Source organism: Amphiura filiformis, chromosome 3, assembly GCF_039555335.1.
Source record: "Amphiura filiformis chromosome 3, Afil_fr2py, whole genome shotgun sequence".
Lineage (NCBI taxonomy): Eukaryota > Metazoa > Echinodermata > Ophiuroidea > Amphilepidida > Amphiuridae > Amphiura > Amphiura filiformis.
Genome location: NC_092630.1, coordinates 1005770 through 1077858, shown reverse-complemented (window position 1 = coordinate 1077858; position 72089 = coordinate 1005770). Strand labels below are relative to the sequence as shown.

The 72089-nt window shown below is 38.5% G+C and overlaps 1 protein-coding gene and 1 pseudogene across 1 annotated transcript; one reads left to right on the top strand and one right to left on the bottom strand.

The window, feature by feature from the left end:
• The first annotated feature begins 2610 nt into the window (after positions 1-2610).
• LOC140149322 (uncharacterized) lies at positions 2611-7606 on the top strand (annotated as a pseudogene).
• A 29475-nt stretch (positions 7607-37081) lies between these two features.
• On the bottom strand, positions 37082-71673 carry LOC140147831 (nucleolar protein 8-like). Its single transcript, XM_072169585.1, has 16 exons — positions 71620-71673; positions 66710-66854; positions 65644-65706; positions 56810-56888; positions 55890-56073; positions 51687-53552; positions 50640-50753; positions 49683-49817; positions 48587-48656; positions 46837-47002; positions 46004-46096; positions 44664-44854; positions 43940-44108; positions 43250-43338; positions 41322-41404; positions 37082-39665 (listed from the first exon to the last, which is right to left on the bottom strand). The coding sequence occupies exons 2-16, from the start codon at positions 66843-66845 to the stop codon at positions 39582-39584; spliced, it is 3522 nt and encodes a 1173-aa protein (XP_072025686.1). The 5' UTR covers positions 66846-66854; positions 71620-71673; the 3' UTR covers positions 37082-39581.
• Between the last annotated feature and the right edge of the window lie 416 nt (positions 71674-72089).

Sequence of the window (72089 nt, the reverse complement as noted above, 5' to 3'; positions counted from 1 at the left end):
TTCATTTTCAAACTATATGTATGTTTTTATATCTGTTTTTAAATTGTTTGATACTGTGTATTTTTATATTGCTTATATTTTATTGCCAATTCTGTTCGTTATATTTTATTGTATTCTGGCGCGCAGAGGCCGCATTTGCATGTATTAGTGCTCCTTTTAGAAATCTCGTTTTTTTATTATTATTATTAATAAGCCTGGAAGATTGCCTTGAAGGGTTAAAACAAGAGATGTCCCAGGAAAATGATTTGGCCCTATTACCTGAGAATCTGTCTCCTTTAGCCCCAAGAAGCAAGAAGGCCAGAATGCAAAAAAGAATACCAAAGTAAGAGAGCAAAGGAATTTATAAGTAAAGCATGCAACCATCATGTTTCAAGGCAGGTATTACTTATAGTATACACAGCATTCACACACAAGTTGGCATTCGTCTATTATCAGAAGTGCGTCCAGACAGGTATTCATCCATCGCCACAAAATTGGCAGTGATGGAGGGAAAGTGACAGAGTTGTTAATCTCAACTACCATCTGATGTACGACTTAGTACATCATTACTGTCTTGGACTAATGTGCTTCAGGAGTGGGATAAGGAGGAACAATTCTAGTCATATACTAGCAGGGAGAGTACATTCCTATGTTTCTGTGCTACTTCTTATCTTGTGAAGTTAATTTTTGTTTCTGACAGCTCAACTCAATACAGCCAAGCAAGTGAAGTTTGAAAAGGGCCGCGAAAACCTGTATGTGAGAATCATGGTTAAAGCCATGTTTAAACCATTGGAACATGGGACTGAATACCAATTTGATTTTTATAAACTCATCGGCAGCAGATTCCACAAAATAGCCATTAACAATCCTACTGCTGGTGAAATCAATAGTTGGAGAGTGAGGGGGCCTGATTATGCATGAAACTTCAGACAATGAAGGACATGTGATCATTGATGATGATGATAATCCTCAAGAAGGTGCTGATCATCTATCGGTTGACAAGATGCAACACAAATGTAGGGATGTTCTTCGGCAAATAAGGGAACACACATTTTTAGTCGAAGACCTCCCTACTTTGTCTACGTTGGTGGGAAGCCTGGAAGATTGCCTTGAAGGGTTAAAGCAAGAGATGCCCCAGGAAAACTCATCGGCAGCAGATTCCACAAAATAACCATTAACAATCCTAAATCAACAGTTGGGGAGTGAGGGGGCCTGATGGCATAATTGGTGGAGGACAGCGGTCCCAAGTTTGGATAATGCCACAGGTAATGTTTTCTTTCTCGTTCTTTGTATCCATTTAGTATGTACAATGTGCATTTGTTTGTTTGTGTGACTGGAGAGGGGTGTTAAATTGTTTACACCTGCTACATCTTGTAATTGTAAACGCATCCCAAAAAGAAAGTATCCAGTTTGATTTTGGTCCATAAATCAAAGATGGGGTCTTAAATCAAGACCTACCAAAAGTATGGTACAGATGAATTTATTCCGCACGGTTTGATACCTTATTTGTCCAAATCGATGCAGAATTGATGACACAGTGACGTTTTAAATGCAATAACTTCAATTTTAAAAGTTGCAGTAATCCCTATTGATGTGGTTTCCTGATTCTCAAGATTCTTCATAAAGGTACACAATAACAGAGACGGTATAAGACTGTTTGACTTCACTTCATGTGTTTTATTCAATACAGACGCCCTTCCTCGATGTTTTACTCTTCACAGTCAATATCTGGCATGTCCTCCTGCTGCATCAATGACTGCCAAACAGACATCTGCGGCGCATGCTTTTAGCGAGTCGTCTGATGCGCCCTGGCCTTGATCTATCGCTGCCCATATTGAGCATGTTGAGTAGCAGGACCAAATCAATAGAAATTTACTGCAACTTTTAAAATTGAGGCGATTGCATTCAAAAGATCATTGTGTCATCAATTCTGCATCGATTTAGACAAATGAGGTATCAAAATGTGCGGAATAAATTTATCGGTAACATACTTTTGGTAGGTCTTGATTTAAGACCCCATCTTTGACTTATGGACCAAAATCAAACTGGATACTTTCTTTTTGGGATGCGTTTATATCACTGCAAAATGTTTATTTTTATTTGGGATACTAAACAAGGTTTTAAAAATGTTACATTTTTGTGGCAATTTTTGTAACAGAAAATCATTTTATTTTTGCATTCTTATCACAAGATAATTGGATGCAAATATGCCAATCCAAATGTTTCAATTATCATTTTTATGTGAATTTCACTAGGAGCCACAACATGCTCATCCTTCAGGGTGCAGTTCTTTAACCCCAAATTCATTTGTATATTAATTGAATGACCTTTGAAAATGTTGTACACAAACTCATACGCTCTATAACTTCAGGTCCCGCATGCACCAAACTGGTGTAAGTGACTGCCCAATTGGGTGGATTAAAGCCGCTTAAAATTCGATGTCAGATTCTTTTGTGTTGTACACTGTCATTATTCTTTTGTCTATGTGTAACACAGGGGATAGAATGCAGTTTAAAATACCCTCCAAGGCCGCATCATTTCACATTTTAGGTGAGATGGAGCCGACGGGGACCCAACTTTGGCAGCCATTGAGGTGTAGGAATGTGTGAAATTGGATTCGTCTATAGAGATATGCAAACATGTGTCGAGGCACCTGCACTAGTGCAAGTGTACATTAAAAGAAATGAGTCTTTCTCAAAGTCGGGAAACAACACAAGAGGTCAGGGTGGTGACTATGTTACTGAGGAGGAAAATAAAAGCGTCAAAGGAAACCTTCCTCCAGGAATACTAACGCTGCAAGCATGGCAGTGGGCAAGTAGGGCAGACACAGCAATGAAGGAGAATTGTACAAATGTTTTTCGGCGCACAGTAATCACCCATCCAGCCAATGAAAGAGCATTAATATTTAATTTTGAAAATGAAATACAGATGGTAAGAGCAAAGATAAGAAAGTCTAAGATAATTAGACATGGATTCCACAATATTCTTATCGCCAGGACCAGGACCATGACCATGACCAGGAAAAGATTTGAAACAATATCTAGCAACCTGTGCTGCTCGGATCCAAGAAGAGACCCACTGGATATGCCATCATCAACCACCAAACAGAAACAGGACAAATACAACTACATCAAATCGCACCCAAACTTTTATTATAAACACCTGTGGGAAACGGTCCTCGAAAATTGCAGAAATAAATTCATTGGAGCCTGCACAGATTTATGTGTACATTCATTCATTCATATGCACAAGTATTTTCTGTGTGTACAGTGATAATGATACCAGATTCACATTTTCCATTTCATTCGCAGATAGTATCTGTTGACGCAAGCATGGTCAATGTCAAGTACTTCCCGGAACTAACGGAGGTGAGGGAATTACAGTTGAATCAAATTGGCCCACTGCCAAAAGGGAAGTTACCCAAAAATACAAAGGCGAGAAAAAGAAAGGCTATCACACTAGCTAAAGCTGCAGCACCACCTACTACAGGCGCACCTCCAGCTGGAGCACCACTGGTAAGTGGAAAGTTAATCTCACTTCTATAGTATGTTCGGATTCCTCAGTGCAATGACAGCTATACTATATGTAAGCACCGGGAAAATGCGCGATTTTTGAGAGCAAATTTCGCGCGGCAGTTTTGGAAAATTCGCGATTTGCGCGATTTGTCAATAATATTCCCAAAATGCGCGCATTTTCTCCAAAAAGTTCAAAATTGCAGTTTTTAAATTTTTTAAATATTTTTTCTCCTTTTTTGCTCGGAAATACTTTCCCCCGGCGTGTTGCATTGGTTAATTTAATATCACCACTGGCATGCTAGACTCGCGCTAACTTACCGGACTTGGCGTCTTATTTTCTAATTCCACTGTCACAGGTAGATGATTAATTTCCAAGATTCCGATGGGTAAATAAATTTAAATTCCCCTATGCTACGGCGGTCCTATTTTTGCCATTGCTGTAGTTACTCATCAAACTTTCACTTTAACATTGATGTAAATTCATGTAAAACTTTGACGAGTAAATATTGCAGTTGCAAAAATAGGACCGCCGTAAAATAAATTTCCTATTGCTTCGGAGTTCTGAGCTGTGCATCCCGAAGAACAGGTGCGCCATAGAATTTCGGAGCGTAATAAATTATGATAATAAGCTAGCTGATTACGTGTCGTCAGCTACTCATTGCATGATTTCGGGGAAATACCCATTCATGTCGCACGTGTTTTGCACACGTCACAATCAAAATTTGGGCTTGCTTCCAAATCACCTCCAAGCGTGTGTGGACGAGTCCCGGGGATGAGTGCAAAAATGGCACGTGTACATAACGACGATGTTGGGCTTTTTAACTTTTGCTTTTTCAGAAATAAACTACAACATCACAGTTGTTTAATTCCCGGGGTTTAATTGTGTGATAAAAATTTTAAATAACAATAAAAAAAGAACGATATAAATACTGATGCATTCAGAACATTCTCATCTGTTTATTCTTCGGCAATAACGCTTGATACCCAATGCAAGTCTCATCACATCACTGAAATCACAATATCTAGTAGGCCTACGGCAAGATTAAAAAAACACAACCTGATCTTAAAAATTCAAATCTTCAATGTAGGCTCTCAGCCCATCAACAATAAACTTCGCAGTCATCGTTTCTATTGCAGATCGCCAGATTTCTTTTAATTTTAGTGAAAACTTAAGTTTTTTTGGAAAATGAATACTTTAAAAATAGATATTTTGGAAAAATCTTAAAATTCGCGGCCGAACTTAAAATTCGCGATTAGACCCAAAATTCGCGAATTTCGGCGTTTTTTGCGCGTCGCGAATTCTCCCGGTGCTTAACTATATGGTACGTAATGCTCATAATTAATGTCTAATTCTTTATATTGGTCAACCCTCTCAGCCACGACAAAACTTGGCAATCGATGAAGCCATGATACCGTACCGTGGCTTCTGGTCATGGTGCACCAAATTTCATGTCATGCAAACCCATCCGAGCCGGCTTCAAAGTGTACGCCATGGCAGAGAGTGAGACAGGCTACATCTGCAATTACCTGGTCCACATCCCTACTACGAAGCCGAGGAAGATGGTAGAGATAGGCATGGAGGCTGCCAATTATCATCTGGACAGAGGCCACCACATTTTCACTGACAAGCTGTATACCTTTTGCCAGACAGCTCTTCCAAAGAGGGACTTACCTAACAGGAGCCATCAAAACCAATGCTCAAGGTCTTCCTCAAGACTTATCTCCGAATGCTCAACGGAACCTAAACAATCACCAGGTTATCAAAGAACTGAAAAGGACCAAACGAGGAACTTTTTATGCCAGACAGAGTGAACAGCTGACCTACACCCTGTGGAATCACTCCAGTCTGCTGTCCATTCTGTCTACAGACCACTCTGCTTTCAGAGACAAAACCAAGGACTTTGTCAGTAGATGATACTGCCCTGAAGAAGGTCAAGTGAGGCAAGTTCAGGCTGTTCCAGCACCACCAGCAGTCATCAATTACTGCAAAAAATATGGGAGGCGTTGATCGTGGAGACCAGCTCCGCAGCTACCACACGATCACAGGAGTGGTGGAGACAATGCATGTACTTCTTGATTGACATCAGCCACGTTAATTCATGGATATGTTACAAGCAGCACCACCCAGACCTGAACTCTGATGAGGCGGCATCCGATGAGGAGGATGGCAGTGTACCCCACAGGCTTGCACAATGTCATTATACAATGGACGTTGCAGAACAACTAATTGATGGCTATGCCCATGGCATAGAGGCACCACGTCATCGCTGCCGACTACCAGCAGCAGAACCAATCCACAACTTTGCGGGTCTTCACCACATTTCACACATGGACTGTTAGTTCCCCAAGAGTTGTATGCAGTGTGCCAGAAAGAAGAAGACAACAACCTCCAGGTACCCGGTGAAGACTGCCTATGGGTGTGTGGCCTGTGAGGTACACCTGTGCAGGAGCTTTCCAAGGTAGATGTACTTTCTGTAACTCCTAAAATAACTTGCATTGTCCGCCGGTATTTGAAAGGTATAAAACAGTAAACATGCACTGTCCGCCGGTATTTGAAAGGTGTAAAACAGTAAACATGCACTGTCCGCCGGTATTTGAAAGGTATAAAACAGTAAACGTGCACTGTCCGCCGGTATTTGAAAGGTATTTGTAAGGTATAAAACAGTAAATGTGCGCTATTTGAAAGGTATAAAACAGTAAACGTGCACTGTCCGCCGGTATTTGAAAGGTATAAAACAGTAAACGTGCACTGTCCGCCGGTATTTGAAAGGTATAAAACAGTAAACGTGCACTGTCCGCCGGTATTTGAAAGGTATAAAACAGTAAACGTGCACTGTCCGCCGGTATTTGAAAGGTATAAAACAGTAAACGTGCACTGTCCGCCAGGTGCACTGTCCGCCGGTATTTGAAAGGTATAAAACAGTAAACATGCACTGTCCGCCGGTATTTGAAAGGTATAAAACAGTAAACATGCACTGTCCGCCGGTATTTGAAAGGTATAAAACAGTAAACATGCACTGTATAAAAAATAAATTGCTTATACCACTTAACTTGCCACTTCTTGGTGTCGAAGTACGTGTCGTGCACATATCTTTGCCAGGCATCAATATACGGGTGAGGTGTTGCTAATTGACAACGACGGTGTGTACTCAGAAGACGATGACATTTGTGTCATTGTGCCAAAGCTGGTAGCTATTGACGAAAGCTGCATGAAGGGAAGGACAATGTAAGCTTAAGCTTACCTGGCTTACATAAAACACTCTCAGTTAGTATCAACACCCTGGTGTCAACATTGCTGGAGAAACACTAGCCCAAAATTACATTCAGCTGACAGAGAGGCTTGATGTAAATTTTTGCATTGGAGTTTCAATGCAGGAGCAATACTCAGATTTTGATGTCAGAAATTGGACAAAAATGTTTTGATGATTCTATACACATCCAAAGCTTGTGCTAGACAGCTCCACCAAAGAGGGACATACCTTACAGGAGCCATTAAAAACAAATGCTCAAGATCTTCCTCAAGACTTATCTCCTAACGCCCAACAAATCCTTAACAATCATCAAAGTATCAAAGAACTCAAAAGGACCAAACGGGGAACTTTTTATGCCACACAGAGTGGACAGCTGACCTACATCCTGTGGAATGACTCCAGCCTGCTGTCCATTTTGTCTACAGCCCACTCTGGTTTCAGAGACAAAACCAAGGACTTTGTCAGTAGATGATACTGCCCTGAAGAAGGTCAAGTGAGGCAAGTTCAGGCTGTTTCAGCACCACCAGCAGTCATCAATTACTGCAAAAAATATGGGAGGCGTTGATCGCGGACACCAGCTCCGCAGCTACCACACGATCATAGGAGTGGTGGAGACAATGCATGTACTTCTTGGTTGACATCAGCCACGTTAATTCATGGATATGTTACAAGCAGCACCACCCAGACCTGAACTCTGATGAGGCGGCATCCGATGAGGATGATGGCAGTGTACCCCACAGGCTTGCACATTGTCATTATACAATGGACGTTGCAGAACAACTAATTGATGGCTATGCCCATGGCAGAGAGGCACCACGTCATCGCTGCCGACTACCAGCACCAGTACCAATACAACTTTGAGGGAATTCACTAGGTTTCACACTTGGACTCAAAGTTCCCCAAGAGTTGTATGCAGTGTGCCAGGAAGAAGAAGACAGAAGTTGACACCACTGCAACGTGAACATCAGCCGGTATTTGAAGGGTATAAAACAGTATACATGCACTGTATTAAAAATAAATTGCTTATACCGCTTCTTGGTGTCGAAGTAAGTGTCGTTCACATATCTTTGCCAGGCGTCAATATACGGGTGAGGTGTTGCTAATTGACAACGATGGTGTGTATTCAGAAGACGATGACATTTGTGCCATTGTGCCAAGCTGGTAGCTATTGACGAAAGCTGCATGAAGGGAAGGACAATGTTGTGCCGGATTCAGATAATGATCTGACATCGCCAACACCACCTGGGGTTTATTACCCACCTGATGAGTTATGGACCCAGTTGTGGACCCGCAAAATCGCTCTTGTTACAACCTAGGACTTTGCGGGTAACACAAGGTGGTTCGAAAGGCAAGGTTTAGGGAAATCATGGATTCCAACATTTTTGCAAATATCTCCAAAACCTTTCATGATACAATCTCAAGTGAGTTTGTGCTTATGTAGGGATATGTTGGCCATGTTATGAAGGTAATAAAACCGTTTCCATGGTAACCAAGCAGTCGCTATTGGCTTCTGACCAATCACATTAAAAGTTGGTTTTTTCGCAAATCACTTCATTTTTCCCAATAGAAGTATACTCACATGTTGAGTCATGTTCCTGCACACCTCCACTGATTTTCCCGTTAAAAAATCCCAGTGGAGGGGGGGTCAAAGTGAACTTTTCGTTTTTTGGCCACAGATTCCATATTACTTACAAAGTTTTTACGGGAAAATCAGTGGAGGTGTGCAAATTCCAAATCTGGCCACCAAATGCTGCACAACTTATATCAATACCTGAAGATCTTCAGTTCTTGGAGTCCATGAAAACTGACAGCTCTGCAATGTTTGGTTGCAACGATAAATTGTTAGCAGCAAAAACTAAGCGTAAAGCAGAACGCACATCTGCAGAAGCAAAAAGGCTAAAAGACTGTATGCTACAAATTACTACTTGTTGACAAGAGTAGTATTTTGCAGTATCTGGTCCTGTTAGGGCTAAAAAAACCTAGATTTATGGGCAACTCCAATTTGAAGAATGTGCCAGGACGAGTGTTCAAAGACGGGCAAGATCTACAATGGCTACAGTCACCGACAAATACACAATAAATCACATGGGTAAGATGTACAGCCAGACAATCAGACATCATTAAGCGCATGGGGCTGGCAACAAATGGGGATAAATGTGAAGTGTGCTACAGGTATAGAGAGTGCACGATGATCCAAATCAGAAAAAATTCAGTGTAATCCCATGCACGCCATGATTTAATGCCACCCTCGGCTCTTACTGAAAAGATACAAACACTTCAAAATGAAAAGCGCAAACTACAGAGGCAAGTTTGGAAGAAATAGTGGCCAGGACAATAGAAGAATACTCTCTTACAATAGAAGCTTACTTTTTGTATTACTGCTGACTGAACTAGTTGTATTACATGTATGTTCTGATGCTACATTAAATTTGACATAAATTTAATACTTCCAGAGCATTGTTACATTTATTGACTTAGTGAATATGAGTTCAACAAGATGTACAGCCAAACAATCAGACATCGTAAGCCCATGGGGCTGGCAACAAATGGTGATAGATGTGAAGTGTGCTGCAGGTATAGAGATGATTTTGAGTGCACGATGATCCAAGTAAGAAAACATTCAGTGGTAATCCATCAATCATCCAATGCACGCCATGATTTAATGCCTCCCTCAGCTCTTGACCATTTATTGGCATTGCTAAGAACGTTCTTGTTCTAAAAAGCTCCAGACAACCATCACCAGACATGGATGGGTTCAAAAAGAGGAGCATAACCACATGGCTAGCCCAGAAGCTGTTAAAAGGGCGGAAGCAATTTCCTGCATCAAGGAAAGTGTCAAAGCGATATTGGCCAAAATAACTTTGGACAAAGTGTTGTTTACCCATTCAAACTTTGGAAGAAATAGTGGCCAGGACAATAGGGTATATTGCTGATCCATTAATTATCCTTTTCTGGTGCATTGTGGGATAGAAAAGGGAGCAAATTAGCGATCGATTTGCCCCCTTTTCTATCCCACAATACACCAGAAAAGGATAATCAATGGATCAGCAATATACCCTATAGATGAATACTCTGTTACAATAGAAGATCAATCAATTAATGAGCAACTTACAGACATTCTGTCTAAGATAGCTATCCTCATGGATAATGTCCTGAAAGAAGGAACACCCAAATAAATACTATGGGAAGAACAAAAAAAGTATCTCTCCTTATCACACCCAAGATGCATGAGATGGCATCCTGCCATAATTAGATGGTGCATTGTCAGCTGCAATTTGAGCTTCTCCCATATTCCAACCGGAATTGCACTTTTTCAAATGTCTTCCGAGAAGTGCAGAATTCAACTGGAATAGCCCATTGCCCTGTATGAAAAGTCACCAGTTGCCTATAAAACTTGAGAAAGTGTCAGTTTATTCAGTTACCACATCATTCAACTTTATTCCTGTATACACACTTTACAGAGACCATGACATGTAAGTTAAACCACTTGAAAGAAAAGTGTACTGAGAGACACAACAGTTATGAAGGTCAAAACCCCAGTAAGTCAAAATATAACAGAAAAAAGTAACATACAGCGCTAAGCACTCGTAGATGGTGCATTGCCCTGTATGAAAAGTCACCAATCGCCTATAAAACTTTGAGAAAGTCTCAGTTTATTCATTTACCACATCATTCAACTTTATTGGTGTATATGTGTACACATTACAGAGACCATGACAGGTATTAACCCTAATGCAATTGACCGAATAGTGGCAGAATTCATCTTGTAGAGTGCACCAGACAGAGAGCGTAACGTTTCGATAATTTTTGATGAAATGAAAACAAAGTCTGGACAGAGGGGGGGGGGGATCAAGGGAGATCAACACATGAATCACTAGACGTACTACTTGTCTCCATTTCATTTTTCCAACCATCCAGACCAAGCCTGCTATTGAAATTGAAGAGCCATGTATGGTCACTCCATTTTGTGGGGAACACGTAGCTCTCGCTGACATGGACACACACCAGGATCATTTCCATACAGGTGAAGTGCAGAAGTTTAAATTTAGTTTAGTGACATATTTCTTCGTCCTGGAGCAGGCTACTTCAAATTAAACAAGGCACACACTTTACTGAAACTCCTGTGGCATCCATCCATACATGCAGCATTTTGCCATTCCTTTTGGGGTTCAGAACCACAAGAGCCCAAGATGTCATACACATACACAATGGGTAGACCATTATAGATTGTGACAGATAATAAACAACTCTATTGCATGCCTTAGCAAAGGAATTGCTTTGGCCCTATCTTAAGGCATCGGGAAAACAAACTTCAGTAGTAGACTACATGCAGTTGGTAGAAACAGAGGTGACGGACCCTAAATATGTGACCGTCCACCACGAATGAGCCGTAAATGTCCTCAATTGTATTCTGAGTTACAGTGTAAAATGGGCATGAAGGTCATATTCATAGGTATTTCAATTTGGTTCTACGTGTGTCTCATTAAATGATGTACACGTAGCTTCAACTTAGGTACCTATGAATATGACCTTCATGCCCATTTTACACTGTAACTCAGAATACAATTGAGGACATTTACGGCTCATTCGTGGTGGACGGTCACATATATATTGACTTGGAGTGTATGCTTTACATACCTCCTTGCATTTCAACCATATCCAGAAGTGTGATGGCTGCCCAAGCGACATTTGCCCCTTTCTTTTGGCACAATCATCCCAGGGATACAAGGCATTACACCTGCTGGACATGATGGACAGGGTGCAGTGTCCTTTGATACAAAGGGATTTGGATAAGAACAAAACATTTACATCTTCATGTATTTACAACAAGGGACAAGGACTCGACTTTTTGCATGAAGAGGTAAATCGAAAAGTCAAGTCGCTTTTACCACCAGGTGCTGAAGAAATCTGGAGACTTGTCTGATGTAAAACCTACAGACTGGTTGAAATGAAAGACAAGACCATGTCATCAGCAGGACTTAGGGCCAAGACCACCAACAGACAAGCTTCAAAATGACATGAGATAATGATGAGAAGTGAGGGGGGGCACCCCCCCACACTTTCTAGCAAAGAGCATAAGAAGAAGAACATTAAGGCCAATTTAATTGTTCAGGCTTTAAAAAGGTTGTTTAATACGAATGAATATTTCTCTTCAGAATTACAGCAGCCAATGCTATGATGTTGGTGGTCCCATGGCAGGGTTGAAGAATGTATACAGATAACATCTGAAGCCAAGAAAGCGCATTTTACGCACTACGGTCATGCACCGAGTTTAGCAGTACATGCTAGCAGAAAACAGTGCAAATTATTGTCAGATACAATGGACACAACACAAGGTGTGTAAGCATCGCATTTTCCCCCAAACGACAGGGCATCCTGGAGCAGATGAAGAAGGACATAAACCTAGACATGCATGGCTCCAAGTATAAAGGTTCTCTGTCCAACACAATTTGAGCTGAATGTTTCAGCCGCATAATTAAACTCGTCAACTACAGGGCTCTCCTTATTGAATGAGTCACTTGTCACATCAGCTCGTCATTAACCACTGCAATCATGGATATACATGTAGACCACGAAGGGATAAAAAGAGGTTCTTGTTTCATACACAAAACAGGGACATTCACGCCATGCTTGCAGTATAAACGTGAGTTTAGTATGGCGTGAGTTTAGGATGCAATGTTCAATGTTCAATGTTCAATTTATTTCACCGAAAATACATAACATGATAAATATACAAAACAGTTCATTGGTAGGAAAACCAAAAGAGAGCAAAGCTCGTTAAAATTGGCTACCTTGACATTTCATAAATATGCAAAGTAACATGAAAAACTTGCTACAAACAGTGGACAGGACAAAGTGCAGACAAACAGGACGAGACAGGTGCAAACAGAGTGTTGTTGGCTTATGTGATGGCAATATAATTCACATATTCATGATCAACTGGAAAAATATAATATTAACATGATTAATACCGAGACAATAAATGTAACTTAAACCCTTTCTTAAAAACATGTACTGACTTAATATTTTTCAACTCCAAATCAATCGAATTCCAATACAAAGGACCCTGTCTTCTGATAGTGTTCCTTGCTAAATCATATTTAAAATTATAAGGACGATATAGTAAAGAATTGCGAGTAGGATAATTGTGAATGGATCTGTTTTGAACAAAGTAATCTGAAAAAGTACCAGGAAGGTTGCAGTGAGAGTAATTATACATAAATAAACCAAGCGTTAATTTGTGGATGTCATGAATAGACAAAGCATTGAACTTCTTAAATAATGGCGGGGTGTGTTCAAGCCAGTGGGAATTTGAGCAGATTCTCATAATTCGTTTTTGTTTTAGGTGAACAGTGTTAAGATGGATGTTGTTTTGATCTGCCCAAATCAAATTACAATACAAAATATGAGGTAACACTAAAGTGTTATATAAAGAAAATAACGTTTTGCAAGGAAGAAACTCTTTGAAACGGTATAAAATGCCACAGTATTTAGAAAGAATATTAACAATGTTAGCAGTATGCTTAGACCAAGTTAATGATTAAGTCTAGGATAACGCCAAGGAATTTAGTATTGGCAACTCTGGAAACCTTAATACCATTTATACAAATATCAAGTTGATCATCCTCATACCTTCTATTACTGTGTCTATTTTTGAACATGATGAAATTAGTCTTATCGATGTTAAGTGATAACTTATTGCATTTAAACCATACAGAAAGATTTTCCAACTCAGTGTTTACAATAGTAATTAGATCAGAAAGATTTGGATGTGAGGCGATGACATTAGTATCATCTGCAAAAGTTACAAAATTGAATTTGTCAGAGGAGAATACAATATCATTTAAGAAAATAATAAAAAGCAGTGGACCTAACACTGAGCCTTGTGGCACACCACATGATACAGAACAAAAAGATGATTTATGATTTTTGAAGACAACATACTGAGTTCTGTTCAAAAGGTAATTCTTGAACCACTCGAAGGCACTTCCTCTGATCCCATAGTGATTAAGTTTGGACAGGAGAATGTTATGGTCAATGGTGTCGAATGCCTTGAGAGGTCCAAAAGATTCCCATGGAATGAAAATTCTTATCTAGGTCAGAAACAATTTTATCATATGCAGTGAGAAGTGCCATGTAAGAAGAGTGATTATGTCTAAAACCAAATTGACAATTTTGAAGTAAATTGTGACGATCGAGAAATCCAAATAATCTTTTGTGAATAATTTTTTTTATTATTTTTAGAAAAAATGGGCAAAACAGAAATTGGACGATAATTGTTACATAAAGTAGAATCACCAGATTTATAAATGGGAACAACACGGGCAATTTTGAGATCATCGGGCACAACACCTGAAATAATAGATAAGTTAAAAACATGGCTTAACGGTGTCTTAATTAAGTGAATAATATTCTTAATTATGTCAGGCTTAATATCATCATAACCACAACCTGTACCAGACTCGAACGATGAACAAATATCAACAATTTCCTCCTCATCTGTTGGCTTAAGAAAGATCGAGTTCATTGGTGAAGGAGCAGATGTGAGAAAATCAGTGAAATTTGTTTGAACATCAGGAATTTTACTGGCCAAATTAGGGCCTATGTCGGCAAAATAGTCATTGAAGCCATCAGCTATTTGTTGTGGATCAGACACACTGTTACCATTAATAACAAAAGAATCCGGAAGACCTTTCTTACTTTTTACCCAAGAGGCCATTCAAAACTCCCCATGTCTTCCTCATATTTCGTTTGTGAATATCAAGTAAATTACAAAAATAACTTTTCTTTGATGCACGAATGATTGAAGTAAGTTTGTTCCTATACTCAGACAGTGCAAGCTTATTTGAAGCTGTTGGAGAATGTTTATATTTGCGATAGAGCTTATCCTTCCTCTTGATGGACTTAAGGATGGCTTTAGTAATCCAGGGTTTGTGAGGGACTCCATTAGCCCTAGAAACTAAACTTAGCTGTACTGGAAAAGAACTATCATAAATATCCTTAAACTTTAAAATAAAATTTGAATATGCACCAGTGGGTGAATTATCGGATAAGATATGGTTCCAATCGGTCAATTCAAAGGCGATTTGTAAAAATGTCCCTATTACTCTGATTGAAGGACCGAGTGTAAATAAATTTAGGAGCATCAATATGAATATCAACATCATCAGTTATTTGAAAAATAGGATAGTGGTCTGTGATATCATTGATGAAAATACATGACTGAATCTTTTTGTCAAGTGCATTTGTAAAAATATTATCAATAATAGTGGCCGAAGTATCGGTGATACGAGTAGGACGATCAATAAGAGGGTACATATTGTGAGAATAAAAGTTATTAACAAACTCATTTATTTTACGGTCTTTGTCAAAATCGAGAATGTCTAAATTAAAATCGCCAGAAATATAAGACAACTTATTTTCAGCTAGAATCTGATCTAAACATATAGATAAATCAGAATTGAAAACATCGACATCGGTATGATGGGCTCTATACACATTACCAACAACTATATTTTTAGAATTGGAGAAATTATTTCAACAAAAACAGACTCGAATGATTAATAACATTATGTTGGTTTTGTGTTAGATTTAAATCAGAACGATCAATGTAAGACAACGACTCATGAATGTAAAGAGCAGACCCACCACTTCTTCTACCATGTCTAGGAAAATTAAGCAAGTTATAATTGGTAATGTTAATCAAATTAGAGCGATCTTCCTTAAACCAGGTTTCGGATAAAGAAATAACTGAAAAGGTAACATTTAAATTGGAAATAAAAGCATTAATAAGATCCTGGTTTTTATTAAAGCTACGAGCATTTAAATGAAGAATTGAGAAACCAGATTTGATGGACAGTTTGAAGTCTGAATTTGGATCAAAAATATAATTACATGAATTCAAGACATCACTTTGCAAATAATCATTGGTATGATTGTTCATACCAATTTCAAATAATAAGGGATCAAATTTTAATTCTAAAAACTTATTATAAGTATGGCAATTATTCAAAGATTGAATTGTAAATAAGAACTCATTATCATCAGCAATATGATTAAAGGGAAAATAGTACAAGAACATTTGAAACAATACCAGTTGTTAATATCATCATGATTTGCATCAACACAACATTTATGATAAATTGATGTACACAAATTACATTGAATAGAATTTGTACCATAAATATATTTGTAACAATTATTGCATTCAACCATCACAGTGCCAACAGTTCAAAAACAAAAATAAAAACACACAAACAAACAAAAACTATGAAAATTTAACAAACGAAATAGAAAGTGCTACCAAATTTGAAATTTGATACAAATATGGCTCAACGGCGAGAGAGCACAACATAAAACCATTTCACTGGATATGATAAAAAGAAATTAAATTAGGGGTAGGCCTATACAATTGATAATCAGCAAGGTGAGAAAAAAAAACATATGCCGAGTAACATGATTTGACAATAAGTAAGATAAATGCAAAATGTATAGACCCAGAATCAATTCAAAATAATTTTAAATTAATAATTTAAATCAAAGGCAAAGACATATTATGTAGAGTCAAAGTCCAACATGAGTTCTAAAAAAAAGACAATGATGGCATGGAAAAATCATATACGATTACAAACTGCACATAAACCGAGTAACGTGATAAATGAGATAAATGCAAATGCATAGACCCAGAAACATTTCAAAATGATGTAAGAGACTACTATTTTAAGTCAAAGCAAGTTCATATTATGTGGAGTCAAAGTCCACACGAGTTCTGAAAAGGATGAGACAATGATGGCATGAAAAAAATCCTTTATGATTTAATTCAAACTGCACAAAATTTAGATGCAGAGTCTCATCTCAATCTAGGAATTAAATGGAGAAATAGTTTATGGTCTATATAGTTCATTGTCTATGTAAGTTTCACTTAAATCCCAGTGGTCTTGATGTAGGCACGCTTCCCATCTTTAATGGCTTGTTGCTTGACTGGCAGGAGTTGGGCTCTTGCTGTCTGCATTTCAGCAGGTAGATGCGGACTTATACCAATCTTCTCGGAGATTTCTTCAGTTTCTTTGCCTTGTCCAATATATCATTACGGATCTTCATTTCTAGAAACTTGGCGATGATGGGACTAGGTCTAGTATTCTCCAAATTCTTTGATGGCAATCTATGGACATTGGCAAAGATTACTGTCTGAGCTCTTTCATAGTTCAGGTGTACAGTCAGAAAAGTGCGAAGGACAGCTTCAGTATCTTCAAGGGGACTTTCTGGGATGCCGTAAAACAGCAGATTTGATTTTTTGCTGTACAGTTCGGCAGTTATTGTCGCCTTCTTTAGATTATCAATTTCCTTCTGCAGTTGCTTGCGCAGGTCAGGAATCGTTTCATCTTTAATCTCACTTACTTCAGCATCTAAATGCTCGGCGCTTAAAGTTAGATCAGTGACGTCGGTTTTCAGTGAAGAAAAGTCCTTTTGAAACTGATCAAGCTGACTTGTTATTTTAGCAAAGTTTTGATGATTTTCTAGTTTCATTGCCACAAGCATGGTACGTAGTTCCTCCATGTTTACAAAATCGGACAAAACTAGAAGCGGAGTATGATGGAAAATAAGTCAAATGCAAAACAAGCGGAAACAAATTATGCGAAGGGCGATGAATGCGTAAACAGTTCAGTTCAATGGAACGTGTAAAACAAAGCACGCAGAGAGTTGAACTGGAGGCGGGATTATTGAACCGTACAGGCCTGTGCGTGGCTGGATGACTGTACTATAACTAGCTTACTACATGTAGTACAGCAAAATTTGAAGACAGCTAAATATTTTTGCCACCAAAATATCAATTAATGATGTAGTTCATGGTCGTGAATTATTGTTCAGAATGGTGTTGGTACATTACCATGCATGTTGGTTGGGTTATACGATGAAAATGGTTGGTAAATCCCAGTAAAACGGTGGTGCAACCGAGAGCTCTTTACAGCATGATGTGGCTGTGCTGCGCCATTGAATTCGATCCACACATGGCTCCTGAAATAAGGCTAAATTTACACCTTTCTGTATGAATGTCTTCATATAAACATCATTGTATGGCGTAAGCATCACATTTTCAGTACATCAGTCTGAAGAATGTGTCATTATTATTATGTCCAAATTTTCAACATTTCATTATTACGTTTCTGGCAGGGAGGGAGGGGGTCGGCTGAGAAACGAAACTAGTTACGTTTATAGGACGTTGTCGATCTTTTGGTTTGTTCCCTTATCTCTCTCCATTTTTAGGACATTTTGACACACCAAGACAGGTGAGGATGTGCAAAAATGCACACAAGAAGAGTCATCCAAAAAGAAGCTGGCAAATTTGCTGCACCGAGGTTTTTGGTCTGCCAATCCACACATGGAGAAAAGCAGCTACCTGTTTGACTTCAGGGTCTTGGAGTTGTGGCACAATGTATACAGACACTTGCCCGGTTCTTCATTGTCTGGTTTTATAAATCTAGAAAACCTGATGACAGTGGCACATGCTAAGATCCCAATAGAAGAGTTTGAGATGGAAAGGGCCACTAAAGCATGGTCTAATGAGGTGTCAAGGAGGCAAGGACTCCTGGAGGAATGAGATCAGAGATGGTTGAGGAAGGAGGAACAGCTGAGATATAAAAAGGTGGAAATGTAGTAATCTTCGTTCCAAGATTAAGAATTCTTTGAGAAGTGGCAAAATAAGAAAATAGACATGATTTGTGACAACTACCGGGCCTTTTTCTGACTGACAAATTTGGAAGATTAAGAGTAGAAAATTAAATGAGAATGTAGTAATTGTATTTCCAAGAAATATAATTCTTTAAGAAGTGGCAGAAAAAAAAAAAAAAATAGTAACAGTTGTGGCAATATTCAAATGCTCAACGTCTCCCATTGTGTATGTCATAATTATTGCCATCACTATATAATTACTGCTAGCCGAGGAGAGTTACCTTGTCATAGTCGTGAAGATGTTTTTGGTTGGTGGTCCAATGGTAGGCAAAACAACTATCAAGAAATCACTTAAAATAAACAAGGATTTCAAACTTTGGACTAATGCAACAAGAATACAGTTTACTGCTACATGTAGCCGAGGAGAGTTACCTTGTCACAGTCGTGAAGATGTTTCTGGTTGGTGATCCAACTGCAGGAAAAACGACCATCAAAGATTCACCATGACTTGAACATCAGCATTGACAGAGTCAAGTATGGAGATTGATAACATGTATGGAAATTGATTACATGATGGCAAGCACTCAGAATGACTATCATAAAGAACAAGGATTTCAAGCTTTGGACTAATGCAACCAAAATACACCTTACTGCTTTTTGCCGAGGAAGTTCCAGTCATAAAGATGTTTCTGGTTGGTGATCCAACTGCAGGAAAGACGACGATCAAAGATTCACCATGACTTGATCAAAAGCATTCACAGAGTCAAGTATGGAGATTGATAACATGTATGGAAATTTATTATATGATGGCAAGCACTCAGAATGACTATCATGGACCAAAATACACCTTACTGCTTGCCAAGAAAGTTGCCATCATAAAGCTGTTTCTGGTTGGTGATCCAAAGGCTCGCAAAACAACTATCATCACTTAAAATAAACAAGGATTACAAACTTTGTACCAATGTGACAAGAATACAGTTTACTGCTTTCCGTGGAGATTTATTTTGTCACAGTTGCAAAGACGTTTCTGGTTGGTGATCCAACTGCAGGAAAGACGACCATCAAAGATTCATTGACCAAAATACACCTTACTGCTTGCCAAGGAAGTACTGTTGCCATCATAAAGATGTTTCTGGTTGGTGATCCAACGGCTCGCAAAACAACTATCATCACTTAAAATAAACAAGGATTTCAAACTTCGTACCAATGTGACAAGAATACAGTTTACTGCTTTCCGTGGAGAATTATTTTGTCACAGTTGCAAAGACGTTTCTGGTTGGTGATCCAACTGCAGGAAAGACGACCATCAAAGATTCACCATGACTTGATCAAAAGCATTCACAGAGTCAAGTATGGAGATTGATAACATGTATGGAAATTTATTATATGATGGCAAGCACTCAGAATGACTATCATGGACCAAAATACACCTTACTGCTTGCCAAGAAAGTTGCCATCATAAAGCTGTTTCTGGTTGGTGATCCAAAGGCTCGCAAAACAACTATCATCACTTAAAATAAACAAGGATTACAAACTTTGTACCAATGTGACAAGAATACAGTTTACTGCTTTCCGTGGAGATTTATTTTGTCACAGTTGTGAAGACGTTTCTGGTTGGTGATCCAACTGCAGGAAAGACGACTATCAAAGATTCATTGACCAAAATACACCTTACTGCTTGCCAAGGAAGTACTCTTGCAATCATAAAGATGTTTCTGGTTGGTGATCCAACGGCTCACAAAACAACTATCATCACTTAAAATAAACAAGGATTACAAACTTTGTACCAATGCAACAAGAATACAGTTTACTGCTTTCCGTGGAGATTTATTTTGTCACAGTTGCGAAGACGTTTCTGGTTGGTGATCCAACTGCAGGAAAGACGACTATCAAAGATTCATTGACCAAAATACACCTTACTGCTTGCCAAGGAAGTACTCTTGCAATCATAAAGATGTTTCTGGTTGGTAATCCAACTGCAGGAAAGAGCGACCATCAAAGATTCATTGACCAAAATACACCTAACTGCTTGCCAAGGAAGTACTCTTGCAATCATAAAGATGTTTCTTGTTGGTGATCCAATGGCTCGCAAATCATCTATCATCACTTATTATCAACAAGGATTTTAAATTTTGTACCAATGCAACAAGAATACAGTTTACTGCTTTCCGTGGAGATTTATTTTGTCACAGTTGTGAAGACGTTTCTGGTTGGTGATCCAACTGCAGGAAAGACGACTATCAAAGATTCATTGACCAAAATACACCTTACTGCTTGCCAAGGAAGTACTCTTGCAATCATAAAGATGTTTCTGGTTGGTGATCCAACGGCTCGCAAAACAACTATCATCACTTAAAATAAACAAGGATTACAAACTTTGTACCAATGTGACAAGAATACAGTTTACTGCTTTCCGTGGAGATTTATTTTGTCACAGTTGCGAAGACGTTTCTGGTTGGTGATCCAACTGCAGGAAAGACGACTATCAAAGATTCATTGACCAAAATACACCTTACTGCTTGCCAAGGAAGTACTCTTGCAATCATAAAGATGTTTCTGGTTGGTAATCCAACTGCAGGAAAGACGACCATCAAAGATTCATTGACCAAAATACACCTAACTGCTTGCCAAGGAAGTACTCTTGCAATCATAAAGATGTTTCTTGTTGGTGATCCAATGGCTCGCAAAACAACTATCATCACTTATTATAAACAAGGATTTTAAATTTTGTACCAATGCAACAAGAATACAGTTTACTGCTTTCCGTGGAGATTTATTTTGTCACAGTTGCGAAGACGTTTCTGGTTGGTGATCCAACTGCAGGAAAGACGACCATCAAAGATTCATTGACCAAAATACACCTTACTGCTTGCCAAGGAAGTACTGTTGCCATCATAAAGATGTTTCTGGTTGGTGATCCAACTGCAGGAAAGACGACGATCAAAGATTTACCATGACTTGATCAACAGCATTCACAGAGTCAAGTATGGAAATTGTTTACATGTATGGAAATTTATTACATGATGGCAAGCACTCAGAATGACTATCATAAAGAACAAGGATTTCAAGCTTTGGACTAATGCAACCAAAATACACCTTACTGATTTTTGCCGAGGAAGTTGCAGTCATAAAGATATGTTTCTGGTTGGTGATCCAACGGCTCGCAAAACAACTATCATCACTTAAAATAAACAAGGATTACAAACTTTGTACCGATGTGACAAGAATACAGTTTACTGCTTTCCGTGGAGATTTATTTTGTCACAGTTGCGAAGACGTTTCTGGTTGGTGATCCAACTGCAGGAAAGACGACCATCAAAGATTCACCATGACTTGATCAACAGCATTCACAGAGTCAAGTATGGAAATTGATTACATCATTACATGATGGCAGTGAAAGTAAAATGCCAAGCACTCAGTATATGGTAAAGACTGCATCAAAAGAACGACATGATTATTTCAATACATATAAAAGACATTTATGTGAAGACATTTTTGGTTGGTCAAGAAAGGGTTGGAAAAACAACTATCAAGAAGTAATCACTTATAATGAACAAGAATTTCAAACTTTGTTCTAATGCAACAGGAATGCAGTTTACTACTTTCAAGGGAAGTCGCAGTCATGAAGACATTTCCGGTTGGTCAGAAAAGAGTTGGCAAAACAACTATCAAGAAGTAGTCCCTTATAATAAACAAGAATAACTCCAAAACAGAAATGTTTTGTAGACTACTAACCGGAGTGATTTTACATTTCCGATGTTGATTAAGATACTTCTTGCCCAGACTTCTTGGCGAAGAATGAGTGTGGAGCATTGTCCAGTACGGGCGCTACAGCATTACCTCTACCGGACACAGAACCTAAGAGGGACTCACGAACACATATTCATAACACACGCAGAACCACATGGTCCAGCCGCCAAGCAGACCTTAACACGGTGGTTGGTCCAGGTGTTGGTGGCGTCCGGGGCAGCTGAGAGTGATTCTCGCACCACTGCCCACTCTACGCACTCAATTTCATCTTCCTGGGCCTACCACAGGGGGGTAACCTTAGATGAAATCTGTCAGCGGTGTCTTGGAAACTCCCTCATCCTTCTCGTCATTTTACTATAAACAAGTGGACATCCGAGCAGGGGACAGATTTGCCAAGGCAGTCCTTCAGCATTAACTTTTTTTATGTGGCTTCGGGTACTCGGTTTACAGACACAGAATACACAACATGGTAAGAAGTCATTTTCGTCAAACCTACAGAGCTGCAGTTCAAGCTGTCAATGTCACAGCGTTGGTTTGGAGAGTGCAAGTTGAGGTGTATCCAGCGCCAGATGGAGTGACAGTAAGATCAATTTTTAGATGGAGTTGTAGATGTGATGGAGCAGAATCCCAGCGAGCAATGTAAGCCAAACTGAAATCACCTCAGTTTACCCTCTGAAGAAACTTTGACAGCTTTGTTTCTGCAACATGAAGTCTCAATAACTCTCCCTGATGGCAATAACTTTTGTGCAATTAACTTTGCTGCAGTACTTTGTGTCATTAAGCTTAAGCTCAACTGTAGCGCCCCCCCCCCATTTATATTAATCGCCTCCGTACACAGGATGCTGCTGCTAGCCAACAACAACAAGACTTGGACTACCCTACATTTGTTACTGTAACAAGGCACAACAACAGTGCCTCAGTTACCAGAAAGCAGAAATACTTTTTCTCAATTCCTTCAGAAATGTATTTCTATGCAAACTCATCATCCATGTTCCAAGTCAGCCTCTTCAAACATAAGGCAAAAAAAAAAAGGTTTGTCTCAAAGCTCACGAGAAATTTAAAACAAATGCGAAATGCGATTTTTTTATTTTTTTTTTTTTATTCCGACTTTTTTCATGGTATTTTGATGAAAAAGTCTGATTTTCGCTGATTTTTTTCTGGAAAAAAATATAAAAATGTTTTTTTTGAAATAAAAAATTTCCGCATTTGTTTTTGTCAAATCGTGGATTTTACAAACGCGAGCAAACTTTGAGACGAACCTTTTTTTTTTTGGCCTAATGACATTGAGTGGAACCCAGGACCCCCACAATACCCAAATTCTCCCCAAAATGTAGACCTTGCGGATTATGCATCCCTCAGCACAAAGAAGGGACTGACGTTTTTAAACCTGAATATCAGATCCTTGCTACCAAAAATGGATGACATTCGTCAAATAGTTCATGCAACAGATGCTGAAGTTATTGGTTTTACTGAGACCTGGCTCCATGACGATATTCAGACCAGCGAGATCAATGGCAGGAAAAACAACTATCAAAAACTCACTTATAACTACCACATGACTTGATCAATAGCATTCACAAAGAGCCCTAGCCCTATTCTCACGAGCCATTGCAGAATATGCAAATTACCTCTCAGAACTAGTACCAGGATCATCTCAAGTGCCCTGTAGGCCCAATATAGGCCTGTAAGATTATTGAACAGGAAATCCCAATCAAAAATATTGTATGATAATAATACATGTAGGCCCAATATGTAGAGGCCTGTAAAATGATAACATAATGTATTGAAGTTTGTTTATCATCATCTCATCATGGGATCTTCTTCTGGGAAGAAAAAAAGAGGAGAATCAGAAATACAACAATGAACTAGAAACCACAGTTGTGTTTGACCAAACACGAATATCTATGCCCGTGACCACACCTAATAACCCCCTTCCCCTATTCACAAACGAAAACTTGGTGAGCACCATGTGAAACCCCTTGTTTTAAACTTTCATTTGATATGTACATGTAATGCTCATAACACTAGACTGGCCCACACTCTCTCTAATACCCTACCAAGCCTTCACTCTCATTTATACCCCACAAGACCATCACTCTCTCTAAAACACCACACGACTGGACCACACTCTCTCTGATACCCCACCAGACCCTCATTCTCTCTTATACTCCACCAGACACTCACTCGCTCTAAAACACCACCACGCTGACCCATACTCTCTCTAATACCCCACCAAGCCTTCACTCTCTCTTATACTCCACTATACACTCACTCTCTCTAAAACACCACCAGACTGGCCCACACTCTCTCTTATACCCTACCAAGCCTTCACTCTCTCTTATACCTCATCATACCATCAATCTCTCTAAAACACCACCAGACTGGACCACACTCTCTCTAATACCCCACCAGACCCTGACACTATCTTATACTCCACCAGACACTCACTCGCTCTAAAACACCACCAGACTGGCTTACACTCTCTCCAATACCCCACCAGACCCTCACTCTCTCTTATACTCAACCAGACCATCACTCTCTCTAAAACGCCACAAGACTGGACCTCACTCTCTCTAATACCCCACCAGACCCTCACTCTCTCTTATACTCCACCAGACACTCACTCGCTCTAAAACACCACCACACTGGCCCACACTCTCTCTAATACCCCACCAGACCCTCACTCTCTCTTATACTACACCAGACACTCACTCGCTCTAAAACACCAACAGGCTGACCCATACTCTCTCTAATACCCCACCAAGCCTTCACTCTCTCTTATACTCCACCAGACACTCACTCGCTCTAAAACACCAACAGGCTGACCCATACTCTCTCTAATACCCCACCAAGCCTTCACTCTCTGTTATACTCCACCAGACACTCACTCGCTCTAAAACACCAACAGGCTGACCCATACTCTCTCTAATACCCCACCAAGCCTTCACTCTCTCTTATACTCCACCAGACACTCACTCGCTCTAAAACACCACCAGGCTGACCCAAACTCTCTCTAATACCACACCCAGCCATCACTCTCTCTTATACTCCACCAGACACTCACTAGCTCTAAAACACCACCAGACTGGACCACACTCTCTAATACCCCACCAGACCCTCACTCTCTCTATGCTCCACCAGACACTCACTAGCTCTAAAACACCACCAGACTGGCGCACACTCTCTCTAATACCTCACCAGAACCTCACTCTCTCTTATAATCCACCAGACACTCACTGCTCTAAAACACCCCAGGCTGGCCCAAACTCTCTCTAATACCCCACCAAGCCATCACTCTCTCTTATACTCCATCAGACCCTCACTCTCTGAAACACCACCAGACTGGAGAATACCCCTTTAATCCCAAAACATTGTGTCCCTTTAAGCGGTTAACCTCTTAACCCCATTGTACGTCGTGACGTATATTTGCAGCCTTCATCATTGCAAATACAGGTAGCTACCAAAATGCTACCTATTGAGTTACACTGTGTTAACCGGTCGTACCTATTTTGCTTTTTAAAGCATATGAACTTTGACCTCTGGGGTTGTGGCTAGCATAGCATACTTCTAGGGTCATAGGCCATCACTGTACCAAGTATGAACCCTGAGGGCGCTATAGTTTTTGAGCTAGAGCTGTTTGAAATTTTACACATATTGCCCCCTGTAGCCCATGACCTTTGACCTTTGGGGTCGGGGTTACCCTAGGATGTATCTAGGGGGCATGGGCCATCATTGTACCAAGTATGGGCCCCAAGGCTACTTTAGTTCTTGAGCTAGAGGAGTGCAAAGAACTGGTCTTGAGAAGAAGAAGGAGAAGGAGGAGGAGAAGAAGAAGTCGAAGACTAAACACAACAAATACAATATCTATGCCACCGTTCCACGGGCATAGATAATGGACAGCCAAGTTCTTCATGTCTGAAGGATCGAATGCAAAACCAATGTGTTTGATTTCGAACCGCATGGTAACCAGTGTTCAGAGGCATGATATACAGAGACATCATACCACCACACATCTGACCTTTGAGCAAAATTATCCTTGTGGCCACAAAGACTGTGATGAGAAATTAGCTTCATTGCTCAAATTGCATATATACATTCAACGAAGATCATGGTTAAATCAACAACACTCTAAGAAAAAACAATGGAAGTATCGCTACGAGTATCCTGGATTTTAAACAAGCACAAAATGCCTTATCCCAGTTCAGAAGTTGGGAAGGAATGCATGATCGAAATGGCTCGGGTGTTGTGCCCAAATGAAGTAGAATCGTATCGAAAAATTCCACTTTCTGACAACACTAATACCAGAAGGACTGAGGTATTGGTAGAGGTTGTAAAAGGAAATCTATATAATTAATGACTTAAAAGAGACAGATTCAATATCGCTTGCTGCAGATGAGTCCACGGATATAAGTGATATCACACAACTTGGACTCATCCCTCTTATGGATCGACCAATGGAAGCAACATACACGGAGCTATTATTAAGTGTCTTCAAGATAATGACATCCCTTTGGAGAAAATAAAGTCTCTTGTTTTTATGTAGAACTATAAAGTCCAGTTGATATTGATATATAAGTTTATTCTCTCATCTCCATTCACCGTAGTACTACATGTAGTGCTACGTCAAAATCCATTGTTTCCAGGTCAACTGCTTCAGTGCTCTCTGTGTTCGGAACCACGATATTAAATGATCACAACATAAAGTCAATTGGTTACAAACCATGCGTGAATAAGTTACTAAAGTATGAAGTATGGCGCAATCGATACCATTGATAGCTAACTTATACAGTGATTGATTTTCTTGACCAGTTACTAGTAAATGCTACCTGGTCAATGACCTGATGGTGTTTTAAAGATTTAAGATATTTTACCTAATATTCAAACTAATATAATGAATGCAGCAATTAATATTGCCTATTGTTTTAATATACACTCAAAGTATATGACGGATAATGTACTCGTGCAAATGCATTCGTCAAGATAATCGCGCTTGCCATGGAGTTATTGCATTTAGCTCTCAAGCCTATCGTTAAAAAGGAGGCGACTTCCTCTGGCCTTCTGGTCATATCATCCATGATTTGTTGTTTGTTTGATATTGCTTTTTCTTTGTTTGTTTTTAAATTCATACTTATTTGTGCGAATTATGGAAAATAAAGTTATCTTTTATTTACTGAAATTTCATTAAATTTGATATTACCCAATCAAGTGGATATTGAAGCACGAAGGGCCCAAGCAGGTGCCCATAGTAGGCAGTGAAGTAGAGACATCTGCCTGAGACACTGCCATACATCTGAAGTCCAAACATAAAATAACTGTACAAACGATTAGGAATCAACTTTGCCCTGTACAAAGATCCACTGATCAATGAAGATCAAGAAGTCTACCTTCTTGTGATGGTGGATTATTTCACATGATTTGTGTGGGTGAAAATCCTTGCAGACCAATATTAGGATGGCAGCAGAGGCGTATCTCATGTTTTATATCAACGGTGGTACCAAAAGACTTTTGTACTCACTGCTCAAGATTTGTCTTGGAACAACACTAGGGAAAGCACATAGAAACAACTTAGGCCAAATTCTGCCAAAAACTGATTTACTCACCCATATTACACGCAAAGACACACACCACATCAGCGATATTGATGTCAGAGAGATAGCAAGAAACCTAACAATATCAGAGCAATGTGTTACACATTTTTTTAATGACATAGATAATCTCTGCTGCATACCAGTACCAAGTACACACTTTTGGTTTAGCTTCATGTGTAATTCTCACTTATTACGAGCCATTCTTATTAAATGGGTGCGTCTTGTAAAGAATTCACATAATTTGATTGGTTTTCTGGTGTATAATATCTCACAATAGTTGATAGTGATATTAGTTATGCTCCTCAATGATCGCGCGATAATGCGTTCACGTAATACATGTGCGAGAACTAAGAACGCGATTCGGCAGCTTAGATGTTTGTGATGGTTTCGTTCATTTAAAACAATAGGGATGTCCTCACAAGAGTAACTTTATTTTTTTCTGAAAAAAGGCAGTTTTTCTCGCAAAAATTACATTAAAACTGAATAAGAATGAGAATAAAAGATAGGATTTTGTCTTTTGCCTATCCAATATCGTGTCATAATGGATGGGCTGGCCAATATTTTTATCGTAGTGGATACCGGCTGCGCCGGCATCCACTACTCAAAATATTGGCCAGCCCATCCATTATTGGCCAGCCCATCCATTATCGTAGTGGATACCGGCTGCGCCGGCATCCACTACTCAAAATATTGGCCAGCCCATCCATTATGACACGATATTGGATAAGCAAAAGACAAAATCCTATCTTTTATTTTCTAATTCATAGTTTAGGTAGTTATGATACAAGAAGGTAGGTAGCAACGATCGATTTGAAATGTAAAATGTAAAGTTAAAGCGGGAGAAAGAATCAAATTAAAGCAAAGTAATACCCAAATAGTTAATTGTTATGACATAAATTACGAGTTTACATTAAACCGGTGAATGTGCCATAAGTGTTTTTGTCTGCTGACAAAATTTGCCAGTGTAAAAGCAGAGTTGGACTTGAGGCGAAGAGCAGATGGACAACAAGAAGTACACAATCCTCGCAAGAGAAAGGGAGAATCAAATGACAATTGTAACAGAATGACGGTGAGTGGATAAATCTAGTTGATATAATATTTTATAATCAATTTCAACCCTTGATCACTTCAAGTCTTGCTTGCAGAACCTCTTCGTCCTCGCACATGGCATTGTTATTATTATTGTTTATGTAAATCTAGCTCCGCCCACAAAAACATTCTATGTCTGCACTACATCATACATGTACTACTCGATCAGCCAGTCCTTCATTTCCACTTTGCAATAAATGTTTGGTGTATTGAGGTCGTTTTTTTAATGTTTTATGGAGTAAATATTATTCAAGTCATTTTTAGAACTATTTTTATGTATAGTATTGCTAAATTTAATGAAAATTATTGAATCCAGTGAAGATGAGAACTACCAGATGGACTTTCTATGACAAGACCACTGGTTGGACCTCAGATGCCATTGAATTGTAAGTTAGATAATTTCACACAATTCTGGTTAGTTCCCTGTGAACTGTGGGACATTCCAACACAAGGACCACCAGAGTCATGGTCACCCGCCTGCACCGCTAGGGTGGCCAAATATTCTCGAGCTGTGCTCTCTTTTGACCATCCCTCCATTATATGCTTATTATTGTATTTTGAATGACTTGATGGAAAAATAAATTATACTGACCTTGAACATTTTTTATCGGTCACTTTAATGCCATGATAAATGGCTGCAATGATATTGATATCAAGTCGATGACCTCCCAGAAAGCGAAGTAAAGGCATCCTTGCTGAAGGGGTAATATCTATTCAATAGTCTATATAATTGCCCCAACCACCTGGTGAAGGTGTTGACCTTGGCTCTTCCACATCAAATGCTTTGCACCAAGTTATGGTGCAAAAACAAAGACAAAATGTCTGAAATGCTAAATGATCATCAGCCTGACTCTTTCGGTAAACTGTTTTGGAATCAGCAGAGGCAAGCTGCTGAACTAAGAAATCAGAAAGGGATGAGATTGCAACCAATGGTGACTGATAAAGTGGTGTTTGCACCTCTGGTTTGCCTCAAAAAAGGCATTTAACATGATCAAATCATCATGCGTAATCAAATTGCCATCAGATACAACCTTCAGAGACTATGTTCATTGGACAAAGCCCACAAGTGGTTAGACAGCAGCTGCAATCAAACAACTAAAAAGAGAAATGAAGTTTGAAGGATGACATCCATACCAGAAATTCATAGTTCTCGTCCATGACAAGATGAAAATTTGATCAGACTTAGTATATCAAAAGTTAACAAGCCAACTTGTCGGTTTTACAGTGACTTCAATTATCCAACTCAGGCTCTCCAGCCAAGTTCCTCCGGGTGTTTCATAAGACAGACAGACAGACAGGATATATTGGACTAACACTGGCCCTGCAAAAAACAAATACCCAGTACTATATCGGCTGGCTACTCAAGTTGATTCCTGCCACCAGCGCACCTGTAGAGAGAATCCCGGGGAGAGAATATTCAGCAGGGTGATAACGTCTGCAAAGATGTTGGAAATGATCATGTTCTTAAAATGTATTGACCATGTATTGCATGTACTCCAGCAAGAAGAAAACAAGCAAATTGCATACCAAATATATGAAAAAGATTTCTGAATGCTCGTCTTGAAAGAAATCCATTTACCTATGGAGAGAAGGGTTGCGCCCGTATGATGACGTTTAAAGGTCATCACACTTTCACTTTGACACAGGAGGTCGGTCGTTGCCTCACGGTTAATTGATCGGCGTGTGTGGCAACGAGTGATTTGGTCCAATAGCGGAATGGGTTTGATCTAGTGTTTTGCATGGACCAATGGGGACAGGCCTTTTAAGAAAGGTCGGCTTTTGTTATCACATTCATATCACAACGCATTCAGCCTTCATCCAAGACGGATCAGATTTTTATTTTGCGTATTTGATTTGATTGCTTTGTCATCATTGCCTGTAGGCTTAAGCTTAACAAGCCAAGGCAAAATAATAAGATCATCACGTACGAAATACAGCAATAGATTAACAATTCATCGTGAAATTTTCATCGACTGACTGATATTTACTACAAAAAGATCGATGAAAAATTGAAAAATCATCATGTTGATTGACGCAATCATTGTCAATCACGTGATCAGTAAAGTACGTGAATTTTACGATGGTGTCATACAGCTCCATTTATTGACTGCATTTCACGAGCTAAGTCATCGTAATTTGGCGAGTCTATCGTGAATATCAGCAAGTATGGGGAGAAGAAAAACAACAAAAAGAAACCAGTCTAGAGGTAGAGTTTTGACTACAATACGCACGGGTCGTGTGGAATCAGCGGCGACGGGAGATAGAGAAACACGATCGCAAGCAAGAGCGATCAATCAGTTGGTTCATGGACAGGACTTAATTAATCAACATGATCAAGCGGGCCATCGCAACAGGAACCAGTAGTACCAACAGTTCAAGTTGAAGTGCAAGATCAAGCGGCGATACCAGGGATTGAGCACGGTGAAGAGTCAGCACCGCAACCAGTAGCAATACCTGTGGTTCAACATCAACCGGCGATGGTACCAGTACAACAGAATCCAGCAGTACCAGCGCCTCAAGTCGAGCCGAGAATAGTAGTAGCAGACCAATTACTAGCAGGTAATTTCCAGAACAATATTGATCAGGTTAAGGGATCTAAAATGAGCGTTTATTGCGTTTCGACAGTATTTTTTGTGGGACATGAGAGCACCACATACCTATCGAATTGCATTCTGAATACTGAAGCATGTCTTTCTGATATCAAATAATTTTCATTTTTGAAAATCACAATATAATACAAATTTTATGACAAATTATAAAAATGTGATATTTTTCAAATTTTTGATATATAACAGTCCTCGAAGTAAATATATAAATCTAACGATATATTCTTAAAGTGTATGTAGCAGGGAGGAAAAGCCGACGGTCAATTGAAAATTTTGACCTTTCATATTGAAGATATAGATTTTTTTCCCAAAAAGACCTAATTTTTTTTGCTGTTTTGGGAAAAAAAATCCATATCTTCAATACGAAAGGTCAAAATTTTCAATTGATCGTCGGCATTTCATCCCACCTACATACACGTTAAATACAAATCATCAGATTTATAAAGTTTACTTCGAGTACTGTTAAATATCAAAAATATCAATTTTAATGATTTGCCATAAAATGTGTATTAGATTGCAATTTCAAAAACCAAAATTATTTGATATCAGAATAACATTCTTCGTATTCAGAATGCAATTCGATATGTCTGATGTGCTCTAATATCCCAAAATAAATACTGTCCAAACGTTCATACCCCAGCCCTTAATCAGGAAAATAGGCCAGTGATTGATTGGCAGAATGTCAATCAATATGAAAACAATAACAAAATTGCGACTCTACATTTCCGAATTTGAGCTAACCAGAAAAAGGCAATACAACACCTGTTTGTTTTTTTCATAATAAAACTAGTTGTATTAAATTAAACTACCGTATTGTTTGTAATAAACGCTCCCCTCTAATAAACGCCCCCTCAATTTTTGTGTGAAAAATTGACAAAATGCAAACATTTCCATGCCATATCGTGTAGGTAAGCTTAAAACTTGCATCAGTAATGGCAGTCACGATCGCTAAATTGCATGGAAAAAACCTATTTTGACTCAACTCCCATCCATTCATTGCCTAATTATGGTAAAATTTCACTAATTCCATGCACTTACAGGTGTAATTTTGTTGTATTTCCCACGAAATTGTAATTTTCAGTGGGCGCCGCCATCTTGTATGGTCCTAAATCCTCCTTTTAACAGGAGCACCATCGGAAATTGAACCCGATTTTAAGCTTTTTCACTGACAATTCACTTCCAATAAACGCCCCCCATTTGGAAAAATGCAACGCCCCCGGCGTTTATTACAAACAATACGGTATTAATTGTTCATTTTTAGATGGCACCCAATAAACTGGTGTTTGGGCCTCTGGTTTGCCTCAAAAAGGCATTTAACATTATAAAATCATCATGCGTAATCAAATTGCCATCAGATACAACCTTCAGAGACTATGTTCATTGGACAAAGCCCACAAGTGGTTAGACAGCAGCTGCAATCAAACAACTAAAAAGAGAGATGAAGTTTGGCGCTTGTTGCTCCTCAATGATCGCGCAATAATGCGTTCGCGTAATACACATGCGAGAACTAAGAACGCGATTCGGCGGCTTAGATGTTCGTGATGGTTTCATTCATTTAATACAACAGGGATGTCCTCACAAAAGTAACTTTATTTTTTTTTGAAAAAAGGCAGTTTTTCTCGCAAAAATTACATTAGAACTGAATAAGAATGAGAATAAAAAAATGCGCCGGCATCCACTACTCAAAATATTGGCCATCCCATCTATTATGGCACGATATTGGACAGGCAAAAGACAAAATCCTATCTTTTATTCTCTAATTAACTGTTCCATGGCTGAATCGGATGGCGGGCATCACAAAGAAACATTTGTTGAGACAGTGTCCTTGTGGTGGCAGTTTTGGACTCTTAAAGGAATCTTCATTAACTGTTCCATGGCTGAATCGGATTGCGGGCATCACAAAGAAACATTTGTTGAGAAAGTGTACCTTGTGGCAGCAGTTTTGGACTCTCACTAAAATATGCTTTGGGGAAGATGCTGTGAAATTTTGGACTAACATTGGCCTTGCCCATCAACTATGGATCAAGTCAACTTAACAATGAAAGTCTACTGTAAAAGTTGTAATTTTTGTTCATATAATTTTTCACACTTTTTGTACTAACCCAATTGATGTCAGTCTATTCCTGTCTGACACCCATCCAGGAGTTGACAACAGGAAATAAACCTGTTATGCCGAACAGCATTGCCAGTTTTAAAGACAATCAGGATGATGTTTGTACAGGAACTATAAGCAGCAATATTTGTTCACCTATTTTCCACAAATGGAGAGTTATTGAAATAGGTTGCTCTTTACATATTGATCCATTGCTGATTGATACCGGACAATGCATATCAAACACACTAACAATGATCATTCAGGTGGGAGTGAAACAAGACAAGACACATAATTTAAATATCAAAGCAGTCACAAGTAGACAATTTTTACCTAGAACGTACTCCTCATTCTACAAGGCGAGTAGGGATGAGGAAACATCTGTAACACAAACCTTTGCCATGTCCATGGAAGTTATATCTGTCTTTGATGCATAAACGAATGAACCAATTGTGTCTGACATATCTGATGACAGGATGATATCAACAACAGATTCGGAAAAAAGAACCTTTTTTATAAGTCGGAATAGAGGTCACGGTGACTCATTTCAGAATAAAGAACCTTTTTAAGATTTCGGAATGGAGAACCCTTTTTTCATATTCGGAATAGAGAACTTTTTTCATATTCGGAGTAGAGAACACGGTGGCTTATTTCGAATAAAGAACCTTCTTTTCGCTTTCGGAATAGAGAACCCATTTTTCATATTCAGAATAGAGAACCCTTTTTCATATTCGGAATAGAGAACCTTTTCTGTTTTTGGAATAGAGAACCTTCGTAATAGAGAACCTTTTAAAATTTTGGAATAGTGAACCTTTGGAATATTATTTATTTATTTATTTATTCTTTCTTTATTGAGGGTAATACTGCTTCAGTGACAAGCACTGCTTTTCAAGCAGGCCCTCATTGTATACATGTTATTGCAACAAAATATATTACGATACACAATGTTTACAAAAATAGCATACATAATATACTAGTATTACAAGTAAGTATAATGGTATCATCAAATACAAGAAAATTATAAATACCATGATTCAAAATACAGAATCTTCGGATACAGAATCTTCGGATTCAAAATAGCGAACCTTCGGAATAGCGAACCTTCGGAATAGCGATTGAGGAAGCCGAAAGAAACAGACAAGAAGACAAACAGTATTTTCAGTGTTCGGTTTTTGAACAACCATGCAATGATGGAAATGCATCCCGTATAATCATAGTAATTTGGATAATTGTAATTTTGTGATGGAATCATTACGAGGATATATATCGTTGATTCTACTTTTAGCTGAACAAAAGGTACGTCCACTTTAAATGTGCAAACGTTTTATTTGGTTGGTCCTATACCTATACATTCCCCTGAAATTTGGCGGGAAAAAACTTCTCCGCCTTTGAAGTCCGTAAAAGCCCCGACCTCAACTTCCTGCCCCCAGATATCCAATGGAGTGCAACTGACTTAATAATATTTAATTATCAGATAGGACTACTGATCGATGTAAGTAAATATTCAAGTATACCAAAATACCATCCATCAGATGAAACAAAATAAAGCTTTACAAGCACAGCAGGAAAACTAATTTACCCCTGGCGAGAAGTGGACGATCCCATTTGGGTGGGGTTTTGTACTTCCGGGTTTAGGTCATATCCAGCCATGTATTGTGTCTTGTTATGGTTTTGGCTTGACCAGGGATCCAATGGGATTCGCTGATTTTGCAAGATCTGGGTGCGCGATTGATTGTTATGATCATTGATGAATGACTATCCAACAAGTTGGCATCGTAAGAATATTTGGTTTTTCTTACAATGGTGTACATCAGTCATCAATAGTCAATACACCATACCATACTTGTTTGGCAGTGGAACCATTAAATTTGGTACGTTACATCACATATTTTATATAGAACTTGCTAGTCTGAGCTGAGTTTTAATTGATACAACTGACGTAAAAACTTAAAATATGCTACACGTACTGACAGAGCTTTACAACTTTACGAGTCATCATCCGATTCCGAGTTTCAAATTAATTCTGATAAACAAAAAGGATGGGGCGTCAAAGTTCTAGAAATAGATCGAGAGGCAGAGCAGGAAGAGGAAGAGGTAGAATGTAAATGATCTAAGGAACATGGACTCGTCATCTACGAACTTACAGACAGAAAGACAAACAAGATCACGAAACAATGGTGACCATGGTAACGCAATATACATTACAATGCAGCCTCGTGGTCGGGGTCGCCGGCAGCATTGGGCGCACCGCCAAAGGAGGAGGTGAGTCAAGATGGCGGAAATGATGGACAGAGAAACATCGAACCCATCGAACCAAACCAGCAGCATGACCAAGTGGACCAAGTGTTACAGGAACCAGCCCAAGGGCAGGGAGACCAGAGGCAGCATAATGGTGTACAGAATATAGATGGTATCAACATGCAGCCTCAAGCAGCGCAGGTGCAACTGAGAGCTATGGCTGATCACCTACTACAAGGTACATATTGTAATGCAATGAATGATAATAATGCCTTGCCAGTGCCAGTTCATACTAATGTAAATACATTGGCGAACAATGCGCATGTGAATGCAGTGCCAATGGGTAACAATAGCGCTCGTGTAGGTGATAGATTGGTCATTAATCCTACCAATCAAGAAAATACAATGGCTATGGCAAATATGAGTAATGTTGATAATGGAAATATGTTGAATAATAGCGTGCAAATTGGTCAAAGAAATAATATGAATGCAATGTTCAATACGGGGCATGTTGGGGGTGCAATGGCTGGGGCGAGGGCTGCAAATATAGGGCAATTGGGGTGTATCAGTAATGAGAATGTTGCAAGTGGGTCCGGGTTGAACACAAGTGCAAATGTGTTAACAGGGGCGATGCCCATGGGCCCAATTAACAATACCAATGCTAGTATATACTCATAACATTATGGGAGCAAATACAGGGATGATGAGTACTATAGTCTGAATACTAATACATCACAGATGGGCACAAATTTGGTATTACATGATGGTAATAGGATATCAGGTACTCCTGTTTTAGCACCATACATTGACATAAATCAACATCAGTGGGGGTTCACTCCACTTGACTCAGTGTGCAGTCCCCTAGGAAGTTCGGTGCCAGAGAGTATTAAAACAAAGATAATAAACGGGGAATATGTGGACTTGAGTACCCTATTAGAGAAAATTTCTGACCCGAGTAAACAATTCGATGACGAATGGGGCTAGACTCTATCAGTCAATACAAGTGGTGAAATACTATGGAAAAGTAGCAAAGTGAAAAAGGTCATAACATCTATACATGCGTGGACAAATGTATTTATAGTGTATAGCGCCATTTTTCTGGCAGCGCATCCAGGGCGTGTACAAGAGCTTTTGAAATACATTGATATAATTAGGACAGCTGCGCTCGCTTTGGGGGATGGGGTGGAGATCATATGATCAACACTTTCGTATGCAGCAGCAGTCACAACCTTCACGCACCTTCAGCTATTGGTGGAGGGTTTCGGCAGCTTGTACGAAAGAAAAATAAAAATTCAACAGAAAATAGACCTACTGTGGCTTTTATTATTATCAAACATGCGCAAAGCAAACAATTAAATAAACAAATGTCTAGTTCTAAATGCATTGATGCAGAATGTGTATTATGTAGCAATGTTTCCCAAATAACAAATTATATGTAGGGCCTAAGCGTCTGAAAACGCATAAAAAATGTAAAGAAGACAACAAAAAAGAAAAAAGAGAAAGAGAAAGAGAAAAAGAAGAGAAAAGAAAAGAAACGAATGTAATTATTCAAATACTAAAAAATATTTAACATGTTTAACTTCCTTTTAACCTGAATTGAGCGATAATAATTTAAAGATGTAGTTTATGGTTACTATAAGGGCCAGGCCAGATGGTGCACTAAATATACATGCATTTCTGAATGAAGAAATACTTTCATGGTACAGCATGGCATCACTAGTAGCTCTTGTTTTCTATATTACAGTGTTATTATCTACCCAGTACAGCTATTAAGGTGTGCCACATTAAGTCAACATTTTTTTGCATTATCGCATGTCATATATCTTGCTTTATGCCCCAAATTCATCATCAGATTTGCCTGTAAGAGCAAGTAATTTACTCAACTTAAATGTACAACTACATATTGTTTATAGAATGTTGTGTATCACAGTAAACTGCTTGCTTTTGTCTTTACAAATTTATAGGTCTACTCTCGCATAAAGGTGTATGAAAACGTGGACGTACCTGACATCATGCTAACATTAATGATACACGATTTGTTCCATGTTGGCACAAGGCTGCAGGCATCGCAACCGCTATAGTATGTTCCGCTTTTGATTGGCGACAAATCAGTTTTTCTTACTGCACACATCAATAAAGTCCCAACTTGCATATGAGTGCAAAAAAATTGTTATGTACAGGCTGTATCAAAATGTTTGGTACCGGCATCATTTTGGCGTTTATTGACAAGCCTGCTTCTTCAATTTGGAACATTAGATCCTCATGAAATGCACAGGATTTATAGTTTTATGACCTTTCATAACATTTATGGTAGCTCCTATGTTACATTTTGTTGTGGTAGTCTTATCCATAATAACTAGAAACTGATGGGTACCAATCATTTTGATATACACTGTACAAAGGCTGCCTTTTGCCATTTGACTAGCACACTGTGAGAGTGTCAAGTATGTGGGTGGTGGGATTTGAGATGCTTCCAGAAGCAACTTTAATCACCTCATGAACAATCTCAAACCCAATGCCATATAAGATAAACAATTTTCCAAGTTTTTGAATCCTCTGCAAGTGCAATTCCAAAATCTAACATGAGGCAGCTATTGTATTATGACTTTCTTGTGTATTTCAATTGATAATAATTTGTTTCCAGTCATTGACAAGTGCCTCACTTACTGATGCTACAGATAGTCTAGAGGTTGTCAATACAGACTATTCACCAACTGTCAATGTACCTGTGCTTTGTATGCTATCAATTCTTGCATATTCATGAGGAGCCGATCGCTCAATAGTGCAGGTCTAATAATCACGCCAGCATTGATGTTGTCAATGTTGCATCTATAAACTAATACAGACTATTCACCAACAGTCAATGTACCTGTGCTTTGTATGCTGTCAATTCTTGCATATGAATGAGGGCCGATCGCTCAATAGTGCAGCCGGTATTGAGGTTGTCAATGTTGCATCTAAAGACTAATACAGACTATTTACCAACAGTCAATGTACCTGTGTTTTGTATGCTGCAAATTCTCGCATATTCATGAGGGCTGATCGTCGATTGTGCATGCCCAACAATCATGCTAGCAATGCGTGCCTGCGCGTATACGCGACAGAGTGTTGTACCATCTTTGTGAAAGACCATAAAAATATGCGGTATATGCATAGGAGCTTTGTCTGTTGCACGGAACGATCAGCCCTCATTATCGGGTGATGCTGGGACGTTGGTTGTTTATCCATGGTTGCATCACAGGGCGGCCATCTTCTAAGTACACCAGGAATACAATAGCTTCACCTAGTGCACATCGTTTAATCCATTATAGCAGCTCATAGCATGGTGAATGTACTGTGGTCCTGGTATACAGATCCACTTGGTTCAAAGATGGCAATATGCCCACCACCTCTAGCATTAGACCAACGACATACCATTTTGAAATTGTGTCGCTTGTTTCATATGCCAACTGGTTCATATGTGACACGATCTGGTCCATGGGGGCCAAAGGAAGCATTTTTGAAAATTGAGTTACTGTAGTTATTATATTAAACATACAATAGGCTATCATTTACTGAAAACACCAAAGGTCTAGCGTACTTGGTTCTAAAGTTTTTTGATGTCTATTTTCTTATGTATTTTATTGTTTTTTACTCCATATTTTTGCCTCTATCTCAGTTTCAAATTTGCCGCCTTTGGCCCCCATGGACCAGATCGTGTCACATATATACAAATTTATAAAATTTATAAAACCATATAAATCAACAACTTTGATTTAATACAGGCCTTATCATTGTTGTGACACTGTCATCACTTCTTGAGATCATCTTTTCGATTTCCTTTGTTGTTTCTCCATCTTTTTCCTGTTCCATGTCCTCACTGCTCGGCGATGCCTTTTGCGAAATCCCTGACACAAATCAAGTGAAGAAAAAAGTATGTAAATAAAACAGGGAAATCTTTGCATAACACTTATGGAAGGCAAAATAGTGTACCCACTAGATTATTCTGCCTGCACACTGCAAACTTTGATTTCAAGCTTGTGCTTGTTTGTAATCTGTGTGTAAGGCGGTGTGCCGATAACACACTGTAGGTTTAAAGATGCAAATTATTACCAAATGTTTGCTGATAAATGCTGACATGGTATATCGAAAGGAGACACTTTTGGGCAGGATCGTAAATTGAGAAATAGCAAAAAATTACTGTCTCAAATAAACTCAATCTCTTCGCTAAGTAATGTCCAATTTCATTGAAGAAAACTGCATTGTGGAGCAAAACATCTCTTTATTTAAGATATGAAAAACACTCAAAATTGATAACCTGCCCAAAAGTGTCTCTTTTGGATATACCACGTCACATTTAACCCCATGAGAACTACCTGCCGATTGGCCAAAAAGAAGTTTTCATTATCAATTGGACCAATCAGCAACATTGTTAGAATAACTTCACTACGCAAAAAAGTTGAGGTGAAGTATTTGCAAAGCTCCATTCTGATTGGTGATTAAAGTGAAGATATCATGTAAATGACCAATCAGAGGCAATGTTAGATCGGCAGGTAGTCCTCAGGGGGTTAAGTCTCCATGACTGACAATCCAATATGGCAGATTTATCAGAGTGTTCTCCACAGAGCTATTCCAGGTCTGGACTCAGTATGTCCAAAAACACACCTGATGGTTATGCTAAAAGCACTGCTCAATTATTTTTTTACTTTAAGTTTTTTCCCAGCAGTACTATTCACCAGTGAAGAGGTTACGCAACTCCCTGGTAATTGGATGCACCTATTGGAATAATGGTGAATGCGGCAGACATATCTATGTGACGGTTATTTTGATCATGATTCTGGACTCAAAAGCATGATGCTGTTGACAATCCAGTGGTAATTGGATTACACATAAATAGTGTGATACATTTGCTCTTCTGTTACTATTAGATAAACACAAATTGGATTTCTTTTAATTTATTTTAAATCTAAGTCAATATTCATATGCAATTAAATTTATATGTAATCAAAATATATGTAATCAAGTAATTGTTTTCATCTTTATGATTATCATTATGATTATCATTTTTTTTTTCATTGTTTACATATATCAACTATCATATGATTTGGTTCAGGGTTGGCGCAATTTAAATCACAATTTAAATCAATTGATTTAAATCACAATTTAAATCAAATGATTTTTTTTAATCATTGATTTTTATTATTTTTTTAGTTTTTACTATTTTTGATCAATTTAAGTTAATTTCTATCTTGAATTGCCTGTTTTACTTCATTTGTAATGTTTCTACACCTTTTGGATACAATTAAATACCTCTATGATGTCATTTTATCTATTGCTAAAAAATCATTTTCAAGGTGCAGAAAATTTTTTCTTTGAAATTTTCACATCTGAAAACATGTTTTGATTTTTTGTAAATACCTGATAGGATTGTGCATATGTCTAGCATTCCACTGGTCTCTTTAGACTTTTTCATGGGGTATAGTAGTTCTTGGGATAAAAAAAATATCAAAAAAAATCGATTTAAATCAAAAAATCCTTATCATTCTAGTCTTGCATAAACTTACTGCTTTTAACTCCTCATTCTTTTCTTTCATCTTCTCCTGTCGGTGGGCAGCATTAGGTACATTGAAGAACCACACTGGACCTTCTGGAAATTCATACGGAATAAACACATACCAAATTTAGTGATAGTGATGTAATGGTATAGTGCTATAACCACAAGAGGGGATGGACTACCACCTCATCCCCTCAGAAAAATTATTGGGACATAAAAAATGAATGAAAATGGACATTCCAGTTGAAATCCATACATCCCCTATGAAAGACATGACCTTAACCTCCCACACAGGGGATGTAGATTTCAATTGGAGTCATCAATTCAGGTGACCCAATTTGAAAGCATACTCCCTGTGTGGGAGATCAAGGTTGTGTCTTACATAGGGGGTGTATGGATTTCAACTGGAATAGCCCAATTTCAGTTAAATCAGCCCTTTTTTATCCCTCTTTTCAGTTTACCAAAGCTATAATTAGAAGACTGAAGGTTTCAGTCGCAACGTCGGTTCGTCCGTCAAAAATAGGTATGTCTGGTTGACCAGATTTAAATCAAATCTTAATTTCAACATACCCAGATGAATGAGAGTCTACACAGTTTACCAAAGCTATAGTTACACAGTAACAACATATTTCCATCTTATCACATGTGCATGTGTGTGTGCGTGTGCCAGCGCTTTTGAGTGAATGCTCACAATATGAAGCTGTGCCCAAAAAAATTCATACAGACATCACTGACTGCACTATACGCTGTCGAAGTTAAGTAATAATCGGATTAACTACCATAGCAATACTGCCCTCCCATGACAAAAGGAAGTATGGGAGGGCAGAATAGATGAGTACAATTTTTGAATAGATTGTTCTGCACTACAAGCAGGTTGCAATCATCATCTGTGTATGCCTGCAATCATAGATTGAATACAATACCGGCGTTTTCAGACATACTAATCTTACAGGTGCTGGTGATTAGCATTTCTTTGACATCTATGGTTCAATGCATCGGTACCGTGTGAATATTGTAGTGCAGGGCGATCTATTAGAAAATTGTATTCATCTATTGTTATGGTAGTTAATCCTGTTACATCATCACTTCGACTGTGTATAGCTTAGTGTCATTTCGAATTTGGTAGTAGCGTTAAACACTTTTTTTGGACCAAATTTGAAGCGATATGAGTTATAGATTTAAAATGCTATATAAACCTTGTGCACAGTGTATACATGCTGATCTGCCATAGCTACAGAGGGTTTAGATTTCTAATGGAGTCACCCATTCAGGTAACACACATTTGATATTCACACTCCCTGTGTGGAAGATTAAGGTCATGTCTTCCATAGAGGGTGTATGGATTTCAGCTGGAATAGCCTGACCACAAGTTAAAATCTATACTTCTTCTTTAGGTAAATAAAACTCCACTGAAATAGCTTCAAGACAATACACCAATAAAAAAATAAAATAAATTTTGGTATTTATATACAGTGCCTTTCACATTTATTCTGCTGTCGTTAGAATATGTCGGCTGCCATACAATGCACAAGGCATGCTCATACCTTTGGGTGGTACTCAATGGACAATATTCATAACAGCTCCCCATTTCACCCCTGGGTAGAGAGAGGTAAAGTTGTTTTCTTTAAACTTCCGTGGTCCGAGCTGTGCGCCAAGTGTCTACGAGCGTACACACAGAAAAAATAAGCAATCACGCTGATTGGCTGATCAACGCACTTGACAACAAGTCGGTTGACCCATTGGTTGTTAGTTCGGCGCGTAGTAGGCGACCTTGTCACTTTTACGCGATCGCAATTCACTAGCGCGTACCCCGACCACGGAAGTTTTAAAAAAAAACTTTAAGTAAGGTGAAGCGCCTTGCACAAAAGCAAAACACGATGTCACCGCCGGGGCCCGAACTCGCAATCCGCTGTGCCACCGTGCCCCCAAATATATTACCTTTTAATCTGATGTCATCTTCTTGAAAGAAAAACTTTTGAGAAGGAATCTGGTCTCCAGCTTTGTTATCATCAGTGGTGTCAGCACTCCTAGAAAAGATAAATATTTACAAGAACATCTTGAATTACTGTCAAGCACCAGGCATCACTCTGAATATAGCAGCCAAGCCAAGTCTAAAAATTTAAATTAATGAATGCGCGTGCGCCACACCGCTCAGCGGCAAGGTAGTATGAAACCAGCATTACTGAGTCTCCAAACAAAGTCTCCAAATATGTAACAGGTGAAATCTGATTTGCTGCATGGTCGTATGTGATTGAGCCAATTTGGTCCTATCGTCCTTTATTGGATCTAAGATCCCACTACTCATCGTGAAGGAATATACCTCATAACTAAAAACATGTTAAAACGTCATCTATAAACATATCTAGTTGTAAACAAATGCCTGGGACAAAATGCAGTATGCATGCATTCCACAAAAATTAAATTATTTGCATGTTTAACAAATAAACCGATGCATGCAGTTATACAAAGAGTATTGTAAGACCTATCTATTGTACTGGTATATTGACTGCTGTTTTGTGTCTCACTTGTAAGACCAGCTTTTGGCACAACTTCACAAGCAAGTTTGCAACTCGTCATAATCTTTAAAGTTGATGTTTTACGGTGTATAATTAGTACAAATTGCCATACCGTTTCTTGGATGCAGTCGCAGAATGTTGGTCTTCTTTTTCGGCATCATCTACATCTTCCTGTTCACTGTCACTGCTATCGTATGTAAATTTCTTTGGTTTCCACATCAAATCCAGAGTGTTGAGAGGAGTAGCGCCAGAGTCATTGATATCATCATCAGGAGGTTGATCTGACAAATGAAAAAAAAAATGGATTGTATTCTTCTTTATACGTAAAAATAATTTGCTAGCGATGGAGAGTGAGTTTCAAATGGAGCTGCTAATGTGTTAATTCCATTTGAAATTCATACTCCCCCTGTGGAAGATATTTCCAAAATCTTCCACAGGGGTAGTGTGAATTTCAAATGGAATAGCCCATTTTGGAAACTTATTCAAGAACATTTGGTTTCTACAGGAAATGATTAAGAGTAAACACAAAAAATGTATGTCAATTCTAGCTACAATTCTAAGTTCAATTCATGATAAATTAACTATTTGTCCCACCAAAAATTTGGGTAGGTCGGTCAGCAATGTTTTTTTAAAAATATTTTTGTACACACATTTTAAGCCGTAAATTGCGTATGATAAAGGCCTCGTTACTTTTGTTTCTTTTTTTTTTTAATTAATATTTTATTTTTTTAAATGTTTTTGCAAGAAAAATAAGAAAAAAGTCTAGGGTCGGGCCTATTTTTAGGGTCGGTCGGCTTACGCCAATCAAACAATGTTTTTTAGGCCTTAGTGCTTACCATCTTCATTTTCATCATCATCTTGTGAGAAAAAAGTAAATGTTGTCTTGTCAGTCTTGTCATCACCATGAGCAGCCCCACCGCTACTGCTGCTGAATACATCTTTCAGCGATGTACTGACTTCGTAGAACGTTTCTTTAGACACCTCAGGTGCTGGCTGCTCCTCTCTTTGCATCGTATTCGTACCATCACTAATAACAAAAACAAATGTAGCACAAAAACTTGAAATCTTGAAATTTGAAAATGTTGAATTTTGCCTAAATTAATTCATTACCTGGATGAGTCAACTAGGCTTTTCCATTTGAAATCTATACACCCCCTATGGAAGACATGACATTAGGGCACGGTGGCTCAGTGGTTACGGCCTTGGACTCATAATCTGAGAGCTTGCTTGACGTGCGTGGGTTCGAGTCCCCGTCCCGCCACCGTGTTGCGCCCTTGGGCAAGGCGCTTTGTCTCGCTTGCCTCACCCCACCCAGGTGCAATGGGAAGCTGTTAGGTAGTCACAGTCATTGTACTGATGAACCCTGCGCCATTTGTAGGCAGCAAACATGGTTCCGACATATTCTAAAAACGGCGGAATAAATGTAAAGCGCTTTGAGGCTGTTTACGGCATAAAGCGCTATATAAATATCTACATTTATTTACATTTATTTATTAATCTTCATCTAACACACAGTGGTGTAGATTTCAATGAAATTATAGTTGTATGAATAAAAGTAGATGATTTCAATGACTGCACCTATTCAGATAATCCCATGTGAAATTCACACTCCCTGTGGGAAAGATTATGGCCACGGGTTGTATGGATTTCAACTGGAATAGGCCACTGTATGCAATAGAAGCAAAGAGATTATACCCAATGAGTATCAACTCAATATTGCACCATGCTGAACATTATGGTAAATCCACCATTTTAATTTGTTGCTCATGGAGGGTAAATAGTGTACCTCCAGCATTTACCAGTATGAGTCTGAAATTGAACAATAATTTGCATCTTCAATCTTGAGTGTTACAGTGGTTTGTACATGCAGTGGTGAGCACACAGTTTTGGGGAACAAAGTGTTACATGCAGAACGCAAGCAACCACCCACTTTGAATCAAAATTGGCCGGTTACGCTATTTTGCCTCCATACGCGACACTGCAGACTCTGTACTCTTTGAGTAATAGGGAGACTATGAACAGACCACAGAAGATCATTTATATTATTTATTACTTTGCTATTCACCACTTTGCTTAACAAAAGGGATGTAACAAGAGGGAGGAGGGAGCTGTTCATCTGACAAAGAAATAGTGCAGTAATTTTTTATTCCAATCACACAATTTTCTTAAATCTTACCCATCTGCTTCTGTCGACTCTGGCTCTGCATCTTTCTGCTCAAATTTACTGTGTTCCTCCTTGCTAGGATCATAATGTAAGGCACTCAGATCTCTGAAAACACAAAGAATATGTGCAGAAAGAATTGAAGGTTGCATTAATTACATCTACCTAGTCACTTTTGGCTAGCAGCCCTACAGATAATACTACCCAGGCTATAGCGCGTCTCGTCTCGAGTTGAAAGTAACGTCATATTATATGTTGCAGTAGCAGATTAGAATCAGTACATTTACATGGTTGTGTTGCCAGCATATGGACAAATTGCCCTTTTACGCACAGGATTAGGTTAGAGCGCACAATTTGAATCTGCCACTGCGAAAATCAACATGCCGTTACTTGATGAGACAGACTATAGTACTAGCTAGTATGATTTACCCAGTATACCCAGCATACTTTCGAGGTCCATTTACTTGCATTGCTTGGTCTATTTATAAAACAGGGAAAATCTGTTCCAACTGACAAGCGGGGAACCAAAGGATGAATCCAAATGTGTCACACAAGCAATGGATAAAATCAAAAACAGGGAAAATATGACACAACAATCAATGGGGGAGTAACACAAAACATATAAACAAAGCTAAAAACCAGACAATTTGAAAAGACAAAACATTTCTTTTTCAAGGAATAAAATAAGAGACCTGCTCTCAATATAGTGAAGACCAGCTCTGATCATAAAAAGGAAAAGATAAAAAGCTGCATTTTTTCTTTTTCTTTTTAAAATCAGAGCTAGCAGTTAACATTCAGTGTTCATTCAAAGCAAATTCTTACTGTAATCATATCTGATATCAACTCACTTAAAAGCATTCCTTGAATTATTGACAGGTTTAGTCTTTGCCATGGCACGTGTGCCGACAATCTTCTCCAAGATGGCCAGTGATCGCTTCTTCTCCTCCTGCAAATTCTCATCTTCAGAATCAACCTCTGCTTTGCCCTCTTGCTTATCCTCGGAATCCATGTTTTCTGAAAAGGGAAAATTCAAATGATGCAGGAAGTTTCAAATAGGAAAATAGCAACAATGGTAAACACATGCTCACTGGGCTATTCCATAAATTAAAGGCACCCCCCCCCCCCCCTCCAAAGAAGATATGGGATTCTCAGAATTTTTCACCATTTTTGCTCTGGTAATTATTTTCACAACCCTAAAGAAGAAATGGGAATTTCCAAGAAAAAGACACCTTTTTATTTTAGGCTTGGGAATTCCCAAAAATTTTGGCACAAATATGCCTGTCTTCTTTAGGGACACTGGGAATTCCCAATTTTGTAATCATTTTATTGTCAAAATGGGAATTCCCATTTTTTGGGGATAAAATTTTTGGTACAAACTTACACGTCACATGTCTTCTTGGGGGGGTGCTATTAATTTCTGAAATAGCCCAATAGACACTGACTTCTTTCTTACGTCATAAAAAAGGTTGTACTAGAACCTTTTCTGACCGACCCAATATCAGATAATCTAGAGAGGTTTTTCCTGTTCCATATTTGAATTTTCATATTGTTGGTATAAAAATCACAAGATGTCTTTCATGTTTGTAATTTGTACCACACAAGACTGATGATGGATTCCAAAAACAAGCCTGACAAACCGTATCAATCATCGATTACCATCATTTTTTGCATTCTGTTAATAACGTCTGTGGCAACATTTTTTTTTTAATCGACCACCCCTGATTTTGGAGCATGAAAGAGCAATTCAACTGTTTGCCTTTAAGTAAACTGGCCTCAAAAAGAAACTTATAATTTTTCACAAGGTCATATCTTAAAATCCTCTCCATAAAAATGAACAAAAATTGCACACCGGATTACTTCAATACTATACTCTAAACACATGTCAGTAACCAAGCAGTTGTCCAACTGACACAACAGCAAAATGCACTGATATGGAACACCTTCCTGGACCAAAATTCATAGCCCAACAGATTTCTTTTGTTGGGTTCCAATTATTCGCCTGTACATGAACAAAAATTACACACAGGATAACTTCAATACTATACTCTAAACACATGTCAGTAACCAAGCAGTTGTCCAACTGACACAACAGTAAAATGCACTGACACAGAACAGCTTCCGGGACCGCATTCACAGTTACTGGTTACTGACATGTGTTTAGAGTAGAGTATTGAAGTAATCCTAATGCAATATTTGTGTGCAATTTCATGGAGAGGATTTTAAGATATGACCTTGTGCAAAATTATAAGTTTCTTTTTGAGGCCAGTTTATAATAGGATGGTCAAATTTCAGCACATGCTATGTCCACCATGGCTGAATGATTATCTGGACCCCCCCCCCACCTATGAAATTTCATATCAATAATTTAATCCCTTTTGCATTAAGAGGCGAAATGTGCCATTTGAGAGCTGACGAAATATTCTGTGTATAAAAGTGGGCTAACCCACTTTACATTTTGGCTTACAAAATCCAAATAAACCATCTTAAATATTTTGTAGTACACTTGTGTTTTTTAATGTTCTATATGTCAATATTTTGGGCCTAATGATGCTTAACTTTTCATAGTTAAGTGCACTCAGAGTTTTAAGCTAAGCTTACCTTCATCTATAAATCTTGTGTCCATCTTGAACCGATCATCCCCTCCAAAACGAGACTGAAGTTTCATCAGCTAATGGAAGAAAGCAGAAGGAAAAAAATTAGAAATATCAATTAGAAATAATCAATATATCACTTGCATGTGTTTGTTCCTTCCTTGAGTTTGACTTTGTGGATGTTGCAACAGTAAAATATAAATATCAAATCAGAATTACCTTATTTCCTCGAATAGTGGCTCCCTTCAATTAAACGCCCCCACTACTGTTTTAAACCAAGATGTTTAAAAAATGTTGATATTTCCATGGTCGCTAATAGTTGGCAAAAATCTGACGGTAAACCCGGAAGTGAACAAGAAGTCATCATTCTTCAGTTAATAATTTGCCATTTCAGGGTGAGTTTTAAGCTTACCCAATGATGATTTTAACAGGAATTCATAACCTCATTAATATATGCGAAGCCTGTGATCCAATCAAAAGAAATTGATTGCCTGACCGCGCACTAATTGCGGGTCATTAATAACTCACAATGACTCCTGACGATGATTTCTGTGTGCGCGTATAAGCTAAGCGTTATTGTAACACACAAGCCTACGCGATGCTGTCGCGCTTCTGTGATTGGTAGCTCTTGTTGTCGAATGTTAAATTCTTTTTTTTGTAGGGTAGGTTACAACAATAATTAAAACTGGTTATATTTAACAGCGTTTTATGACACAAAATAACATAAAATGCCATTTTGATTTGTTCAAAATATTAGATACGACGGTAATGAATGACAATAATAACTTTGCACCATCTATTTTGAGTTCACAGTGTGAAATTGTTGGGTTTTGTTTTAGGCCTCGGTATTTTTCCTCAGGAGCTACCGCCACACAAACAAGCAGGAAGTTCAAGCTCCCGAGGAAAAATACCTCAGCCCAAAACAAAACCCTCCGATTTCACACAATGACCTCAAAATAGATGGTGCGCAGTTATTATTGTCTAATTATCATTCTAACAATGACCTCCAATAAGCCATGTCTTCCACAGTGGGTATGGATTTCAACTGGAATAGCCCATTGCTGAACTTATAGTTTATAGTATGCATTTCCTTATTTGTTTACCTTAGCACCAGATTTGCCTTCATATTGTGGCTGATCAAACTGGAAGACATCTTCTTTCTTCTCCATACCATCATCATTTCCCTCATCATCGCTGTCAAATAGTTGCAGCCCGCCTTTTTTCTTGGACGGATCACTCTGCATAAAAAGATGGAATAATACCACAATAATATGGGATGCCATAGGGATGCAGTAATTACTTTAAATCTTTCAAATGTTGGTTAATTGAGATAATTCATGCCATTATCATCACTATCAATACACCATCAAGTAAGATTTGGAATTACTTGGTAATCTAGGTCCCAAAATTTGAGTAGGATTGAATCTTTCCCTAGAGAAGTCCTTTTCTGAGCTTTCATCTAATACCAAAATATACATTTTGATGAGGTAAATTGGAAAGATGTAGTGTTATAACAAGTCACAACTTGAGACTTGAGTGATATTCAGTGCTTGCAGGCCTTGCCCGCATTGAAGTTGTACAGTGACTTTGACTTGACTTGAGCCAAAATTAGGTAAAATGACTTGACCCGAGTTTTTGGTGACTTGTTACAACACTAGGAGGACTGTTACTTGAATAATTGGGTTACATTCAAATTAGGTCAAATGCTCTTAAATGGGTCAAATCCCATCCCATTCTATACTATAGGCAAAATATCTAATTCACAACAATGAGAGAATGTACCTTCTGCGTATTGTCGCGTTAGCATACTTTTTGTGGAATAACACAACAGCACCACCAAAGACCGTGATTGGACAATTCTCAAAAGATGTGTTTGCGCCGTAAGCATATGGCTTTGCGTAGTACGCTCGATGCAAACATCTGGCTTTCATGATTGAGAATTAGTTACTTTGCATATATACCAGGTGTGTTGAAAAGTACCTACAAGATTAAGTTCAATATATATATAATGGATCATTCTATCACTTTTATTATCACATATTAAATAAACTTTCCGATACCTTTTCACTGCACTCTTTTTCTTCTATCTTCTCCCGTTGGTCACCATCGTCATCTTCAGAGTCATCAGAATCAAAGCGGAAGTGCTTCCCAGGAGCAGGGGCATCTTTTGAATCCTGCAAAAACAGCAATGATTCCACTTAAAATCCACACTCCCCCTGTGGAACCACAGGGGAGTATGAAATTCAAATGGAATTAGCACATTCGTTAGCTACATTTGAATGTCATACACCCTTTGAGAAAGATTCAATCTGAATCTTCCATAGAGTTAATGTGCTAATACCATTTTAAATTATTACTCCCCCTGTGGAAGATATTTTCAAAATCTTCCACAGGGGAGTGGACTTTAAATGGAACAGCCAATTATTCATATTCTTTTATATATCATGTACAACATCCTGTGACACTTGATAATTCATTATAAGTCTGCAAGATGTCACATTCGTTAGCTCCATTCAAATGTCATACACCCTTTGAAATGATTCAACCTGAATAACACACAAAAGGTTTTTTTTTGGCCTTATGAAGCTTCAAAGGCACACTCCCATCCTAAACAGCCCTCGAATTAACCCACAGCACCCATGGCATTTTGCCATGGGTGCCCATCCCAACTGCCGTAATGCCCTCAAAATATGTCCTTCACCCAAGGCAGTCACTAGCCGTGCCCACTAATGAAGTTGCCGTCGGTGCCCCAGCCCTGCCTCTTCATTATAAAATCATCTATCTATGTTTGTGTGTGTTTTCTTCACTTTTGAGATATTGCCTTGGTGCCCTTTTCAAATTTTCAACAGTTGCCATGATGCCCTCTTGAAATATTACAAACTGCTGTGCCTTTTCAGTGAAAATACAAGGCAATTATCAACTTGCCCTAAAAAAGTTGCTCAGATCCTTAATTCGAGGGCTGATCCTAAAATAAATATGTACCTTACAATTTGTGGTTCTAAGCTTCATTACATTTACCTACAATACACATAAGGAAACTAAATTATCACATTGTTATTTTTGTACTTGGCATGCATGCAAAAACAAATTATACAGTACCAACTTACCAGTGAAGTGAGTGCTCCTTGAATCAATGCCTTCTGCTTGGACATTTCCGTCTGTTTTCTTCTCATAGACTCAAGCCTCGCCTCATTTGACATTGCCTTTTTCTGATCACTACTCATATTCTTGTCCTTCCTGGAGGTACTGGTGGCAGCACTACTGAAATTTGATGTTTTCCCCTTCTGTGCCTCATGCTTGGACTTTTCTGTCTCCATACCACGATAAGAGTCCGTTTTCAAAGAAGTTTTTGTTTGACTTTGAGTTAGCTTTGGTGTTCTTTTCAATAAATTTTGTGAGTTATCATCACGATTTTCAGATAATATCGCATTGATAACTCGGCAGTTTTGCTTGACTGACTCTGAAGATACACTGGTGCCTGAAACACTCTTGCTACCGTTGTCTTCTTCTTTCCTTTCAATGTCCATATCATCGCTATCCGAAGACGACTCTTTTGAGGATTCCTCGCTTTCTTCTGATGATGATGTCTCTCCCATCAATGATGCCAAACTCTCCTTTGTGATTCGTGGAACAACATCCGGCTTGGAAAATACACTAGTGCCTGAAACACTCTTGCTAACTTCATCTTCTTCTCTCCTTTCAATGTCCATATCTTCGCTATCCGAAAACGACTCTTCAGATGATTCTTCGCTTTCTTCTGATGACGATGTCTCTCCCATCAATGAAGCCAAACTCTGTTTTGTGATTTGTGGAACGACACCTGGCTTTAAAAATACACCAGTGCCTGAATCACTCTTGCTAACTTCATCATCACTATCTGAAAACGACTCTTCCGAGGATTCCTCGCTTTCTTCTTCGGACGATGTCTCTCCCATCAATGATGCCAAGCTCTCTTTTGTGATTTGTGGAACGACCCCCGGCTTTGAATTGGATATTTTGCGAGAAGTGGGTTTGTTAACAGCGTGTTCAAGGTTAAATTTCAGAGGTGGTTCCGATTTCTTTATGGGAGAAGTTGCATGATTATCAATATTTTCATCTCTTCCTGAGTGTACCTTGGATTGTTCCTTTCCTTTAACATCACTTTCATCACTGTATTCTGAATCTGAACTCTGACTCTCAGACTCATCTTCCCCTTGTAAACCTCCGTCAGTTTGTTTCCAAGTTCTCAAACTCCTCTGATCTGTTCTTGACACCACGCTCATTTCCTCCTTTCCGCCACTCTTCCCGTTAGTTTGTGTGGCAACTTTTCCTACAATGTCAGTCTTTAAATCACCTGCAGTTCTGTTGCTTGCTGCAACTGTCTTTTTGGCTGAACATATTTCATCGGTATCGGCAGAACCGCAAGACTCGTTATCTGAGTCATACGTCAATTTCAATGGAGTTCTCAAAGAACTTAAATCAGGGGCACTACTAATTTGCAATTCGTTTCTGTTTCGGTAAGAAGAGTGACTGGTTGATATACTTCCGACGTCTTCCAAACCAACAACTTCAAAGTCATCTCGCTGACTATCTTTGGGATGCTGCACAATATCTTTCTTACCAATACCTGTGCCACCTACGCCATTGTTTGCACCATCAACTTGCAGCACACTTTTCTTATTCTCAATTGTATCCATATCATACGAGTCAATTCCCTTTTCAAGTCTGCTTCTCTTTACCGCCGGCTTTCTTGGATCAAATTCTCCTATTCTCTTTTTGTAGTCATTTGACTCAACTTCAGGCACACTCCACGTCAGATTAGAAATTTTGTGACCCTGTTCTTCAGATTCCGACTCTGTCTTGGTAGCCTGATCTTTCATCACTTTGAGATGGTGGACATATTTAGATGGGTCAACTTTCATGATTTTCTTTTTATCTGGTCGTCGGATGTAGACTATAGGTACAACACGTCCATACTTGCCGACTACCCAGTTCTGTAATGTACATAGAAGAAAAACTATTGTTAAACATGTAATTTTGTGGACAAAACTCAAACATTTAAATACTCAACATGGTTACTATGGCCCCAACCCACAGAGGTCGGTATACACAAGAGTCGCATTAGTTTACATGTTCACGTAACCGCCTGAACTCATTTGCATAAGTTTGGAGGTGTGCTGATCGTATTTTGATTCGTCGAACACCTAATTTGCATAGGTTTGGAGGTTTCCATATTTGAGTTTACCTAACGACCCGGACGTTGTTTACATCATGACGTCATTAGAGCTGGTCACTTCGTCAAACATCCGACGAACGAGCGTTTGCAGTTTTCTTTTTATTACTGTTATATCGTGAAATACCATGTAGCTGACGTGTTAGTCCAATATGATAGGAAAATATTATAACCGATGACCCCATGTTCACATTGGCTAAATAAGCTGTATTTTCGCTGGAAAGGGGCGGGACGAGTCGGCCATTTTGTTTGCAAAAGGCATGTTCTTCTCCCGCGTTACCCGAAAGTGGCAGCACCAGAACAAATGATGTCATTTCTGGATTTCAGCCGGAACGGTTACGTTCACTGCCGTGCATCAGTATAGGCATCAGCGTATCTAGGTTTTACTAAAGTAAAACATCTTTGCCCCAACCATACTTATCATTATCGCTCCCCGTAAAGTTTTCAAACTTGTATTACTTTAAGTGACCCCCATTCAATGCACCTTTAGCATGAAAAGTGATAAAGAAATAGGGGTTCAGTAATAGAGGGCATAAACAATAATCATGCCCTCAATTCTATTCAAGAACCCTGTTCCTATGATTGTACTTCATCAAATAATAAGGTGTAACATTATTTAACATGTAATTATCCTATGTATTTTCTGTGCCAAAATCATCACGCTAAAGCAGCCGGGTATGAATGTTGTTTATGCCCGGCTGTCGACCAATCATGCGCACCGTTAGATAACACATAATATATGAATGTTAGTTCAATAACAGCAAATGTATCTTGGTACAGTGATGGTGAACTTGTAGGGCTGTCGTCGGCAAGCTTTTGGCTTGGCGACATGTCGGGAAAAAGTCAATCCCGACGTCGACACGTTGTCGACAAAGACAACAAATCAGATCAACCAAATTGACCAATTATCCCGACTGTCAAAACACTGTAATCGTCACAAAAATGAAAACAAAGTATGAAAAAACTCCGAAAAAGTAGGGATTACCATTGAATACGTGTTATGCTTGCTCATTAACATAAAATGCGCTCTCGAATAAGGGCAGTTTGGAAAAGAAGGTCGGGGAGATGGTGCAGTATTCCATTTTTGTTCTCTTATTAAACCTTTGCAGCGCTAGCCATAGCAATCATTGTGTGATGCTGCCATGCTCGAGCATACTGCTACATGCCTGGTAAACATGTTTTTCCTTCTTGCTTGTCGACAATTTGACTAGTATTGTCGACTGTCGGGAAAATGTGCCTTGTCGACAACATTGTCGACAAAGGCCTTGTCGATGACAGCCCTAGATGGTTGAGACATTTGTGCAAGTAATTATTGGTATTTTCTTGAATCACAACATGAAAATGCTGAGTTTCATTTTCAAATATGATCATTATTTTAAAAATAGAATAAGTTTGCTCTATTGCATGCCCTATTGATTTGCACACAAAGCATTCTCGGACAAAAGAATTGGCTCCATGCTTTCCATTGATCAGCACATTAAAACTAGTGCTGTGCTTTCATTGATTAAATCATAAAAAGCACAACTTTTGATTTTGTTCCTTCCTTAGGTTTTAGATTACCGGTTTTTTTTCATTCTCAACCAATTTTAACAAAAGAGGTCTTAAATCAGAGGTACTGACTGGCTGCTTATTTTTTAATGTTGACATATTTTTCTTTGTTTAGGATGCAATTCAGAGTCCTCAGAGATTCCTGCTTCGTGGACAAAACGTCCTTTTGAGCTCGCTGCACAAGGGTTGTGTGTGTATGCAGGTGCTCGGGATCATTTCGGCTGATGCAGTTCATGTCAGCACTGGAATATGCTCTGAGGGAAGCGGGACGGTTGGGCCGCCCTTAAAACCGGTTTAACCCACCAGAGTCTGGTCCTAAGTCCAGAGACCTCAGAGAATTGATTGATGCCTACCCAAGGCAAGGAGATATGCAGTTCAAGAAATACTTCCCAAGACACCTTCAAAGAGACATTATAATGGGGTGCTCGTCTGTATAAGGGCGAAATAAGGCTCCGAAGGTGACTGCGCTGGTGCTCTACCAATGAATTACTTCTCTCAGAGGTGAACATAAGTGTTACCTTAATTCTTTTGCAGTCTGTATTTTACTTACCTTTTCACCATCAATTGCTGTGCCAGGAACAGCCTTATCCACATGATAGTCTTTCACACCAGCCGCTTTGAAATTCTCCTGTCTTTTTTCTACCCTTGGGTGAGGTGGAGGATCTTCAGATTTGTCAACGGGAGCAGTATTTGATTCTTGCTCCTGTTTTATAGCTTCTCTTTCTCCCTTGAGTCTGTGTATGTCAGAATATACAAATTTGGCAAAGCATTGTGGGTATTTGTTTACAAGTATCAGACCAAATTATGACTTAGAATTTTTTTTAAAGCCCTTATTATATGATGCAATACCATTTCCTACTTAACAAGTTAATTACTCAATTACATGGTGCATAAAATGTGTCCCCACCAGAATAGCAATCTGGGGCTTTCATGCATGGTTCAAAAAAAAAAAAAAAAGAAATTAATTGTTTTTTAACATATTTTCAAAATGACCTCAAGTGACTACTAGACCTTTGACACCTGTTGATGACATCACACATGTCAATGTGTCCAATTATTTGATTAACACATAAGTAGGCAGGTTCATAAAACTTTGAAAATTTTAGCTAAAATTGCTTTTCATTGCAAAGAGAATCATTTAACTTTAAAAAAATGAGGGGTCAAGCCTTCTTCCCTTCCCTTTATCATTAGCTCAAAAATTGTGCTTTCCTTTTTTCCCTTGTCTTGAAATTCTTATATCAATTATAATCTTGCATGTCCCTTTAGTCCTGAAAGAAAGTTTCCCCTGAACTAAATTCCCACTCAACCTACCTGACCACATTATGTTTCAATATTCTTGAATATCATGGTCACTATACCACCTGTCCACATTGTGTAATTATGAATCCTCACTCCTCCACCAGTGAATTCCCCATCTCGATTCAAGCACAAAGCTTGTAAAATTCTTGACTATTAGTTAAATGCACCTACCGTGTGATGAAACACTCTTTGGCAGGCTGTATGGTCACTATACCACCTTTCCACTTCGTATTATTATATGTACCTAAACCTGGACAGTTTTAAAATTAGAGAAGCAAAGACATGTTTTACTGAGTTCTGTTTTTTAAGATATAGGTGGAGATCTTCAAATCAATGTAAAAGTGGAAAATTCCAAGCACCTGATGAAAGATCTACTACTAGGTACATGGCAGGTGACCTGAAACCAAAATGTGAAATGTGTTTTTACCTAAAATCACAATGCGGTATATTTACTGTCAAATGCCAGTGGGGGTCAGTGCCCCCCCCCCCATAATGGTTGTCGGTTCATCAAAGACTGCCGGTACACAAAGGGCATTAGTTTACAAAAAATTATTGTGTACTGCTTAAAAATACTTCCAGTATTGGATGTGACCCTCCTCTTTGCTTTTTGACATTGCTAAATTTACCCCCCCCTTCTAGATTTTGGAGCACCACACTGGACACAAAGAATTTAGGTCAATTGAACAATTTCCCATTTTCTTTCGTCTGCAAAGAATATATCCGTCATTTCATTTACAAGTTGTGCCCCACCCCCTGTTCCAAAAACCTGACTATGCCACTGCTGTCGGCGCAGAGCAGGTTAGATATGAAGACAATTATAAGTTTCAGCAAAATTTTTCGTAGGATTTATTGATTTCATTGTTGCTTGTAAAACAAAATGTAAAGAAAAACATCTTCCGAAAAATTTAATTATTTTTGTGCTTCAAAATACAACTTCAGGATTTCATAAATGAATAAAAACAAGAATGCAATAAAAATGCTTTGTAATGTTTATTTCACATTTTTTTTTTTTTTAATTCCCCTAGCTTAATTAACATTTGTAATGCGTTACTGGGCCGCACACCCCCAGTTGCAGATCCCTGTTCTATATTATTTGTTGTATCATGTAATAAAGTTTTCTAACGTGAAACGATAAGAAAACAAATTTGACCCCACGCGGAAGCAATTCCGGTTCATACCGATCGGGTCTGTGTGTTCCCGGCCGGGTGTTGCCATAGCAGCGTGACAGCATCGTGTGTTGACCAATGAGAGCTGCCCTCTCGTCTGCGCTGGTCACTGTCGTGGTGTTTTGTCTTCATTACATTATTGGTTTCCAGAATGGATAGACACAAAATTTTAATTCGGCGAGTGTACACACCCGGTGTCCACAGTGATAGACTCAATTCCTTTCATCATTGGTTTCGTCAGTAAGCTTACCATAATTAGTTTATTTAAATGGAAAAACCAGTCTAATGAAGGAAGCTACAATTTGGTATTTAATTTATGCCGTGGACATGATCGCTGAAAAACGAATTTTTAAATCGTCGGCGCAACGTCATCAGAGTCAGAGCAAGCCAAGTTGCACACGGCAGAATTAATATCAAAAAATACGGCTGCCGTACCAAACAATTATGCAAACGAAAGCCATACAGCACTAACAGCAGTTGAACAGGCGCCGATTTGATAAAATGAATTCCAACCAATTCCATTTCAACGAAAGCCTATGGAAGTTGGTGAGGCATGATACATTGTGTGCATAATTCGTCCGATAAAGAATTTGTTTACAAACCAGACCAAAATGCCGTCCAGGGTTTCTAGAGGTTGTTGTACGCCACAGCGAAATGCCGGGTGAGAGATTTGCTAATATCATTTCAAATATATCCAAGAAATATAAGCCATCATGCATTTAATTTCATCAATAAAGTCATAATTGTGCCGGAAAAATAAAAGCCATCAGAATTATGATTCCTTTCAATTTCAAGAAGTCAATAGACATAAACATGTTGAATTGGTAAATATACCCATTGATAAAGTACTTCATTAATTATTCATGAGTTTGTGGGTTTTCGTTTTTCCCGGAAGACAGAAAGGTGTTCTTGCCATAGTTTCATTTAATGTTCAAAACGTTACAAAACATGCATACGAACATTTTAACAAAATAATAATATCATGGCACTATGTTATTGTTATTAACCCTAGCAAAATGATGTATTAGATTCAGTGAATTGCCCATAATTAAGATGTTTATAATAAGTTTATGAATCATAATTTAGTTAAGATTATCTCCGCCAGTTGCGAATGCAAAACTTTATTTCATATATTATCTCATTGATAAAAAAGGTCCAAATGTTTATTAAATTAGAGGAGCTTAAATAAAGCTTTAAACTTCAAAATATCAAACAATGTGGTTTTTAGGAACAATATCACTGATATATAAAACAAAATTTTGATTGGTAGTAAAATAATGGATTGAAATTATATTCTGGAAGGTCGAACGTTACCGCAACGTTTAGTAAGAAAGTGGAAATACGCTTGAAATTGGGACAGACAATTATCAGGCCTATTGCATTTTAAATATTCATTGGGTTAGACTACTGAAAAAATACAGTATTAACCAAGTTTTCTGATATGTTTTCTACTCATAATTTACATTCAATTTGCAATAAATAATTTCCGCCCGGATGTAAATAACACGCAAAAATCTTTAAATTGTCGACATCCAAATCGGGATCAAAACAGTAAAATATCAAGGACGTATCGCTGGAGGAAAAATGTGTTTACTAGGTCACTACAGAGGTCAAAATTCTTGCCACGTCATGTCAATAATCGCGGGCGATTGGTCGGATGTCATGAGTGATGTACGAAGTCATGAATATTGTCAAGGTTAAACAACAAATAAAGATAAACAAACAAGAGTGTTCAATGTCTTGCCGACGAACTCTGAGGGAAAGAAAATGTTTGAATGATGTTAATAAATAATATGCCTGCCGGTGGAATTTGCAGAACGGTATAAAAAACTAGCAGTCATGCACAGGTATCGTCCGGTCTTGGCGAGGCTAGCTCATAATATCGGGGTTAAAGTAATAATTAAAATTTATATGAGCTTCATCATCATCGATCTATCATCTTGTGAATTGTGATTGCGTTCATCAAGTTCACGATCGAATTTTCTCAGTCAGTGAGTTTTACTACCCTTTTACTAGAATGGTTATCGGAAATACTTTTAATAAATAGAGTTCTACCTCTTCCAAAAATTATAATAAAATAAAATAAAATAATTAAAATAATTAAAAGTTTGTTTTAGGTTGGGATCAGTAGAGTCATATCATTCATAGTTGCATACGCTGGAAGTAGGGAGAATTGATGCGAGCGTCTATGCCTTTGGTTGGTGGTTGGCGTGAATAATTTATCTTTCACCAGCTGTTCCACTTGAATAATTTGATATTTTATATTCAAAATTCCATGTGGCAAAAGCTCCAACATTTCAAAAGACACCTGACGTCATACGTCATTTTAATAAGAATGCTGTCCTAGCAAACTAGCAGAAGGTAGTTCATTTTAAATTAATATTGTCTAGCTAGATTAGATTGTGTTAGCTGATTCACTAATGGTTAAAAAATATACTTTTATATTTTGGTGGAAACTTTTATATTTGGTTGATAATTGTATATTTTGGTTGATACTTTATAATTTGGTTACATAGTTTAACACAGTATCAGTGGTACTATGGGGCAAGCAGCTGCTAGCGAAAAATAATTGTGGTCAGGCAATAGGTTAAATGCCAATATCATTAATAAGCAGACACCGAAATTCTCTGCCCAGTCATAGGTCGATGTATTATGTGCAAGGTATGATGTGTCAATGTATGGTGTGCAAATCGTTTTGGGATTTGAGAGCTGGAGAATCTTTAAGGTTATTAATTATTTAAACTGTTGTGATTTGGTAGCTTACAGCATCTTACCAATGGTAGTGAGCTTTGTCAAAAACTGCATTGCTCAATTCATAGCGAGTGTGTAGAAGAATTAAAATATCACAGATATACTTTGATAGGTGTGGGGGTTCTTTAGTTACGTTGTAAAGAGGGCTGAAACAACAACACCTTTGTATAACGTACATAACTCATTAACAACAATAAATTAAGCAAGTTTGCAATGTATACGATTGGTAGAATGAACTTTTGCAAAACATCAAGGTGTTATTTTTCAATAACATATTGATCTAGATAATGAAAATCGAATTTTAGGTTGCTTCGACCAACAATACCTCGTCTACCCTTAAGGGCAAGCAATTAGGTCACACAAACACAAATTTTATAGCAATTGATGTTGAAATCTCGGGGTCAAGCATGTTAATTACAAAGTATATTCCATTCAATGGAGCAATATGCTTACACCACGTCAGTTACCATGGTTACAATGTTAAAAGAAGTAAAATTGGGTTCTCTGCTACCTCTTTAGCACCCCTTAGCAAGTGATGTTGTTGAAATTCCAGGGTCAAGCAGGTTAATTACAGGTTTTTATATGAGTTCAGTGCAATGAATGAAGTTGATTGGTAGAAATTATGAGGTAGGCCTACCAAGGGTCAAGGGTTCGAATCACAGGTCCGGCTCTTTGTGTCCTTGAGCAAGACACTTCACTCTACTTGCTCATCTACTCTAGGTTCCAGAGTAAAAAATAAGTACAGCTTGTCTGTATGCAGTGCGACAATACTCATACATATGAGGGAGGCACTCTGGAGGCACTTATAAGGAAGAAGAAGAACTTAAGAAATTACCATTAGGTATCTAATTGTAGTAGGTCTGAGTAGGTCACTAGGACATGGAATTCTGATTAAAAACCCATGGGGTCCGACGGACATATACTTAATAATTATGATGTTCCAGGTAATCTCTGAGAATGGCGTCCTTGGCAGTTTTAAGCCTTATTTTGACATTGGAGTTGTTTGGTTGATGTTGAATTAAATTTATTGCCAATAGAAAATTGAGAAATGTAAACTGCAGGTGAAGTGGAAGTCTCAGTTTAAGTGCTATCGTTATATTATAATGATGAAACAACAATTTTAGCGTTGTTGCGAATTGCAGATCCATCATTTAAAACCAACAACAACAAAATAATGTACATCAAAATTTAATGCAAACAGTATTAGAGCGTAAAAAAGCTAACTAATATTAAATCTATTTATATCATTAAACACTATAAAATCAATTTATAAACTCGGCAAGCTATGAAGTGAAATACAATATAATAATTACAGAATTAAGAGCACACTAGCACAGAATTACACGACAAGAAAATAAACATAACAAATAGCACAACATTTCTAACAATACAAATTTATAAGAGTGAAATAAGGTTAGCAACAACTTTAAACTGTTGCGATTTGGTAGTGTACAGCATTTTGCGAATGGTAGTGAGCTTTGGCAAAAATTGCATCTATATTCACAGATATATATTTTGTAGGTCTGTGGTTCTTGAGTTATATGTTAAAAAGGGCTGAAACAACACTTTTGTAAACGTAGATAATCCATTTAGCAGCAATAAATTAAGGACATTTTCAAAAATTGTAGAATGAACCTTTGCAAAAGATCAAAGTGTTAATTTTCTATAATATATTGATTTTGATAATGGAAATCGTTTAATCGTTTAATCGTTTGTACAGACAGCAAAAGTACCTTTCACACTCCAGGTGTGCTAATTAAGAACTATATACTTGCCCTACTGTTTCCTGTTCTTTTTGTTCTACTTGTTACAGAAAAGATGAGCATGTGGGTAATATGGGTGCGACAGAGTATCTTGTGGAATTGTTTACTGAGCAGGCGATATGTGATTCAGAGGTTGAGGACAAGACTAAATGAAGTGTAGTCACGATGTTGGGCCACCCTGACCACAATTACCATATACATGAACAATGAAATTCGTCAGAGTTAAAGACAGCCCAAATATTGGGAAATTACCATATCCATAAAACGAGTGGTATAACTTTTAATGAGAATAGATAAGTGACAAGACATTTGGTTGACCATATTCTACAAAGTAAACTGAATGAAGTGTTTATGCAGATGGAGTTTATATTTTGCAAAATTCACACAAAGGCCTGGTCAACTGAGCAGAACTTTATAAAGATAAATGCCTGGTCAAATGGTGAAATGGACAGACCTGTGATGAAAATTAGTCAGAGTTGAGTTTGCTTTTCTTCAGAAGCATGATTGTTTCATATGCATTATTAAAAAGTATTTCAAATTATGCGACGCTTTGGTCAGCTATGTCTTATGTTACGTTGCGGGATGGAAGGAACCAGCACCAGGTTGGCATGGGATAGCTAGACAGGGGTCAAGTACTATGTCCTCAGTTTTCTTGTTCATCAAAATCTAAAAATTTAAATGTGTTCAAGTTTTATGTTGAGGTTGCGCAGCCGGCTAGTTATCACGTTGATTCTGCATTCCCCCTTTGACATCCTACATGTTTATGTACAAATGCTCACAATTCTCAGAATTTCACTTCATTAACCAGCGAAATTCAATACATTACCCTTCAGGTGCACTGAGAAGCATGCCAAAAACGTATTAATCAGCATTCAGCTCTGATTTATGGGTGGGGGGGGGGGAGGGAGGAGGGGGGGTGTGGCAAGTTTCTCAGTCATTCCATTCCTAATAAACTTGTGTGGAGATGTTTGTTTTCTTTTATCTTGCATCTTCCACTTATATGCACCTGTATATCTATATTTCATATTAATATCAGTTAATACTGTATGCACTAATTATATAATGAAAAACTGATAGAGTGGAAAGTTTCGGCCGTTATAAAAATCCCTTTGTCGGGTTATTTGTGGGCTCCACGTTCCTCAGTAATGCTTACTGTAGAATAGAAATTGGGTTGAGCTGCTTTGCTCTTATTCTGGAGTTCCCCTTTGAATTTGCGATTGGGATTCATGATTCCTCAGTTGGGTTTACTGTCGAACAAAATTGGGTTGAGTATTTTTACTTTTATCTTGGAATCCCATCCTTTTGATTTTTCCCTTTTTGAACTTGCTTGATTTGGGATTCATGATTCCTCAGTTGGTTTACTGTCGTACAGAAATTGGGTTGAGTATTTTTACTTTTATCTTGGAATCCCATCCTTTCTGATTTCATTCCAGGGTTGTGTACTAACCCTTTGCTTGTAATGATATAATGGCTGAAATCTTTGTTTATGAAAATAAAATTATTGTCTATCCTGATGGCCAATAAGTATTACCAAAATTTGCTGTTGCCTTGTGTGTCATTGTCTCCGTCTGGGGTTAATAAAGTTTTCTAACGTGAAACGATAAGAAAACAAATTTGACCCCACGCTGAAGCAATTCAGTTCATACCGATCGGGTCTGTGTGTTCCCGGCCGGGTGTTGCCATAGCAGCGTGACAGCATCGTGTGTGTTGACCAATGAGAGCTGCCCTCTCGCTCTGCGCTGGTCACTGTCGTGGTGTTTTGTCTTCATTACATTATTGGTTTCCAGAATGGATAGACACAAAATTTTAATTCCCACCCACCTCTCCCAATTTTAGGGGAGCCTATGTGTCTGTCAAATATGTTAATGCAAGCACATAACTTTATTTCAAGCAAATCATAACTTGTTTTTAAAAAAAAAAAAAAAAAAAAAAAAAGGCAGGTACTGCTTTCCTTACATAATTAAGGAAAACAAATTAAATAGTTGCACGATATAAAGCATGCTTTAGGCATGCTATTTGAGCACAAATAATTATATGGGTAAAGAAATTTTTTTTATGGGATTTGGATTCTTCAGTCGGGTATTCACTGTAGAACAGAAATTGGGTTGAGTATTTTTACTTTTATCTTGGAATTCCATGAGGATTTGTATTAATTTTCCCCTGGATTGCTTTGGGATTCAGATTCCTCAGTAGTGTTACTGTAGAACAGAAATTGGGTTGAGCATTTTGCTTTCATCTTGGAATCTCAAATATCTAGTTGATATAAAATAGCAAATAAATGATAAGCTCCCGACATGCGCAGTCAAAATTCATTATAATGCTAATTTTTATATATAATAGCAGCATAAAATTTAACTGCAGCTTATTGCATTATTACAACATCTGTTATCAAAAAAATTCTAACATAGAAAGGAGTCCTCACAGAAGACAGACTTATCGATCAAGAGTTAAACATGTCATGTTTAATTACATAGAATACTTAGAGGACAAGCTATAAACATGTATTATACAAGGAGATGTTTGTTTTCTTTTATCTTGCATCTTCCACTTATATGCACCTGTATATCTATATTTCATATTAATATCAGTTAATACTGTATGCACTAATTATATAATGAAAAACTGATAGAGTGGAAAGTTTCGCCATTATAAAAATCCCTTTGTCGGGTTATTTGTGGGCTCCACGTTCCTCAGTAATGCTTACTGTAGAATAGAAATTGGGTTGAGCTGCTTTGCTCTTATTCTGGAGTTCCCCTTTGAATTTGCGATTGGGATTCATGATTCCTCAGTTGGGTTTACTGTCGAACAAAATTGGGTTGAGTATTTTTACTTTTATCTTGGAATCCCATCCTTTTGATTTTTCCCTTTTTGAACTTGCTTGATTTGGGATTCATGATTCCTCAGTTGGTTTACTGTCGTACAGAAATTGGGTTGAGTATTTTTACTTTTATCTTGGAATCCCATCCTTTCTGATTTCATTCCAGGGTTGTGTACTAACCCTTTGCTTGTAATGATATAATGGCTGAAATCTTTGTTTATGAAAATAAAATTATTGTCTATCCTGATGGCCAATAAGTATTACCAAAATTTGCTGTTGCCTTGTGTGTCATTGTCTCCGTCTGGGGTTAATGGGCTATACCAGTTGATAACCATACTTCCCCTATGGAATCGCCTATTCAGGTAACCCCCATTTGAAATTCACACTCCCTGTGTGGAAGATTAAGGTCACATTTTCCATAGGGGGTGTATGGATTTGAACTGGAATGTCCCAATGAGTGAACAAATAATAAATCTGACTGCATTTTTTGTAGAATGTAGTACTTACATTTCTTATAGTTTCCCTCAGAAATATTGAAATCTATATAGGCAAACGTCTTGTCAATGGCTCCTAGAACATGGAAAGGAGAGAGCAAAATGTGTGATCAGTATTTTGATACAAGCAATGGGGAGAGTATATAATAATTATCAGTTACTAGGATCACGATGCCCCCGAATCAGGGTTCGATTTACCCAGGTGCACACGTGCAACAGTGCATGTAGATTTTTGCTTGTGCATTTAACTTTTCTACTGTACATGATGTATCTTTTCAACCACCCATCATCCACTACATACAGAGAATATTGGCCATGAAAATCAGGCCAAGTGAGAATAAAGAATAAATCAAGTTTGTTGAAAATTTTACAAAATAATGTGTGAATACAGGTGTTATTTCATTTTGTAAATCCTCGTTGCTGATTCAGTATCAGATGTCTTCACTTTGATAGCAAAACACAAGTTCCGCAATCGCTGAAGCAGGTTGGGAGTATGTGTGTGGGATGTGTATGTGATGAGAAGGATTCAGGGTTTGCAGGTTTTTGCCGGCAAAAATGGCAAAAACTAAAAAAGTGATTTAAAGTTCAGATTTTTTATCTCAAAACAAATTATTAAATTAAAAAAATTAATTTCCTGAGTGTAACAAGGGCAGATTTTGTAATTATAAGTAACATATTAAGAAATTAAAGGCACACGTTTTCATTGCTCAATGGCGCATACATGTAACTGAAATGTGAGGCTAATGTGGCATATCAAACTTTTTTATTTTAGGGACTTGATGAGACAAAAAATATGTTGAATGATTCATTAAAAGCTGTATGTTTACTGTTTATGAGCTTTCTGTGTACTTGTTACTATTTGAGTGACTATATGAGTTTTTGCCAGTTTTTGTCATTTTTGCCAGTTTAAACCAAGCAAAAACTGGCAAAAACAGGATTTGGCCAGTTATTGCCACTTATCCGGCAAAAACAGGTTTTTGCCGGCAAAAACCGAACCCTGGAAGGATTAGGAAGGGAACATGAGAGTGAACAAGACTTATACATGTAGAGTCTTCACCAATTATCTGTGCAGCTCTTACCTTGTTGATTTCGTTTACATTTGACCTCTACTGATGTGACTGTGCCAAATCTTTGGAATCTATCTTGTAGCTCCGCACCTGTTACTCCAGCATACAACCCACCAACAAACACTCTCCTTCTGCTCACTTCATCCATGTCAACAACCTACAAATATAAGACAAGCAAAAAAATTAAAGAGTTTTTGATTTGTTAAAACCAATTGAAACTAGACTTAGCTGTGGTCTAAGACCACGAACACAGCCGTGTTGTGACCTCTTAATGACCTTTGACCCCAAAATATATGAAAACCCCATAGGCATTGGCTAATGTCAATGTATGCGTGCACGGGCATTATTTTGCCATGTTATGTGTGGCAGAAGGGGGGATTTGGAATGTTTTTCGTCTGAGACCGGAAGTGGCCCCTTAATGACCTTTGACCCCAAATCTGTGTACACCCCATAAACACTGGGTAATAACAATGCATGTGTGTAAGTGGCATCACTGTCCTGAGTAATTTGTGGGAGAAGATGCATTTTAAAGGTATTTCGTTTTATACCGGAAATGACCCCTTAATGACCTTTGACCCCAAATAAAAAAATATCATATATACATTGGTTAAACACAATTCATGTGCGAACATACCATTACTCTCCTATGTTTTTCTTAGCTAATAAATTTTTTTGAAGATATTTCAATTTATACCGAATTGGCCCCTTAATGACCTTTGACCCCAAATCTGTGTACACCCCATAGACACTGGGTAATAACAATGCATGTGTGCAAGTGGCATCTCTGTCCCACATAATTTGTGGAAGAAGATGCATTTTAAAGGTATTTCTTTTTATACCGGAAGTGACCCCTTAATGAGCTTTGACCCCAATTAAAAAAAATACCACATATACATTGGGTAACTGCAGATCATATGTGAACATACCGTTACTGCACTATGTTTTACTTAGCTAATAAAAATTTGTGAAGGTTTTTCGTTTTATACCGGAAGTGACCCCTTAATGACCTTTGACCCCAAATCTGTGTACACCATATAGACACTGGTTAATAACAATGCATGTGTGCAAGTGGTGTCACTGTCGTATGTAATCTGTAGGAGAAGATGTATTTTTAGTTGAAATCACGTTTTTGACCCCTATGACCCCTGCGTGACCTTTGACCCCACAAGTTTCATGTGACGTGTAGGGCATGGTCAATGATCATTGTGACCAAGTTAGGTCAAAATCGATGTAAGCATGTGAGTGCTAGAGCAAATGTAATGGTTGACAGAAAGAAGAAAGAAAGAAAGAACCTGTAAGAAAAGACTAACGTCACGGCTGTGTAAAAACATACTTTCTTACTGACAGTTTTGCCAGTGAACCACTGACTTTTTTTAAGCTTGTTGTTGTTGTGACGATCCAACAGCTGATGACTTGCGGGAAGTTACGTCACTTCCGGTAGGCTTGGGCGATATCGCACCCTGCGATATATTGCGATATTAAACCCTTTATCGCAATGACGATATGTAGAAATAGTGACAGGCGATATACTTTTATAATTTGTCTCCCATCCACTCAGCAGGCCACGATCAACGAAATGTCTAATGCTCATGAGGGCAGCAGTGGTCTCCCATCCATTCAGCAGGCCACGATCAACGAAATGTTCAATGTTCATGAGGGCAGCAGTCTATACGTGGACATTCATGCAATGCAATATAGCGGAAACCACGCACAATAATGGCGGAAACTGGTTTCATACTGTTTTTAATAACGTTTTGAACGATGGCAGTGGATTGAATAAGTATGTTTTGTACTTGTTTATTTGTATACTTGTTGCTTCACTGTTTGCCGGCCGTTTTGCACCCGTATACCAGTGAACTTCTGATATGGCATGCATTGCATGTATGGATAAAAATATCGTCAGATGGCGATATCGCGATATGTTTTTGGCCGCGATATGCTAAAGACTGACGATGCCCAAGCCTAATTTTGAGGGCATTACGGCAATGAGGGTGGGCACCCACTTCAATATGCCGTCGGTGCCGTGGGTTAATTCGAGGGCTGGTACCAATTTTATATACCTTTGATCAAATTTTGAAGAAATTTTTCGAATATCTGACCTGCGCAAACCGTTAAGTGTGTATTTTCCATAAACAGACAAAATGGTGTGAGCCAGTCCTTAGGTACGGTATGTATCGTAGGACTGGCGAGCGAGTCTAGGTGAAAGTGCAAGAAATTGGATTTTTTTTTGCACATTTCATTGCCCATCCAGAAGCTTGAAGTAGGTATGACAGGGAAACCTCGGTTAACACATTTGCTAGTCAGTCAAAATGGCCTAAACCGGCAACCGCTTGCTCAAGGAAACCTTCATAAATATGTTGTCTTGATACTTCAGATGGCTGAGTGGTTAAGGCGTTGCACTGCCGGCCGGGAGATACGATCGATCGACGAGGCTTCGAGCCTTGGGCTTGCCTTAGGTGAAAATTCTCTTCCCTCCCCCAAAAAAGTTTAATTGAAGAATTTATTCTCGCCCCCATACACTGCTTAGCACGTATAGGTAGTGTGTGTGCTTCGTCCGTGATTCGGAAGTCACGTAAAGCTGTTGGTCCCGTGTTCAGGAGGATTTATCCCTGTGCACGTTAAAGTGTCAGAGCTATTCGAAAAGAGAAGGGGGACCATCCCCGGTTCTGATATCTGCACTCATCCACTCTAGGTTCCAGAGTTACATTAGCGACTTGCGGTATTCCGCCCTGCTGACTAAAAACTCAGAAGGTTCAGAAGGTATACTTGACCCAAATATATGATTTTTTTTTGGTGATGAGAGACTCGCACATGGAATTTCAGAGGGATTTTGATAGCAGTTCCATTAAAAAAAGCTGCTATCGTCATGAGACTAAAGATCTAGAAACACCCCAGTAATGCTGTTTTGGGGAATTTTGCTAGCAGAATCTTTTTGATGAAAGTCAATCTTTGACTCTAGAGATTGTAACTTTGCTACGGAAAGTGCTATGACAAAAAGGTTTTCAGTGTTGGCTTTCTTTACTCAAGGGCTTTAATTTGATATATAAAATGATGCAGTTTGATGGCAAATTTGAATTCACCTGGCATACCTACTTCAGTACGGTACTTGAAGTATTGCGCTCGAGAGATAAGTAAGTTATTATCACGTATATAGGGTATTGCAGGGAACTATACAAGATTATTTAGGGGTGAAAATATCAAGTAAAACACATTGTGGCCGTTTGCAAGTTCAGGATGTAAATATCGTCATCCTCGCCGAATACAAAACATAGCGTAATATATAGTACGGCACTAGCCCGAAACATCATGGCCCTGTTCCTTCCTCACTCATGTCACTATACTAAAATGCAGAAAACCTTTGACGAGCGCGTATTGTAAGGATACATCGCGTATATACTGTGTTGCACGCACTTGTCTCTGATTGGCTGCTAAGGCGATATGTTGTTGCTGAGATGAAATTTATGAATGAACTGTGCGCCGTCGCGTTGTTAGCGCCGAATTTGCAACATCACGGTAGTCGCGCTTCGTAAAAGGTTTGCTGCATTTTAGTATAGGGCCATCATCCGGCCATGAGTGCCATACGTACGTAAAAACGGGGCACCGTGAAGTCACGTCGCGGTGATGACGTCACACTGACGGCATCTATTTATAGGAAGAATTCAAAACACGGCGACGATAACAGTCACAAGTCTGGTCTTTTACATCCTCAAATGTGCTCAAAATTTACGAACATGCACCAAATATGTTTTGTTTAAGCATGTTAATTAAGTCTCATCTTCACGTGAGGAATGGTAGGAAGTGGTATTTATGAGAAAAAGTGGTATTTTATGTGTACCCTGGACCAGATATGCTCAGGAGTCTCAGACCTTCGTACGGAGAAGGACAGTCAGTGGAAATCGTAGTGACGGAGGTGTGAGTACCTCGGGCTAGTAGTACGGCACTAGCATAGGACTAGCTCGTTCACGTAGCGGTTCCGTTGTCCCACTGGCCTACTAAACGTAGATTGCCTGGCGATCGGAGTGTTATCGTCAGAGCACCTCGGACTAGCATAGGACATGCATGATGATGATGCATTGACATGCTGCATGCATGCCATGCAATGGAAATGCATGAGCATGATGATCGTCGTGTACATGCATTGCTAGTTCCAGTAACTGTAACTCGTCGTACCTAGAGTTACAGTTCACTCTATTATTATCTTTTCCACAAATAAGAAACATCACAATATGTGGGCTCATTTTGGGCTCTTAAGGATGCAGCTGAGGAACTCTCTCAAGGACATTTTGGGCATGCACTGACGATTTTAATCCCATTGTACCAGGGTTTGGGCGTGCTTGGATGATTTTAATCCCACTGTCATGACTGTACTAGTCTATACTCCCAAAGTTGAGGTAATTGATCAACATTGATCTCATCTTTTGGGTGGGTTCAAAATTCCCAGGGTTGGCAAAACCTGCAATCTTCATGGAAGTAATTTACTTAGTGCAAAAGTGGTCAAAATATTGCTCTGCAAAATGTCTTGATTTTCATGATTTGGATTTATCATATTGAGCAGCATTCTACTTGTGATGTTTCTACACTGTGTAGAGAGGGTCTACATCATCTCTGAGGTAAAACTGACAAATACAAGGTATATTTCTTGATGCTTGAAGTTTGGATTTCTTAAATGTACAGTGCATCCCTATGTACCGCTGCAAGACTTCAGGTCAGTACTCAGTAGATGTCATTATGTTTATGATAAAGACCGAAGTCTTGCTGGCAGGACTACATGCATTGCTGCATGATCGTGGATATTTTGTCCACCTGTGCTTATCATTTCAGTGCTATAATCAATCAGAACCACTTCAACAACATCACATTCTTTAAATTAAATACAATAAAAACATATTTAGTTTAAAATTGATCAGAAAAGACAGGCTTACTTCAATTTGCACGTGTTGACGTTGTAGACCTACGGAAACCTGCCCTAATTACCGACGAGCTGTATTTAGCGGTAATCCATGTATTCCAGCCGTTCAAGGTACCTATGAATAATAAGCAGGTGACGTATTTTTTCGTCTAGTCTACAAGTGTGATGGTAGCGGGCAAGATGATGTATAATTTTTCGTGGCGGTATTTTGGTGTTTTAGCTAGTCACCTAGATGTTTGTTGGTGGAGGTTTTGTGTGCTGTGTCGTCGCTTCTGTGGATTTTATGTAACTGTTTCGACCCCCCCCCCTATTACCCTGTGATTCAGGGGTGCGCCATAAAGGCGGGAACTACGATCTACTACTACTACTACTATTTACCAAGGGCAGGTCTATTGCAAAACAACATGGTCCACAATCATCCCCACAATGTTGACGCCTGATAATGGGTTTCTGACCAAATAAACCATATATTTGCCCATTTTA

Bases quoted from the DNA above. Each gene is read 5' to 3' on its own strand.
- LOC140147831 (XM_072169585.1), bottom strand. From the start codon at position 66,845: ATGGATGAAGTGAGCAGAAGGAGAGTGTTTGTTGGTGGGTTGTATGCT. The intron at 41,405-43,249 runs GTAATATATTTG...ATGAATTTCCAG, and splicing joins AGATGACATCAGATTAAAAG to AAGGTCCAGTGTGGTTCTTC. The intron at 39,666-41,321 runs GTAAGTTTATGC...GATTTGTGTCAG, and splicing joins AGAATGAGGAGTTAAAAGCA to GGATTTCGCAAAAGGCATCG.